General features: G+C 32.0%; 2 protein-coding genes across 2 annotated transcripts; one reads left to right on the plus strand and one right to left on the minus strand.

Moving 5' to 3' along the window:
- Nucleotides 1-7,857: 7,857 nt before the first annotated feature.
- Nucleotides 7,858-25,684, plus strand: LOC127733667 (uncharacterized). The gene is made up of 9 exons (XM_052242982.1): nucleotides 7,858-7,951; nucleotides 9,053-9,119; nucleotides 12,290-12,505; nucleotides 13,766-13,895; nucleotides 14,481-14,672; nucleotides 15,417-15,587; nucleotides 16,017-16,101; nucleotides 16,756-17,028; nucleotides 25,670-25,684. The coding sequence occupies exons 1-9, from the start codon at nucleotides 7,898-7,900 to the stop codon at nucleotides 25,682-25,684; spliced, it is 1,203 nt and encodes a 400-aa protein (XP_052098942.1). The 5' UTR covers nucleotides 7,858-7,897.
- Nucleotides 25,685-35,072: 9,388 nt separating this feature from the next.
- LOC127735237 (toll-like receptor 4) lies at nucleotides 35,073-38,018 on the minus strand. Its single transcript, XM_052245353.1, has one exon. The coding sequence runs from the start codon at nucleotides 37,754-37,756 to the stop codon at nucleotides 35,264-35,266; it is 2,493 nt and encodes an 830-aa protein (XP_052101313.1). The 5' UTR covers nucleotides 37,757-38,018; the 3' UTR covers nucleotides 35,073-35,263.
- Nucleotides 38,019-72,089: the final 34,071 nt, after the last annotated feature.

Here is a 72,089-nt window from a genome sequence, read left to right on the forward strand (position 1 = left end):
GGAAGATACCAAGACCTTGTTGATAAATATTGCTTATCAACTTCACAAATAATACATGATGGTCTTGATGTATAGATTCTAAGTACTGACTTGTTTATCATCTTAATTACGTGTTATAGTGTTCTTTTATTTGTCTTTGTAAATTTTTAGTGTTTACTGTTAGGTCCACTTTTGGTAATATCCATTAGGCGTGGCTCGGTTCTTGTACATCCCGCCATTGTGTTGTTGTGCTGTGTTCATTTTTTGTTTTCTTGTGTTTCATTTTTGCGTATGTGTTTTGTCTATATGTAATTTTGTTTTTTCTTTGTTGACATATTTGTTTGTTTTATAGTGATTAAGATTTTAACACTATGTTGATTACTGTACCCCTATTCTTGACATTTTTACCTATTATGTCTGTTAGTTTTGTTCACACATTGTTGTCAATTTAATGGAATTTTATGCGACTGTCATACAAGTGAAAGGTTTAGCTAGCTTTTAAACCAGGTTTAATCCACCATTTTCTACATAAGAAAATGCCTGTACCAAGTCAGAAATATGACAGTTGTTTTCTATTCGTTTGGAGTGTTTGAGCTTTGGATTTTGCCAATTGTTAAGGGACTTTCCGTTTTGAATTTTGCTTGGAGTTCGGTATTTTTGTTGTTTTACTTTTTTTGTTAATCAACAAATATATCCAAATTGATTGAAATGATTTAGTCCTTTTTTCTTCTTCGTATGATAATACATAACCTTTTTATTTTGGACAGAAATAATAAAACGATACAAAACACTCATATGTTAGCCAGAAATCTAGATAGGAGTAGGCTGGGTAAGACCCCAAAATATACACTTTTATAAATTTGTAAAAAATGTAAATATTTACCTATTTGTTGGAAAGTAGAATACTTTTGTTACATAAATATGGGCGGTTTTTTAACAATACAATGCATGTGCATCATGTGTTAGCATTATTAATAAATGCAAAATTACTGAAATCTTCACAACTTGAGCATTAGTGCTAATTTTTAGACGGTTTTTGTTTAAAATTAAAGTGGCCGCACTTGTGTTCAGTCTTAATATTCGAATATATGTTGTATTTGATGAAAATACATAACATATATAAAGGTTGAGACTGAATACGAATGCGGTCACTTACATTTTAGACAAAAAACCATCTGAAAAGAGACATTTAATGGCATATTTAATAGATTTTTCATATTGAAGCTTGAATTTGACCGTATTTATTGATCAAATCGGTTCAAATCTTTTACATAATCTAATTGAATGAACTGAAGTAAACACTTTAATGTTTAAAAAGATGTCAAAAATATTTCATCAGATGTACTTCAAATTTTAGGCCAAAATTAGTTCTTACCGGATTTTCTCTTCAGTGGTGTAGATGTCGTATGGCCAATGTTAATAAAGATATTTTATTTTCAAACATTTAGTTATAGTCCAAATGATTAGAAATTTCATTTAGATCGTAGTGTTAATAATAGAAACAGATCGTTCATTTTAAAATACCATAAATTTCTCTACTTGAAATGTAGTAACCGGAAGATTGAAACATGTGTAACAAACATTTAATTTTGTATGTGAAATATATGACACAATAAGAAAGATTTAAATTCAAGCTACTCTAATAATTGGAGAAGATCTTCTTGTTTCACACTTGTACCACTATTGTCCATTCATAATGCCAAGTAATTCAATACTTTTGCAATATGTATAGCTCGCCGAAAAAAAAAAGTGACTTTTAATTGCTGTTGTAGTTTCATATTGTTTGCACATAATTACTATTTCGACCCTTATTATTATGGTGCTGTGAAAAATTGTTGAATGTATATATTCTATTGTGTGTATTGCTTACAAACAAAGATATTTTTTCTATTCTATATTCAGCAACATTTGTTAATTTCTTAAATAACCAATTGGGATTATCCACTATTATAATGTTGAGCTGATATTGTTTTGAAAATACATTTTAGCTATAATTTTTTCTATTATCTACCAACAGAAGCTTAGTATAAAGATAACCTTAGGAAAGAAACTTGACGTGTAGTCATTTCCAAAAAAGAAATATCACATAAAATTGATAATGGATATGGGGAATGTGTCAAAGAGACAACAACCCGACCAAAGAGCAGAAAACAGCAGAAGGCCACCAATGGGTCTTCAACACAGCGAGAAAATCTCGCACCCGGAGGCGGGTTTCAGCTGGCCCCTAAACAAAAATGTGTACTAGTTCAATGAAAACATGTTTTTTTTTTATCTTGTGAGGAGGTCAGCTTTACTAGTTTTTCTTCGCTAACATGAAGCTCACAGACGGGTAAAATACCAATCCGAACAATGTCATCTTGCAGACCGTTACCTTGAGTCATGCTAATAATAGGATAGATGGAAATAGTCCATGGAATATCAATCCATCATTACCGTCTTCCTAATATTTTAGTGTACAGTGCAGGTGCGGATCCAGGATTTTGAAAAAGCGAGGGGGAGAGGGGAGGGGTAAGCTAGAAAACCTACGTTTTGAGTGATACTTGTAAAACGTCTATGCATTTATCATTTCATGTGGCCCATACAAAAATTACTATTAAGATTTTCTGGTACATTCAGCTGATGACACTTGAGGTCACCCTGGTTTTTTGATGGGTTCGTGCCGCTCAAACTTATCTTTGTGTTTTGTTTTATGGACTGCAGTTTATTTGCACGTCTTTTTCGTATTGTCCATTTCTGCTAATGGCTTTGTGATCGCACCCTTTTTATCGTGTGCTATTTTGAATCGAGGCTAGAATATTTTATAAAAGTTTTCACTTCGTTGACAAACTGCATAACAATTAATACGATTACTTGCACATCTGCAATGTTGGATCATCAATAATTGAAAATAAGTTCATCACTAACATAAATATACAAAACTATACTGTGCTGCGATACACTCAATTGTATGTATGCAATTCTTGCAATATTCATCTCTATATAACACGTGTACAATAGTTTATCTTGGCTGTGCACCAATTCTTGGTCTCCATACTCCAACGACCAAAAAAATATACGGAGGAAAACTATTTGAAATTAACAAAAAAACAAAACAAATAGGCCAAGTTAACACGTACATAGGTATATGCATGGTACACTGCCCATTTGGTTGACGCTTGTACCTTAATACCACATCAAAAGAACCAAAGTCGAAGCTTTTGCTAAGCCATTCGAACTGCATTCTTCTCGACTGGCCATTGAATTGAGAGCGCATCTTTCCAAATGGTTTAAAATTCCATCGGAATATTATCCAAAGGGATATATCTTTTTATTACAACAATCCTCTGAGGATTTTTGGAAAACTTTTCATACTTTGCCTGCTCGATTTCAAAACGTGCCCATTCCTTTTTAACAATTGAAGGCGTTACTAGAAATATTATGTGTCTACATCTGTTTATTGACGTAGCTCTTTCGGTAGCAATCGATTCGCCTACAATGAAATCTCTATCTTCAAAGCATATTTTGAAACCCAATTCGTCCTCTACTTTCTCTTGCAATTCTTTCACTAAAGAAAAGCAGTCATCAGAATATGAAACATACACGTCATAATCAAATGTTAGCTCCTGCCCTTTCTCAGCAAATCTTCGGAAATCTCGAAAAAAAGAACCTTATCCTCCATCTGAAATTGTATAATAGAGCAATACAAAGCACACTCCATAAAACAGAAACCAATAATGAAATGCCTAATTTGATCCAAACGGTAGTATCACAGTCAACGAAATAATGATGAAAGTCTTCAGCGACATTTCTTGTATAGTTGATGCTTTTTCTTGAAGAAACCCAACAAGAGTAACTACTATTGTTATCTAACTTTGCTTTAGTTGTCAAAATGCAACGTAGAAATTTCGTTGCGTCACACGAACAAATAAACGGGTTAGTATTTAGATATAATTTTAAAAAAATCAATGATTTCTATGCTGGGTATCAATCCAGTCTAGTATATTCTTTCTAATTGTTGTTAATGATTGTGTGATAAATCGAGTTCGACAATGCTATAAAAGGTTGTAACTACATCTGGAACAGTCTCAAACAAATTATGAGATAAATTGAGCTGTTTTAAATCAAGTAGTAGCCCGCGTGAATTTGATTTGTTTTTCAAGATATAATTTAATAATATATCCAAATTCATTATATTTGGACAAAAACTTAATATTGTTGTATTGGTTTGTAAAACATTGAACAATTGTGTTTCTTTCAAGATAAGTGTTTTAGATGGATCATAATCGGAATTTTTGTCTTTCCAGTAGTTTTTACTGAATTTATACCTTAATCTAAATGATTCAAACTGTTAAATTCTTCCATAGTTATAAGTGGGAATAAATCTGCTTCAACGTAAGATATTTGAAGGTGACAAAGGAAGCAATTTTTTGCTTTTATTTCTAGAAATGAACCTTCCGTCATCAAATGAGTTATTCTCAAAAACTGAATTTGACTCGGAAGTATAAATGTCATTGAAATAGCCTCTCTTGCCCATTTGCCTTGAACTTGTTCAACTCTTGTTAAGTTATTCTTTGTTAGTTATTACGTTAAGGAAAGTTGGATTTTTGAATCCTAATGGGAAATATGAAAAATCTATTATTTTATTGTTGGTCATCTTGAACGTAAACAAGGCGAAATAAACTCTCCAGCTATCCATACTAAATCTATTAGCAGATATAATAACACATTCAAAGCACTCTGGACTTTGAAACAAAAGTAACGATTTGTTTTTTACTAAAATAATGTCATGTTCGGATAAGTCTAATATTTTTATACAGATAGCATAAATATATTTCATCATCTCTGGTGTAAGAATTACTGGATCAATGCTATGCTTCCAATTTGGACGAGGTATTCCGCGAAAAAGAAGTGCATCCATTGTTTTGTTCTGAAATGGATGTAAAATGTTTAGGGCCTGTGTTAAATGAACATTGATGTTCGCGAGATTTAGTACTTTAAGATGTGGAAACGGAACTAAAACGCCACCTTCAATGACAACAAATTCTTTACACGTTGTCATGTGGAACTCCTTTAAACTTACCGGCATTTCGAAAAATGTTTCATTTGTAATAAATGATTTACGTGGCAATAATTAAGACTCAACTTTTGTAAATAGTACAGTTTCTTGAACTGCTGTCAAAACGTTTCATTAAACACAAGATCAATGCTCAGCTCACGGAATTTACTAAGTCCACCCACTGGAATTTTATATGGGTTGTAGTCTCAAGTTTTCATATTTCTACTTATATCTAAATCTGATAAATTATTTAAGCTCTCAAACACTCCCTGAGAATACGACTCAGAAACTTTCAGATCATTTTAAGACAAAGACAAATTTTTCAATAATGATAAGCCACAAAAAGCCTTTGAATGCAACCATCTGATGTCATTATTATCAATTATTAGATATTCTAGATACTTATATCTATAAAACGCATTGGCATCCAGTCTGGTTAGTCGATAATTACTTAAATCTAATTTAAGGTAGTACCTAACACTACAGGGAGATAACTCTTTTCTAACGGACAACATTAATTGATTCAGTGAAGTGTTTTAAATATATGATGCAATTTTAAGCGCTTAATCGACATAGATCTAATGTTGACAAAAGACGCCGGTGACATTAATCAGCTGTTCATATGATTGAAGATTAATATCAGAAATATCAGACACCTACATAATGGACAGAGAAAGGACCAAGTGTGGCTTTTTTAAAAGAAACAAATCTAAAAGGCATACATATTTCAAAAAGTTGAATAATGACCGTAAAAACACCTCCCTCCAAAACCAAGATTTACAAGACCACAACCAATACACACATTATTTAACTGACATTGGTTGTGAAGTAACAATAGATGAAGAAATTATTGATGTTAACAAAAGCAATGCTTGGATGGAAGGCAGAAGAGTGGTAGAACTCGATGTTATGGCAAAGGAAATGTATTGCTGCCGTTGTAACTTGCCATTACATTTATCCAATACAGTTGGTGAGAGGTAAACACAAAACAGAGGCAGATTTAGGGGGGGGGGGGGGGGGGGGGCAGGGATCCCAGGCCCCACCTTTTGTCAGAAAAATTTGGTTGATTATATAGGGAATCACTGAAGCATGACTGGAGTGGGCCCCTACTTATGAAAATTTCTGGATTCGTCACTGCAAAAAGATGTGTCAACTCTCGTCTCAGCAAAATCCAATTTTAGAATATACAGAATCTCACGTTTCTCAGCAAGTAAAACAAGTAGAATAAACTTTTATAAGCAATATTGTAATTAGTTGGATTGACATACATGTATGTTATGGCACCTCTTTACCATGTTTACAATCAAAACATGATTGAATGCATTTCCCACTGAGTTCTAAATGACTTATACACAATTAACTTAGCTTGACAATGTGACCTAGTAGTAATATTAAAAATTAAACGCCATAGTACCAGAAATAGCTAGGCACCATAGCCATGGCTATGAATCCTCATATCATGTATATCATGTAAATATATCTGGGACTTCTAGCATGTCTAGAATTAAAATTATTGTATCCTGCATTTGGTTTGAATTGTTGGGTACCTTTTTTTCTTTACATAAACAATGATAAATGTAAGCTTAAGTTAGTAGTAGTAGTGGACCAAGTTTAACCAGTTTCCATGATTTTGAAACATGAAAAAGAAACATTATTTGCAGTCATTGTATTTTGCAATCATTGTATTTTGCAATGCAATTAATCTGTTTTGTAGTGAAAATTATAAATATGGATTTATAATATATATCATATTCAAAAATTTCATCTAAATAGTTCCAGTTCATTTCAACATATTAAATAGTAGACTGAAAGCAGGGGTCAATAATTTTAATTCTAAATGTCCCAGATGGGGTATTTGTAGCCAGTGCTAAATAAGTACATTTGTATCTCTGGCACCTGCTTGGTTATAAAGAATTGTTATTAAAATTATAATATAGAGGCTGGCTTTGTAATTGTTGTTAACCTTTGTTTATTTACATCTGTAGGTTGTATGGTTTGGCAAGTGTATTACTTATTAAATGTGACAACTCTGCATGTCTAGCAACAACAGATGTGCATACAGGCAAGAGAACCCCAAATGGAAGTTATTGCATAAATTCCAAAGTTGCAATAGGTATGAAGATATATTTTATCACAGACAAAACAAGTCTAATTTAAAGTAGTATTTGTAATACAGCTATCATTTTGCCACCATCTTTTTTGTTAAACTGGAACTACCAACAAGAAATTTAGCCCAAAAAATTAATTAAGTGTTCATGATAGATTTAATTAAGCTTGGTCAAGTAAAATTATATGTGACTGTGTTTCTAGTACCATCATATGATCTCCATCTTAAAACATTTTTTCTTTGTAAAAAAAAATATTTAAAAACACTGCCTGACTCTATTTTCCTTGCATATGCATTTATAAACATTTAACACGCTCACTTCAGTTTGAAATAGAAATAACATAATTCCATACCTAAAATTTAACATTATCTATATCTTTTGCCTATTAATTGTTTGGCCAAGTGCCTGAAAAAAGAAAACTTCACTAGAATAAAACACTGTCTTTTATTTACAAAGTATGGAAACTGCAAAACATATTTGATTGCTGACATACCAACCTGCATTGGTTGCTAGTATAGCCAAAGCCGACATTTATTTCAATGCCTGACACCTTATTCCAATCATGATATAGCTGAAATATTGCTCATTTGACCACAAAACACCACATATATACACATTTATCATGCAACTTTTGTATACACAGGTATGGCACATGCAGGAATGGGACCATCCCATGTAAACAACTTTCTTAACAGAATGCAACTTACCACCAATTAGTGATACAACATTGCGCAAAAATGAGAAAGAGTTCAGTAAGACAATACATGATGTTGCTATGACCTCCTGCAGAGAAGCTCAACATCAAGAAAAACTTCTAAGTCATGGCAAAGTATGTCATTTATATAAATATATAAATAATTACTCATCTGCAAACATTTTTTTTTAAATTCCTTCAGCATAAATACTGACTTGAACCAAATACCATTACAAACTTATCATTTTTCTTGGTATTTATTTGCTTGATCAATTATGTATACAACTTTTAAAGTCTTCATCTGACATGGAGAATACTTTTGTATGTAGGTTCAATTCCTACTGAGGACAAATGTACAACATAATGCTTGCTAAAGTCTTTGCTTTTAGCTTAAAGCTTATTGTATATTTGTTTGCATAACATATTATACAATTATGTAAATCAAGGTCTATATAATCTGCATCTTACAGAGAAATCAATCATTTTTGATATACATTCTTCAAAATGATTACCGGGTAATGGGTTTTTGTACATTTTTTTTCTATGGACTGGATTTCACTAAACTTGTAATTTACATGTAAGTTATTTTGTACATTATTGTTTGTTTTAAAGTACAGTTTGTGTGTTGCCAGTATATATGTATATATAAATATTTTCAAAATAATTTTCTTAGTAGACATTGTATGCTTGCATTTAGCTGTATTTACATTTTGTGTGTTAATTTATTACCGGGTACAACTACATGTATTTTGCTGAACTCAGCAGTCAAGTTTTTTCATGTGTAAATTGAACCAAACGTCCCTGTCTCAGACACTCTATCTAAGAGGGTGGCTATTATTATCCTCAAATGGCAAACAATTACAGATTTTCAGCAACAATGATCCTTGGGTTGTCCTTTTACAATTGTGTTATGCAGCCCCGACCATCATCCAAGATAGCCACAGTTGACAAAAATAACAATATATTGAAATGCCAAAAACTTCTAAATTTTTAGCTGGAATTGACTGAAATCTGAAATGAAGTAACTGGATAAAAAGATTGCATGTTACTGTTAGCCTTGCTCTTCATTATCAAAGATGGCCACAGTTACTAAAATCTAACTTTGCTTAAAATTCCTGTGCATAGTTCAGCTCAACTGACAACCAGTTGAGCAATTTAAGGCTCCTGGAAGCCTCTGGTTTAAAATTTAACCTTGGATTTATTATGTTATTATGCTGGTTTTAATCTGTTTTACAGGTGGCAGCAAGTTTTGATGGTGGTTGGCAGAAAAGAGGATCTGGATGGAATTATAACAGTAATACTGGTAATTGTGCTGGAAAATTTGACAATCAGCAAAAACTGTTGTTGTCTCTTGTAAATTATTGCTTTCAAATTATGATTTTAAATAATTTGCAGAACTGCAATCTTGAAACCTAGTTATTACTTTTCTGTCAGTGACTTCAAGTGCCTATAACTAATTACAGACTAAAGAAAGGATTTTCACAATTTTAAAAAGTAATGCTCATAGCTATAGGCTATGCCCTTGAATTACCATGTAATTTTCTTATTCTTTTAAATGAACCCTTATCAATTCATCTGTGTGTAACACCCTTGTTAGAACACTGGACTGAACATCCTTCCATGGATTTTGACCAAATTTCATACATATTTAATCTTGAAGAATATGTCAAGGGCCAGGGTCAAGGTCACTGTTTTAAACACCCTTATGAACACTAGAATCAACATTCTTAAATAGGTTTTTAAAAATTAAACTTTGTAAATACTTAGTACTAAGTAATATCTAGAACTGTATTGATTTTCAAGGTCAAAGGTCAAGGTCACGGATTCAAATGTAAACAAAGAGGGGATGTCACACGTCATATCAACCTTGTTGTCATATAAGCATAAAAAGTACATCTGACATAGAAATAATTTAAAGTATAAGAACATAAATATGCGCAAGCAAAAAGAGTCCCTAATTTATTAAATTTTTTAAGCTGTCGTTAGCTCCAAAGATATACGGGAAACTGTTTTTATACGACCGCAAACAAATTTTTGTGGTCGTATATTGGTATGACGTTGGCGTCGTCGTCATCTGCATAGTCCGAAGACACATTGGTTTTCGCACTCTAACTTTAGTTTAAGTTAATGGATCTCTATGAAATTTTACCACAAGGTTCAATACCACAAAAGGAAGGTTGGGATTGATTTTGGGGGTTATGGTACCAACAGTAAAGGAATAGGGGGCCAAAAATAATCATTTTTGTAACTTCCAGACATAACTTGTGTGTTAGTGTATGGATCTCTCTGACATTGTACCACAAGGTTCCATATCACAAAAGGAATGCTGGGATTGATTTTGGGGGTAATTGCCTCAAAATTTAGGAATTAGGGGCCAAAAAAGGGGCAAAAAACAAGCATTTTTCTAGTTTCATGACAATAACTTGTGTGTAAGTGTATGGATCTTTCCGATATTGTACTGCAAGGTTCCATATCACAAAGGGAACGCTGGAATTGAGTTTGGGGGTAATTGCCGAAACGTTTAGGAATTAGGGGCCAAAAATAAGCATTTTTCTAGTTTCCAGAAAATAACTTGTGTTCAAGTGTATGGATCTCTCTGAAATTGTACTGCAAGGTACCATACCACAAAGGGAAGGCTGGGATTAATGATGGGGGTAATTGCCTCAATATTTTAGGAATTAGGGGCCAAAAAGGGGCAAAAAACAAGCATTTTTCTAGTTTCAGGACAGTTACTTGTGTGTAAGTGTATGGATCTTTCTGAAATTGTACTACAAGGTTCCATATCACAAAGGGAAAGCTGGGTTTGAGTTTGGGGGTAATTGCCCTAAACGTTTTGGAATTTGGGGCCAAAAAGGGGCCAAAAAACACATTTTTCTAGTTTCCAGACAATAACTTGTGTTCAAGTGTATGGATCTCTCTGAAATTGCACTGCAAGGTACCATACCACAAAGGGAAGGCTGGGATTGAGTTTGGGGGTGATGAATCATAAGGGGGTTCCAAAAATTTGGGGGGGGGGGGATTTTTTTCTTTTTTTCCTTTTTTTTTCTTTTAAAATTTTCCGTTTTAAGTTGCTTATTTCTGATTTATATTTAAAAGCAAATAATAATGATATGGTAGAAGATACACACCAAACAGGATGTGTAAATTATTATATAATAAGTATTGTGCAATAGCAAGAAATTTTCAATTGCACAGTATTGCACAATAGCAAGAAATCTTCAATTGCACAGTAATGCGCAATAGCAAGAAATCTTCAGTTGCACAGTATTGCGCAATAGCAAGAAATATCCAATAGCACAATATTGCGCAATAGCAAGAAATTGTCAATTGTACAGTATTGCGCAAAAGCAAGAAATATTTAATTGCACAGTATTGTACAAAAGAAGATACTTCGTATAAATTGCTTATTTCTTGACCAATTTCAATGGGATTTTATTCTTGAATTCTTGGGGTTCTTTAACATGCTGAATCTAACTGTGTATTTAGTTTTTGGATTTTGGGCCCCGTTTTTAAATTGGTCCACATTGAGGTCCAAAGGGTCCAAAATCAAACTTTGTTTGATTTCATCAAAAATTGAATTATTGGGGTTCTTTGATGTGCCGAATCTAACCGTGTATTTAGATTCTTAATTTTTGGTTCCGTTTTCAAATTGGTCTACATTAAGGTCCAAAGGGTCCAAAATTAAACTTAGTTTGATTTTAACAAAAATTGAATTCTTAGGGTTCTTTGATATGCTGAATCTTAACATGTATTTAGATTTTTGATTATGGGCCCAGTTTTCAAGTTGGTCCAAATCGGGGTCCAAAATTAAACTTTGTTTGATTTCAACAAAAATTGAATATATGGGGTTCTTTGATATGCTGAATCTAACCATGTATTTAGATTTTTGATTTTTGGGCCCTGTTATCAACTTTGTCCACATTGAGGTCAAAAGGGTCCAAAATTAAACTTTGTTTGATTTCATCAAAAATTGAATTCTTGGGGTTCTTTGATATGCTGAATTTAACCATGTATTTAGATTTTGGATATTGGACCATAATAGGTGAATGTCCAATTTAAAATTTTTAAGTTCTTAGACCACATTCATTCTGTGTCAGAAACCTATGCTGTGTCAAATATTTAATCACAATCCAAATGCAAAGCTGTATCAAGCTTGAATGTTGTGTCCATACTTGCCCCAACTGTTCAGGGTCAACCTCTGTGGTCGTATCAAGCTGCGCCCTGCAGAGCATTTTATTTGTTACTTGATTTGAATAATGGATTTAGCAATATCACTATTATTCTGTATCAGAAAAATTTGAAAAAAAAGATTATCTAAGGCAATCCCCCTAAAAAAATGTAAACATAAATTGTGTGTTTACCAAGTTCAGCTTTTATCCCTAAATTAGAGGATGTCTATCTAGTTCATAGATTATATTTACTGAAATTAACATGAACATTTTATAAGTACAATAATGGTTTTAATTTTAAAAGGCCATGCAACTATGATTGGAAAAGAAACTGGAAAAATAATGCTCTGGGATCAAAGAAGCAGATCATGCAAGACCTGTGAATACCATCTTGCAAATCAAACTCAGATTCCAGACCACCTTTGTTCTAAAAACTGGTATGGGTCAAGCAAGGCCATGGAATCAGATATGGCAGTATCGATGGCACACACTTTAAAAAATGAAGGGTGTGAAATAAAAGGTATGCTATTTGAATTGCATGTACATTTTACAAGGGAAATTTGGTTATAAAAGAAGAACTTGTCTGAAGTATATGGATGTCCCTATTTATATTGCCTACAAAACCTTGCTCAGCAGACAATTTCAATGCACTACATATGTTCCTATAGCTGAAATATTGCTCATTCAACATATACAAATAATAGTATCCATTCATTATTCAGGTGAAGAAAGACTGTTTTTAAAAGCCTGTTTACAGGCCGTATTATGGTATACCGTTGACCGTCTGTCCTTCCTCGTCAACATGTTGGACATTAATTCAAAAGCGCTTTGATCAATATGCATGACACTTTGGTGAATTGTTTATATCTATTGACTGGAGCTCCCTTTCATTTTGTATACATTTCAGATTTATCATTTTCAAGTTTTGGGGTTTAATTCATTAAAAAAGGGGTGATTTCCCCCTTTCGGACAATAACTCAAAAACAATTTCACCAATTTGCATGAAACTTTTGTGAATTGTTCATATCTATTGACGTGAGCTCCCTTTCGTTTTTTTTTATAAATTTAGGATTTACTGTTTCAGAGTTTTGGGGTTTTATTAATTAAAAAAGGGGGGATTTTCCAGTTTTCATACAACAACTCAAAAACAATTTCACAAATTTGCAAGAAACTTTGGTGAGTTGTTTATTTCTATGGACATGAGCTCCCTTTTGATTTTTATAAATTTCAGACTATACGTTTCTGATTTATGAGGTTTTATTCATTACAAAAAGGGGGATTTTCCAGTTTTGGGACAGTTTTGGGACAATAACTCAAAAATGCTTTCAGCATTTTTTATGAAACTTTGGTAAATTGTTTATATCTATTTTTGTAAGCTCCCTTTTCATTTTTATAAATATTCATTTTATGTTTCCGAGTTATAAGATTTTATTTGTTTATAGTCTGACAACAGATTTACTAAGTATTATGCAACAGCACAGTGTATTGCTCAACACAAGAAATCTTTCATATAAACAATTTCAAGTTCTTTGACTACATTTATTCAGAAACCTATAATATATCAAATATTTAATAACAATCCAAATTCAGACCTGTATCAAGCTTGAATATTGTGTCCTTTTTTGCCTAAACTGTTCAGGGTTGGACCTCTGTAAGCGTATCCAGCTGCGCTCACCGAAGCAGTTTATTTTTCATGCATCCATAACTGTTAAACCTTGAAAAAAAAAAGCCCAATGATATGAAATTTCTATAATGATCGCATGTTCTTTTATTCTTTTAGTGATACATGCTGACAATGATGCAGCTACCACTTCAAAATTGAAAGTTGATTTTGAAGATCTTGAAAAGAGAGATGATCAGAATCATTTGAAAAAGGGCTTATCAAAAAGTTTGCATCAAATGTCTGTAAAGTAAGCTATATAAATGTACCACTATGCATCCAATGCTACACTTTAGTAACTAATTATAATTAAACAAACAAAGTGTTTTTGTTTTTTTTTAGTTCAGATTTGACTTATAATCCTAAAGCAGAATTCCTGAACCTATATATAAAGAAAAGACGTGGTATGATTGCCAAATGGACAACTCTCCACAAGAGACCAACTGATACAGAAATTAACAACTGTAGCTCACTGTATAGCCTTCAACAATGAGCAAAGCCTATACCGCATAGTCAACTATAAAAGGCCCCAAAATGACAAATGTAAAACAATTCAAACAAGAAAACTAACTGCCTAATTTATGTACAAAATAATGAATGAAAAAACAAATATGTAACACGTCAACAAACGACAACCACTGAATTACAGGCTCCTGACTTGGGACAGACACAGTATGTTGGTTGAATGATGAGTAATTTTCCAGTGATAAATTTGAAAAAAAATATTGACAACATTGAAAACATTGTTTTTGAAACACAAACCCAAAACAAAAACAAAATTGATATTTTTCTAGTTAATTGAATAAACAAAGGTAATAACTAATTTAATTTGAAGGTACAAGGAACTTAAACAGGATGATACCAGAGAATATATACTAAGATGTTTCATGTATGCAATTACGGGAGGAACAACTGAAGATGATATAAAAGTATCTCTAGACAGAATTGTACCACATATATTTGGCAATCATGACAGTTGCAGAGAGGTCACATGGTGTAAATATAAGGAGAATCCAACAAATTTTAAGTAAGATTCTATGATTCAGACAAGGTACTAAGTATGGGTAAAATTCTAAATTATCAATGACCAATAAACCTTCTTTACAAAAAGTCTTAGAGAACATATGAAATCTTTAGTTTTATTATGCTAGTAGCATAATAAAGCCTCTCTCTGTAAACAGGGTCATTAGATATCCCGGAGTCTGTGTTAACTTCTATGTAATAAAAACCTTAAATATGTTTTATTTATCATGTTCCTGTTAATCTAATAAACTTTAAGGCTCTTGCCATTTCCTGCAGTTTTTTTTCTGACTGTCCTAATACCAAAACTATTTTTAATCTTATTTAAACTTTTTCCATTGGAATTATCCACATACTGTAAATTCAGAAATTATTGTGCGCATTTATGACTGCGATTTTGTCATTTTAGACGAAAATGCGATTTTAATTTTTGTGATATTGAGAAATATCTTGTTTAATTCATATAAAAAATTTCAGAATGCGAGTTAGAATTAAATAGAGTTTAACCCTGTCACATTTTTCGAAATAATTTTTGAATTTAAAGTAATATAAAAGTAGCAGAATGATAATAATAAGCCTTTACTTTATTGTTATGAAACAATACTTTATTTATTTGACACGGTCTCTGAAAAAAACCCCAGGAGCTTCAATTGAGCTAGATGTTTTCTAATGCTGGTCAAATTAATTCAGTATTGTTTGGCTGTAACCATGTGTTGTATATGTATTGATGTAGCATGCAATACAATTATAGGTATAGGAGCCTTCCAGGTGGTAATCCACTAACAAATGAATCCCTGAAAGAAGAACTATTGGTATTGGTATCAAAATATACATCTCGGTCTGATGCTATAGCAGAATTAGGATCAACACAGGCAAATGAAAGCTTCAATCAGATGGCATCTTCAAAAGCACCAAAGTCAAGGTAAACACACATAAATATATGTAAACTGCAACTAGTGCATTTACAGTCTATATTCAGTTGTAGACTTAAAAAGGTATCCTGGTTATCTACCACGATGTAGTCTATTTAGAGCTTAAGTATTAAACTAGTTATTTGTAACCCAGTAATCAAATTGAGAATGGAAATGGGGAATATGTCAAAGCGACAACAACCCGACAAAAGAGCTCATACAAATTAATTTTATATTTGCCAACAATGAACATGTATTGTCTATATTTATTAATAAATCTGATTATGTAAAAATGAAAGGTCACCACTCTACTTAATTCAGGTGATAGATTACTCAATTTGCTGGCTCCTTGGAGCCTCTTATTTTGTATGAAATTTTGTCTAATATACATTCTGCATATCTTTTTCTTTCATTGAATGTATAGAAATTGTATATTTCAGACATTATGGAGGATCATGTTCCCTTAAAAACAGACTATCTGCTGCAGTTCTTCAAAAAAATGAAGGCTACAGCTACTTGCCTAAGGTAAAATAAAACGTTATGTGTATTTATGTTTATTTCCTTATGTGTGTAAGGATTAATTTAGAAGATATTGGTTTTATGTTTTATTAACACACATCTTTTGATCATATTTCCCCTTGTTAGTCTCACCTAGCTCAGCTCTTGCTAGACTTTATGAAATGTCAAAGCTAAAGATATTGCAACAATTCTGATAGCTTGAAATCTTTAGTTATTTGTGGTTTGACCAGGCAAATTGCTTCAGACAAATCCCTTAGATCAGATATATTATGTCTATAAAATCTCTGTATTATTTTATGTCGATATATTAGCTGCTCCTCAAAAATCATTTTAGCTCAAACTCCTTGTCCCCTTACCACAAATGATATAAACTTGATGCAAGTTATCCATGTAATAACCTGATGGTAAGTTGTAACTTCATATTCTACTGTATAAACATGATAAAGGACATTTTTTAGAAACATGGCATTGTTTTTGACAGGAAAAATTAGATACTGACCTCAGCTCTGACTCAGTCAATATTAGTGTTTTTTTTTGTCAATACCATTCAAACCACTTCAAATATTCAAGATTGTATAATATCGATGTCTTTAATTTATAGCTATATTGTTAAATCTTCTTTTTGTCTTATTTGCATTATAAATCAATTGTAATTTTTAGGTTAATGAGGCTTCAAATCTCTCTCCTGGTGATTTTACCACATCTTTGACATCAAAAATGGATGCAAAAAGAAAGAAAAGAAAGCAGGCATCGAATAAAAAAGAAATTAAGAAAAGGAGGATTTCCTTAAAGAAAAAAAAGAATTTAAATGAAAGGAAAAGCACTATTAAAGAGGGACCCACTTATGAGACACAATTTGAACTAAACATGGATAACACAGAAAATGTTCCTCAGATTCCTCAGCAAATTATGATATCTGGTTCAGAAAGCAAAGTATTCTTTGACTTGGAAACGAAAGGCTTAGGAAGGAATTGTGACATTACACAGATTGCTGCAAAAAATGGTGAGAATGTATTTCAGAAGTATGTAATTCCAAGGGTTGACATACAAATTGAGGCAAGCAGGGTCACTGGCATTACATACAGTCAGAGTACCAACATTATGTACGTTCATGGAGAAAAAGTGGAACCAATTTCTAACAGAAAGCACTGTTAGACTTTTTAGAATTTTTATCTGTTTTAGAAAAACCTATTTTAATTGGTCACAATATACCTATTTTAGTCAGGAAACTTAAAGAATCAAATTTATACACAACTTATTGCAAACTAGTAAAGGGTTTTGTTGATACTTTAAAATTGGCTCGTAGAGTTATTAACAAGGATGAGGTTGTGAACTATAAACAACAAACACTTGTTGAAAAATTTCTTAATATCTCATACTCTGCTCACAATGCTATTGAAGATGTGAAGTCTCTTCAAAGTCTTTTTGATGTAAAACTGTCATCTTTTTTTAATAATGTTGATGTTTATTCGCTTATGTATCACACTTGTGTGGAGTCTTATGCAGAATTTATTAAGAAAAAAATAATAACAAAACCAGCAAGTGTATTACTGGCAAGACATGGTGTTTCTTTTGAACACATCAAGACTGTATACAACAGGGATAAAAAGGGTGTGAAATTTTTATTTGAAGAATACAAAATTTCACAAAAGATTGTTAATGCCATCAATACTTTTTTGGACGAAGAATAAAGAGAAACAATATTGAAAATAACCTGACTACATGACATAAACATGGTGTAGTATTTGAATCTTATTAAAAATATACCAAAAAAGTGACATAATTCTGTCAGTATTACATGTATTTTAATGGTAATCTAGATGTTTATGAGTATGTTTTATGAGTAAGTTATAAACAAAATGGGAAAGTGAAACAAAACAGTATTGATATCTTTTTTTAAAACCTCTTAAGTCAGAGTAAATTAACAATATCTTAATGATGTTAAATTATCCATTCACAATGTTTATTATTTATACTGCATTATATCATATATGCATATATGTTGCCAGCTATCAAGTCTCCTATTTCTTTTGAGGCTTCCTATATTTTTCTATTTTGGGACATGTACTCCCAATATTTCCTATATTTGAATAAATGCTGTATTCCATCAAATTGTATGATTTTTTAGAAGACAAAAATGGTGAGAGTATAGGTTGGCTGTAAGAGAAGGTGGAGGCCAGCCATTATAAAATTCTGAAATTGAAACAAAATCTGAAAGTTCCTTAAAAATGTCATATTTTAATGCATTTTCCCTACAGGTCTGTCAAAACAGGTCTATATATAACTATGCATTAGTACTATCAGGAACATGCAGCAGTTCATCATATTTTTGCATCTAGCTATTTTAGAAGAATGACTCATAAATTTTTCCAATATTTGAAAACTTTGATTCCTATTATTTTTTTATTCTGTTTTTTAATTGTTTTTAACCAAAAGGTGCTTGACATCAGGAATTTGTAAAATACTTTCTACACTGAAAATGTTTATATGACATCACCATTTGTATGATGGTAATGTGCCAAAGTCTTTGACAAAATTTGAAAAAATTTAAAATTGAAAATGGAAATGGGAATTGTTTTGTCTCCTATTAGTATAGACATGTAGTGTATAATACAGTGATTCTTTGTAATTTATATTATTCATATACATTAATAAATTATACAAACTGTGATAGTAAGAACTGTGATTAAGAAACTGTGATTTAAGAAAATGTGATAGTAAGAACAGTGATTAAGAAACTGTGATGTTAAGAAAATGTGATAGTGAGAACTGTGATTAAGAAACTGTGATGTTAAGAAAAGGTGATAGTAAAAACTGTGATCAAGAAACTGTGATGTTAAGAAAATGTGATAGTAAGAACTGTGATTAAGAAACTGTGATGTTAAGAAAATGTGATAGTAAGAACTGTGATTAAGAAACTGTGATGTTATGAAAATGTGATAGTAAGAACAGTGATTAAGAAACTGTGATGTTAAGAAAATGTGATAGTAAGAACAGTGATTAAGAAACTGTGATATTAAGAAATTGTGATGTTAAGAAACTGTGATAGTAAGGACTGTGATATTAGGAAACTGTGATGTTAAGAAACTGTGATAGTAAGAACTGTGATTAGGAAACTGTGATATTAAGAAACTGTGATACATGTAGTAAGAACAGTGATTAAGAAACTGTGATGTTAAGAAAATGTGATAGTAAGAACTGTGATTAAGAAACTGTGATGTTAAGAAAATGTGATAGTAAGAACAGTGATTAAGAAACTGTGATATTAAGAAACTGTGATGTTAAGAAACTGTGATAGTAAGGACTGTGATATTAGGAAACTGTGATGTTAAGAAACTGTGATAGTAAGAACTGTGATTAGGAAACTTTGATATTAACAAACTGTGATAGTAAGAACTGTGATTAGGAAACTGTGATATTAAGAAACTGTGATACATGTAGTAAGAACTGTGATTAAGAAACTGTGATATTAAGAAACTGTGATAGAAAGAACTGTGATTAGGAAACTTTGATATTAAGAAACTGTGTTGGTAAGAACTGTGATTAGGAGAAACTGTGATAGTTAGAACTGTGATTAGGAAACTGTGATACCAATATTCTCAATGTAATTATTGTAATTATTTTGAAATTACTACTATATTGTATCACATTAAAAAATGTAATTGATTAAAATAAATATTTATATGTCTTGCATTTCTGTTAGATTTTTTCAGTTCAGGATGTGATTTCTTAATGATTGGTCAACATGCATGCATATTAAATCAGTAGCATGCATTTCTTTTGTCTTTATTGAATTGTCTCCCATTTTTGTCTCATCTGCATTGAAGTCACTTAAAAAGTGTGGCGAGAGATACCAGAGGGACAGTAAAACTCATAGATTGAAAATAAACCGAGAATGCCATGACCAAAAAAGAAAAAGACAAACAGACACACAATAGTACACAAGACACAACATAGAAAACTAAACACTAAGCAACACGAACCCCACTAAAAACTGGGGATGATCTCAGGTGCTCTGGAAGGTTAAGCAGATTAAAGTGAGACATAAGGATTTCTTTACTGTCTTGCATGCACTTTTGTATATCTCACACACTTTTTGACCTACAACCACCAAGTTTGATGCCACTGTAGCTTATGGTGTAACTAGGTATGGTAAATCAATAATAATTGGTGTATAAATTCATTGTAAGGTGAATATGTCAGTTTAAAATGTGTCAACTGACCTTTGTTTTATTTTCATGGTCCTGTCATGGTCATGGGCAAGTTTTAGTAATCAGGTCACTTTCTCATAAAGGGCTAACTTTGGGGTGTTAGCCTAAGCTCCACGTTGAAGGCTGTACTGTGACCAATAATTATCAACATTGACAACTTTTGATCTTGATGCCAAGAGTGTCAACATATGAGAGCCACTGATAAATCGTATGTTTTATTAGTATCCCAAAAAATATATTGTCATAATATATTGGATGAAGAGTTGTCTCATACCACATTTTTTTTTATATATGTTGAATTAATTATATATGGTGTTAATGTGTTGTAACGTTTATATGACACTGACATGTGTCAACTGACCTTGGCTTCATTGTCATAGTTCAATGACCAGGGTCCAGTTTTTGTTATAAGGTCAGTTTCTCATTTGATAGGTATGTCAGATCTATATTACATACTGATTGAATTTATTGAAACTGTTCAAACTGTCTGATAAGTGTCAACTGGCCTGTACCTTGACCTTATTTTTAGGGTTTAGTGATTTCAGGTAAAGTTTTCATGGTAAGGTCAGTTTCTGAGTAACTTAGTGAGGCAGTTGTTTTGCAACATTCATTGAAAACCATGGTTTGAACTTTTTAATATATTTAGTTTTATTTTATAAATGTTTTATAAAATTGAAACAATGAAGACATACATGAAAAAGCTTCAACCTATCATTGAATAATATACTGTTGTAGACAATGTCACACTAAAACAACTTGTGTTAGTCAGTTGCTATGAATTTAAAGAATATTCTAATACTATAGTATGAATACCAAAATTATTTTTCCAACAAAAGTAAACTTGCAAGTGGATTTCTAATGTAACTCATATAAATAATTTCCTTCTTTGGGGAGTATAATGCTTTTATCTTTGGTGAATATGAATTTTATAATAAAACTAAAATAGTTAAAACTGCACTGCATGGTTTTTTGTATGTAAGACAATATAAGTGATTAACACAACCTAATAACTATATAGATATATATCGCTAGGATATATGAAATGGTTTGTATCTACTCAGTGGTGGCTCTAGAACTTTTCATAAGGGAGGGCCCGCTGACTGACCTAAGGGGGGGGGGGGGGGGGCTCCAGTCATGCTTCAGTGATTCCCTATATAATCAAATTTTTCCGACAAGAGGGCCCCCCCCCCTGGATCCGCCTATGCTACTTCATTTCCACTCATAGGCAATATAAGACAGTTGTGGACCAGGGATATTTTTGGGATACTAATAAAACATACGATTTATCAGTGGCTCTCATATGTTGACACTCTTGGCATCAACTGAAATTTATGTTGAAACAACAATGACAGGAAAACTTTCTGACATAACTTTGAGTCTTCTTGGTTGGTTTTACGTATATTGTTACATTGACAGTTACTAGTATATAACTAAGTGTGCCAACACGACAGTCCAAGCAGTATACAACAAATGAGATAATTCCAGTGTTGAGCCTCATAAATGACTTTGTTTAACAAGAATGTGTCGATAGTACACGGATGCCCCACTCAAACTATCATTTTCTATGTTTAGTGGACCGTGAAATTGGGGTTAAAACTCTAATATGGCATTACAATTAGAAAGATCATATCATAGGAAACATGTGTACTAACTTTCAAGTTGATTGTACTTCAACTTCATTCAAAACTACCTTGACAAAAAAAAACAGACGGACGGACAGACGAAAGGACGGACGCACAGACCAGAAAACATAATGCCCCTCTACTATCATAGGTGGGGCATAACAATGATCACTTAACCTATTTCTGCCAAAAAAAGCATAAGTTCAAATGCTATTTTGTCAATGCCAAAACAAATCAAATACATGTTTTATCTTTCACTAAGTTATGAATCCAGAACGGGTCCATAATGATCGCGCCCTCCTTTCCCTAAATTGAACAGAACATGTATGTAATTATGGCAATTATCAAATTAAAAGTGATATAAAGGAATAAGTTAGTGAACATTATAAAAAGTTGTTCAGTGACTCACAAATATAAGAAATACAGATAAAGAGTTCTTAATATAACGCACTTATATTGACTTGAAATGGCATTCTTTTTGGGGATGAAAAGTGTGTCGGTTGTCCGTTTTTTACCCTTAATGACCTTGATTTCCCTTAAATGTACAGAACATGAGTGCAAGTATGGAAATTATGAAGTTTAAAGTGATATAATGGAAAAGGTTAATATTCATATAAATTGGTCACAATTACATGAAATAAATACAGAGTTATTAAGAAGAAGGCACTTTTACAGACTAAAAATGGCATTTTCAGGGAAAAAAGGGGGGATAACAAAGTATGCTGGTTGTCGGTTTTGGTTGGTTCAAAAATTCTAAATCTTAAACAGTGTTACATAGTAATGTTCCTTGAATAGCATGCACTTTTTGAGGGAAATTAAACGACGCATTTTTTCTACATCTTTAATTTCTTAAAAAAAATTGATATTTAGCCATTTCATTTTGGGGCATTTTTCTGTACAATATTCTATTTTTCAGCTCAAGATTTGGCTAAAACTTAGAAAATAGCCTTAAATTTCAGGTTAATTAGCTGAACTGATTCCACTCAAACGAAATAATGTTAATTGTTAAGCAATTTTATTACTTTTTACTCCCAAAACAGAAAATAGTCATTAACCACTCTTTAAGCCATGTATGGCTATATCTTCGATTTAAGGGGGGTTTTAAACTGAAAATGTGCGGAAACCCTTGTAGGCAATCAGATATACAAGTTTGAGGGAAATTGATGCTACTTAAGAATTCAGATACAAATTTAGGGGAAATACATTTTGTAGAATGCCTGGGAACCCTTAAAGATGTTTCACTGAAAGAAAGAGAATCTTGAAAAAAGTTTAATTTTGGCCATGCTGTTGAAGGTTTTATCAAGGCCATAATATATAGACACTTCTAACGTTTAAGGGAGCATTTTATTGTAATATTCCAAATGGAAAACAAAATAACAATGCAAAGGGTCTAAACAAATTTTCTATTGAAACGCTTTTATCTCTTAGTTGATCTAGCTATTTCTTTTAGGCCTCATTCTTTACCTTTGAGAGTTCCAACAACATAGTGCAGTAAGCAGTGATTGTGACATTCATAAGATCCTATCCAATTCATGTGATGCAATTTATAAATAACATTTTCTCAGATATTCAAGTTACAAAATGATGTGCATGTGTATAATCATACTTGTCATGCTTGTCAAGAAAACTATTTCATTAAAAATTACATAGTTGTGCATGAAGTAATCTTTTTAAAAAACAGGTTTAACTATGAAGGTTAGAACAGTATTATGAATATGTTGAATGGTTAAACTACTTACTCAATTAGTAGAATAATCAGATAATAAAAGAAGAAAGATTGTGCAATAAAAATCAATGCACAAAAGTTCTAAACTCTCAGATACAACAAGCACAACAATGATAAACAATACCATATCAAAGAATGCTCATAGTTATCGAAAGAAAGTTCAAATAGAAAATGTTTGCCCTCCTACACTGCAATGACTTTCACATGCACAGCCCGTCTCCAGGTGCGGAATTTTCTCGGTGCGTTGAGGACCCATTGGTGACCTTGGGCTGTTTTCTGCTCTTTGGTTGGGTTGTTGTCTCTTTGACCCATTCCTTGTTTCCATTCTCTATTCTACGGGAAGACACCATCTTGTGCGATAGACAGACCATCAGAATTTCAAGGCAGAAAAAAATGAAGAAAAAATTTTGCCTTATAATATTTAACTATAAATTAGCAATCTTAACTGATGATTAATAATTAAAAAAAAAATAAATAAAAAACAGACACATTGATTGAACAACACAGTATTATTTCAACCTTGATCATTAATTGAATAAGTAAAAATTTTAGCCAAAAAGATTGACTATTCTAGATTTGTTCAAAAGAAAAAAAAATGGATGTGAAATGCCACATTTTGTTAAGTTAAATATATTTTGGATGCCTTTTACAATCTGATTTTTATCTCATTCCAAGTTTTCCTAGTAACTTAATTATTCTATCATATTTATATGTTTCCTTTAATTATTTTGTAGCATTTATAAAGTTGGCAGGTTTGTTTGGCTTTACTACATTTGGAATAATTTCCTATTATAAGACAAGAAGAACATGGAGGTATGGTTTAGAATTTATCACATCATAAATCTGCTTGTATGAATATACTCAGTCTTTTTCTTCTTCTTCTTCTTCTTCTTCTTCTATTTCTATATGTATGTCCTTCCAATTATGGAACACCTCCTCAACAGATATTATTCAGGTGGGGAGTTAATTAAAACTTATATAGTATGCACTAAAAGTTTTCCACAAATAACTAAAAAAAAATCAGTACTATATGAAAATAAGGAGATGTGGTATGACTGCCAATGAGACAAATAACCACCAAAGTTCAAATGAAGTGGATGTAAGCAACTCCTAGTTCATGTTTAACTAAATTTAGTAATACCTGGGAATAAAACATTATCTATTTGTCCCAGGTACATGTAATACCATGAATTACTAATACATGTAGGTAATTAATTACACATGTAATTTGATGTGAAACATTTACATTGATAAGTAAAACAAAATTCATGGATACAGAGATTCTCTTGTTATTCTTTAGATTTGATTATCTTTTTTCAGTGCATTTTTTTGAAGGTTTGATACAAAAAGCCTTTTCACCCAGGAGAAATTTCCCAATTATTGTTATAATTTGTTTGGTTCTAAAAGTATTTTAAAAAGGGTTGCATATTTGATGTAAGAAAGACTGTAGAATTACTATTACTTGAGCCATTCTGAATGTAACAAGAAGATATTGAGTTTTGATTGATTACAGCTTTTTTTTTAAGAATATCTGTGTAGTTGATTTTACTTTCTTTTAGCATTACATGTTAATAAATTTAAAGTTAATTTACATGTCACCTATCTCACTGAGCCAGAAATTTAGGACAATAGCAATTCAGTTACAATGTACTTTTAAAACAAAGTATCTGATTTAAATTAATCATAAGTTTCACTTAAATGTTCATACCATATGATTATTTTTACTTGTAAGATTTTTTTGGTGAAATGAATTGAAGCAGTCTGCTTGATCTTTCATCTATCAATATTGACTGAAGAACATTTGAAGACAAACCTTAGTGACAGATACAGATACATGTATGCTGAACTTAGTTTTCAAATAGTAGATATTCTTTATCTTAGTAGCAACAATATGTGCATCCCCCTGCATTTTGTCTTAAAAGCTGGTTTGTTTCTCCAAAGCTTGTTCTTTCTTGAGAAAGCACAATTACATAAAATGCTCACTTCTAATAATATTCAGCCTACACTATTATCAGGTGAGTATGTCATAAATGACCAAAGACATACATTTCTAAGCGCTTCACAATCTTTCGCCCATTACCAAACTGAACTCCCTAATTTCTTTGTCCATTAGGCAATACAGCTATTGTTAAATGCATCTTCTCACGAAGCACCTGATAGTGTTGCCTGTTTTGATCGAAATTCATGTTTTTAACCACTCTGCTTTGAAGTCTTTCTTGGTCACCTACAGACTTTTCCATGTTTTCTTTTTTGTGGTATTATTTTCAAATTTTTTTTTGGCTTCTGATTTGTCTCATTGTGTATTTTGAACAGAAGTTCAATTTGTTCCTGTGACACGTAAGAGGTTGATGTGGATAGGGGTTTACAGAAAAGAGAAAAATGAACCAAAAAAATAAAGAATAATGAGGTGTTAATATATAAAGAACAGAGAATTATGGGCAAAAATTATTAAGAATAGAGAAAAATGGCCTAAAAATTAAAGAATACAGAAATGGAGGACCCCCATCCAGACCCTAATGTAAATGGCTATGTATTTTAAACTTCAAACAATATAAAATTGAACAAGTGTAGCTGATTGCATAGTCTTCAAAGACCATGAAGACGTTGAAAAATGTCACAAACACAAAAAGTTGAACATTATTTGAACTGATATTGATGCGTCTGAAAATTAAAAAATCTCCATGATACTGTCATCAAACTGTAAATAAATATTCTGTCTAGTATAAAATTTGAAAATGAATATTCTGGTCATACCCAGTTTGCCAGACCTCTCCAGCAGAATCAAATGGTCACTGCCTAAGTAAGAAGGTAGTCTAAAATTAACTATAAATAAAAACAAAAGACTGCAATGTTTAAGAATTGACTGTGGACAGTCACAATTTAAATTGGGTTAAAGTTTTTAAGAGCTCTTCCATTCCACTCATTTGAAAAGTCTGTAGCAAACATTAAATGAAGACAAGCAACACACCCAGTGAAGAACAGACCCAAAGTCATAGATTTCTAGACTAAAAAGATTATTTAAATAATTTTTCCCAAAAAAGATCAGCAAAATGCATACTCAGAGCTTTTAGAACCAGTTCTGCTGGTACTTAAATTAGTTTTTAGAAAATACAAAAAAATGTCCATATTTTAACTTAAATCTGTAAAGTAGGTATTTGACTGCTCTCTTATTTCTTTCAGATTAAGAAGAATAGAACAGAATGATGCTAGATTTGCTGTAGAACCACTCATTATGGCAGAAAGGCAAAGAAGGTATTTTAAAGTTGAAGACGAATGTATTTTATTAACTATTCAATTGATAATTTTATTCAAAATAATGACATATTTCTGTTATGTGCATAGTTGTCCAAATTATGTACAAATGAGATTTACCTTGCTGCTGATATGTATCAATGATCTTAAATTGAATATAGGTTATCATTGGGTTGGTTGATAAATCACCAAACTCAGTTCAAATTATCCATTTTATAATATGAAGGTGATAGTGGGTATTAAAGTAAAGTTGCTTTTAGAGTAATTATCACTTTTATGACATGAAAGAGTGTGGCTGTTTAAGGAAAAAGTTCAGGTAAATAAAATTGCAAAAACTTCAATTTTTTCTCTCTCCGATTTATGTTAAAAGGGCAAACCCACGTGTGATGTCCAGTTCAGACTCAGCAAAACCGGTTGAGAATATAATTACCATGACTTTCAGGACAATATGACTGATTTGTAAGCCATGCAGTGGACCCTATTCTTATATACATACAGCTCTTGCTGTAAAAGTAAACAGCCAACTGACTTTTTTTTTGGAGAGAGAGAGAGGAGGGGGGCAATTTTGGGCCAACAAATTGATTTGGCTGTTCATTAACTACAAACTCATGATGAATGCACACCTAGTTGTTGTATTTTTACAAATTTACAAAAGAGTAGGGGCAATATGTCCCATATTTGGCCCAAATATTAGTACAAATCGAAAAGTGACCATGCATGTTCTTTAATTTGTCCCAACTACACTAAGGTACATGGTGTTCCCAAAAAAAACAAAAAAAAACAAATTTCACATGAAACGAGTTACCATTCCAGCAGCAAACCATGACAAAATTTGTATATTTGGTAAATTATTTTGATTTTCTTTGTTTTACATCAACTTTAAAGTATTTTGATTGAATTGGAGAAGTATGTGCTTCCTTCTGTACGAAAGAAATCTTTCGTCAAAAGTTTTTTTGGCTTCTATGAAAGGGAATAATTTGATATTTGGTCTGAAGCTTTATAATGTTGAGTGCCGATAGTTTGATATTTAACAACACTTATTGTGCAAGGAAAATTTTCATGAAAGTTTTCTTTGCTTTAGTGAAAGGGAATGATCAGTTATGCTCCAGTATACAAGTTACCTCAATCAATTACATGCAGAGACACAGGTCCAGACCCAGTATTTTGTCTTGTTATTAACAAGAGCCAAGAAGAAATTCAAAACAAACTTTTCATTCGAGTATAATTTCTGATGATCTGATATAAATTTAACATTGAAAAATAAACAAATTTTATTTTCAGTACAATGAAATATTGGAGGAAACTTAGAGATGAAGAGAATGAATTGATGAAAAATGTCCCACATTGGAAAACTGGTACCTTATATGGAGAACCAGTTTATTACAGTCCAAGGGGCAGATTTGTGGAGCCTAATTTTACAGAATACTATGCTCATACTAATTCAAAATCAGCTGCATATCACAGAAATGAAGCACGCAAACATTAAATAAACAAGTTCTTAGATTCTAAAATCATATGTATGAATGTAATTATAAAAGTTTGTTGAATACAAAATGAATTGAATTGATTTATTTAATCTAATTCAACCAAATATTTAACAAAAAGTAGACTTTAATATTAAATGAAAACTTATACATGCTCAAAAGCTACAATTTAAAAAAAAATGATATTGCCACTGCTGGGATAGCATAATGAATTGCACTTATAATAAGAATAAGAAGATGTGGTAGGAAATGAGACAACTCTTCAACAGAGACCAGGGCTCTCGGTCATAAAACTTTACTCAGTACTCGGAGTACAAAATTTGTGCTCGAAACACCAAATCCATGATTTTGATTGGTTGACTTCTGAGTCTGAGTACGAAAATCGCGCTCGAAAGTTTTATGACCGCAAGGCCAGATGAAGTAGATTTAAGCAACTAGAGGTGATAGTAAGGCTATCAACATTGAGCAACACCTAATATGGTATTGGAAGCTTTAAAAGGTCCTGACATGACAAAATGTAATGCAATTCAAACGAAAGAACCAACAACCTGATTTATGTACAAAACAGAAACAAAAAACACAAATGATAGACAGCAGCCAATGATATCATGACTTTAGACACGCACATACAGAATGTGGTGGTGTTAAACACATCATTTGCAAGCCTCCCCTTAACACTTACCGTAGTTTAACAGCGAAACCTATAGAAATTCTACCTGACGATATCGGGATATGGGTACTTACTCAAATCTAAACCTGAAGCTTTGATAATATTAAAAAGTAGGCACAAATAAAAGAATAAATAATGTCAAAATGTTCAGACTTTAAATTAATCTTTATTTGGGTAAGTTGATACAATCTGTTTTGTTTCTTAAATAGTTAAAGGCAAAAATGTTAAAAAGAATATATAATATAATGTGGAATAAAATTGAGAATGGAAATGGGGAATATGTCAAAGATACAACAACCCCACCAAAGAGCAGATAACAGCCGAAGGCCACCAATAGGTCTTCAATGGAGCGAGAAAATCCCGTACCTGTAGGTGGGCCTCAGCTGGCCCTAAACACGTTAAAAATGAGCTATGAACATAAGTAGTTCATACATTTTTCTGCGAAGGTTTAAACAAATTTTAAACAAATAATCTTTACTTAGGGTTAGCATGAGTTAACAGTCATCATCCTATAAATTAACGACTCTTGGTTATATTGAAAAAATTAGAATCCTCAATGCAGCTAGAACTTGAATGCAGTGTTTATTTATGTTCTTTTGATGTGTCATTGTATGCAAAAGAGACACACTCCTTTGCACTATGTTGCAATTCCTACAAGTCTTGCGAATCAATGAGTAAATGGCCTCCCTTCTTGTTCTTCTCATATATTTTATGATGGTATGATACTAATACCAATCTCCGGTTGCAGGATTTTCTTGCTGTGTTGAAGACCCATTGGTGGCCTTGGGCTGGTTTCTGCTCTTTTTTGGTCGGGATGTCTCTTTTTTTGACACATTCCCCATTTCCATTCTCAATTTTATCCCTTGAACAGGTTCATTATTCCATTTTTGTCTCGCCTGCGCAGACTATGAAACATGGATTACAATCTGATGAACGTGCAAACTATTTGTTTAAAGCTTTATATTTCAGAAGGTAGAATACTTGGATGCTGCATACTTTGTATGCAGATATTTTATGATACAAACTTTCCATCTGACATATGACCATTGTCCTAGACCTCTTTTTCATGGTTCTGCAACTGCTCGAGTTTTGTTTTGTCATGTGAATACTCACTTATAATGAGTAATAGAATTATATTTGGTATATGGGTTCCTTGCAAGGTCTAAATGTCCCTCAGACGAGGTTCAACTGACCTCGACCTCATTTCATGGATCAGTGATTAAGGTTAAAGTTTCTTGGTCAAGTCTCTATCTCAGATACTATAAGCAATAGGTCCACTATATTTGGTGTATGGAATAAATGTAAGGTGTACATGTCAGACTCCGGTTTCATCTTATCTTGAACTCATTTTCATGGTTCATTGGTCAATGTTAATTTTTTGTTGTATGGATTATCATATGGTGCGTGGAATGATTGTTAGGCGAACATGTCTGTCTGGTAGGGTTCGTATGACTTTGACAATATACCATTTTCGTAATTAGGTCTGTTTCTCAGTTACTATAAGCATTAGTATAACTATATTCGGTGTATAGTGTAAAGAAATTCAATCATGATGAGTAAAGCAGGCGAGACATTTCAGCTTGTGCACTCTTGTTGCATATAGTTATTTGATTTCATCTTAAATTGATAAGATTTAAAACATTCATTTATATTTATGAATTTAATTATTTTGAAACGTTTAAAAACATTTTATACCAATATAAATAACCTTTCTCAGTCAGTCAGTCGTCTGTCGTTTGTTAACTTTTAACTTCTAACTGGATACCAAACTTGACCACACACCAAAAATGTCAGACAACTCCTTATAGAAGTTATCGCCCTCAAATGATGATGTTTACCATTTGTTTTTGCAATTTTGGTTGTTATCTTTAAAACTTTGAAAGATAATGTGAATGGCAAGAGTTATAACAGGCGACTTTTACCATTTTTTTTTACGGTAACTAGAAGATAAGAAGAAACTAAACGTCGAAAATGATGATCTACAAATAAGCCAACACTGCCAAAATTGTCTTTTGACTCCTTATAGGAATTACTGCTATTAAAGACGATCTTAATGCCTTTCTGTTTATTTTTCGGGAACAATTGTAGATCATTAATTGCCCTTGAAATGAGATTTTAACCCTTTTGTGTGTTTTTGTTGTTGTTGCGGAAACTATAGGAGATACACTATAATCAAAACGATTACTAGTATTATGACAAGATCTAATATTAAGTCAATATGGCTAAAATTGTCAGTTGATGATTCAGTCGATGATTTTGTCAGGCAACGGGCTAAATGCAAAAAGAAGACGTTTCTATACATGTCTTTTCTTCATGACAAACATGTCCCGCAGATAAATCCCAGAAAAAATGTTTTTGTGTGTAAATCACATTACATAAACTGCTTAATAACGAAATTAGGCATTGGCAATTCACGTGGAAACTCAACATATACGCCCACGATACTTACCAAAGAGGAAATCGGGAATACAAATAGGTGTATTCTATGTTTCTGATGAATTTCAACCACAGATGAGATCTTATCTTACTTCACAGTGCTGGATACCCAAATTACATGGGTGTCCTTACACACAATATTATATTGCTGGGTCTGTCGGTTTCTCCAAGAAATATCCATTCAAACTATTAACATAAATTTTATCAGCAGTCAAATCAGGGTTTCAGCGTTACTGTGGAACTACCTAACTAATAAAGGGGCAGTGCAAATCAGATATGGATACTAGAAAAAATAAAATCTTAAGTCTCTTTCCTCTTGCAATAGCATACACAAATTTGATTTTCTACCCTTTACTCTAGAAGCTTAGCTTTCACGTTCCACAGTATGGATTATATCCTATCAATAATTAAAGCAAAGTTTGGTGACTATGTTCAACGCATCTATCTCTTCGAGATTGAAATAAAGAATACCAAAGGACAGTTAAGCCTGCCTCATATCTTGACTTACATCTATACTAGGGACGGTTGAGAACAGAACTTACTTATTGAATTTCTGTGAACACGGATATGTTACCATTATCGTAACCACAATCCCGTCCTTTTTCCTTGATATTGACATCACAGAATTAGACTAGGCATTGGATTTTTATTTTTATGAGCAACACGGCGAGTGCCACATGTGGAGCAGGAACTGCTTACCCTTCTGGTGCAGCTGAGTTCACCACCGGTTTAAAGTGGGGTTCGTGTTGTTCAGCCTTTGGTTTTTGTTTATATGAAGTGATTGAGGCATTTTTCGTTTTTTCGTAGTTTTTTTTCTTTTTTTTTAGTCATTGCGTTGTAAATTTTTCTTCAGCCGATGAATTTTGAATTTCCCGTTGGTATCTTCTGCCTCTTTATATGAGTTATTGGCCTTGGAAGACAATTGATTTCCTATTTTTCTTTATTGCCAGAAACTATCAGAAACATTTTCATTGCATATATCAATTTTGTTAAAAAAAATGCCATGTTAGCAAATCTACTGTTGATGTTTTACTGCGATTTCAGTATTTTTAAAGCAGTGCATAATTGATTGCAAAAAAAGAGGCACATGTTCTCAGTTTTAGCGATCCCATTGACATATTTGTTTGTTTTTAAAGTAATAAAGATTATAACACAATGTTGACTGCTATACCCTATTTTTGACATTTTTACCTATTATGTCTATTTGTTTTGTTCACACATTGTTGTCAATATAATGGAATTTTATTCGGCTGTCATACAAGTGAGAGGTTAAGCTAGCTATAAAACCAGGTTTAAATCACCATTTTCTACATAAGGAAATGCCTGTACCAATTCAGGAATATGACAGTTGTTTTCCATTCGTTTGATGTGTTTGAGCTTTTGATTTTGACATTTTATACGGGATTTTCCGATTTGAATTTTCCTTGAAGTTCGGTATTTTTGTTATTTTACGTTTCCCTTTGTTGTCGCTAAAGTACGTTGCAGTGTAATATAAATGAAAATACTTTCATATCCACATAACCGATTTGATAAAGGTTGCAGTTTTTCAGCGAATTTTGGATGCTTAGCAACGTTGCGAAAACAAAATGTCAAAATTTGGATTCAATATTATTATCTACCCTTGCTACTGTATCGTATGCCCTTAATCAATTTTAATCAAGTTAAATTAACTGTGTTCGTTTAAATGATAAATAATCATCTTTAGTGGGGTGAGTGTTGCTCGGTCTTTAGTTTTCTATGTTGTGTTTTGTGTACGTTTTGACTGTTTGTCTTTTTCTTTTTTTTGCCATGGTGTTGTTAGTATATTTTCGACTTATGAGTTTGAATTAATGTCCCTTTGGTATCTTTCGCCTCTCCTTTTCTACATAAAGATATGCCTGTACCAAGTCAGGAATATGACAGATTTTTTTCCATCCGTTTGGTGTGTTGGCGCTTATGGTCTTGCCATTTCATAAGGGACTTTCTGTTTTGAAATTTCATTGGAGTATTTTTATTATTTTAATCACAATAACCTATATCAATTTTAAAATCTAAAGTTTCAACATAATAGTTTTATTGTTAAGTATATTGGAATTTAACAATCCGATTAAAATCAAATCTTTCACTCTGCTTATAATCAGATTGGGTATTTAACAAATTGAAAAAATGTCCTTCCTTTTTCTGTAAAAGACAGTCCATATTATTTATAAATACTAGTAACCATTATCTTGCAATAAGAAGAAAAAACCAGAGTAACTCATTCCAATCGAACTGAACAGAATTTTATAACAATGACGACCAGAAACAACCGAAAAACAACTGACAAACTTTTTGCGATAATAAATTAAACCAATATTTTGGTATTGGGACCGTTTTTCGATCTTCCATTGTCGAAATCGAAGCGAAAGAAAGTTTTTGGTTACAAAAGTCAACAAAAGTTTTAAATTCTTACAGGGAATTAGCCTTGTAAAGACATACTTTTGTAATGAATTATATATTATATCCTAGAAAAATCACTTATGAAAGTAAAACAGCAACACAATTTCAACCTACTGATATCCGTACTTTTGTCATAACTGAACTGTGGTAGGTAGAGCAAACATAGAAACTCACTAAAATTGCTACGTGTCTAGGTAATCAAAATTAATTTTAAGCGCAGAATAATTACAACCTTTAAAAGAGTTTCACTTCATTGACCAATTCCAATTAAAGCAATGCATACAGAGAATCTGATAGATTATCAATTATTAAACAAATATTTGATAAGTGACATACATTTACAAAACATATACTGTTGGAGTTTGTAGCATGAATACACTCATTTATTATACATATCCTCTAATACATATTCCCACATTTATACACTATACGTAAAACGATGCAAAATAGTTGACTGTGCAACGCGTTTGTTTTCATATTTAAGGGATAAGAAAATAAAACATACAAAAAGTAACACTTTGAAATTCAAGGATATATGCAAAAAAAAACATACGTAAATTAATGTATCATGTGTGGTACCTTATACATTTTGTTGAGTGCTTTTATTGCGAACCCAATGAAAGTTTTCCACAGTGCCATCTCTATCTTGACCAGGTATTTAAACTTTTGTAAGTTCACCTGTCCTATTGAATGAATACAATAGCTATTTTTCTCTGTGTAGTTTATTCACTGGGACCTTTAAATTTCTGCTAAGAGAAATCTATCACCCATTGATTAATTTACCTGAGTAAAAAAAAATCTTATATATAGACAAAAATACTTCAGGAGCCTGTAATTCAGTGGTTGTCGTTTGTTTATGTATTACATATTTGTTTTTCATTCATTTTTTGTACATAAATTTGGTCTCTTGTGAAGAGTTGTCTCATTGGCAATCACACCACATCTTCTTTTTTATATTTTATTAATGTTTCAACTTTGCATCACTGTTTACATTCAACCGATTGAAAATATATTATCAATATTGAATAAATATAACATCACATGCAGTTTTGAGTATAAAACTCGGATGGAGAGTTGTCTCATTGGCACTTATACCACATCTTCCTATATCTATTTTCCTCTCTTTACAAGATTTTTTTTTTACTCATGTAAATTAATCAATGAGTGATAGATTTCTCTTAGAAGAAATTTAAAGATCCCAGTGAAAAAACTACATGGAGAACAATAGCTATTGTATTTATTCAATAGGACAGGTGAACTTACAAAAGTTTAAATACCTGGTCAAGATAGAGATGGCACTGTGGAAAACTTTCATTGGGTTTGCAATAACTTTTATAAATTATATTATATCAAAAAAACCAAAGTCGAAGCTTTTGCCAAGCCATTTGGACTGCATCCTTCTCGACAGGCCATTGAATAAGAAGTACATCTTTCCAAATTGTGGAAAATTCTACGGGAATATTATCCAGAGTGATATCGCTTGTAATAACAACAATCCTCTGCAGATTTTTTGAAAACTTTTCATATTTTGCTCTCTCGATTTCAAAACGAGTCCATTCATTTTTAACAATTGAAGGCGTTACTAGAAATATTATGTGTCTGCATCTGTTAATGGACGTAGCTCTTTCATGAGCAATCGATTCGCCTATAATGAAATCTCTATCTTCAATGCAGACTTTGAATCCCCATTCCTCCTCTACCTTCTCTTGCAATTCTTTCACAAAAGTAACGCAGTCATCGGAATATGAAATGTAAACGTCATAATCAAAAGTTAACTCTAGACCTTTCTCAGCAAATCTTCGGAAATTTCGAAAGAAAAAGAACATTATCCTCCATTTAAAATTGTATAATAGAGCAATACACAGCACACTCGATAAAAGAGTAGCCAACAATGAAATGCCCAATTTGATCCAGACGGTAGTATCACAGTCAACAAAATAATGATGAAAGTTTTCAGCGACATTTCTTGTATAGTTGATACTATTTCTTGAAGAAACCAAACAAGAGTAATTTCCATTTTCATCTAATGTAACTTGTGTCGTCAAAATCCATCTCAGAAATGTCGTTGTGTCACACGAACAAATAAACGGATTATTACTAAGATAAAATTCAAAAGTTCCATGTTTTTTGTGCATGGTATCAATCCAATCAAGTATATTCTTTCCAATTGTTGTTAATTGATTGTGCGACAAATCGAGTTCAACAAGGTTATAAAATGTTGTAACCACATCTGGAACAGTCTCCAACAAATTATGAGATATATTGAGCTGTTTTAGATAAAGAAGTCGCCCAATCGAATTCGATCTGATTTTCCAGATATAATTATATGATACATCCAAATTTATTATATTTGGACAAAAAAAAAATATTGTTGTATTAGTTTGCAAAACATTAAATAAGTTTGTTTCTTTTAAGATAAGTGTTTTCAGATGGATTAAAAGCGGAATTTTCGCCTCTCCAATAGTTTTTACTGAACTTATACCTGATAAATCCAAATAATCCAAACTGTTAAATCCTTCCATAGTTATAAGTGGAAAGAAATCTGTTTCAAGGTAAGATATTTCAAGATGACGAAGGGAGCTATTTCTTATCTTTATTTCCAGAAAGGAAAATTCAGTCATAAAATGAGTTAATCTCAAAAACTGAATTTGACTCGGAACTAATACTGCCATGGTATTAGCCTGTCTTGCCCATTTACCTTGAACTTCTTCAATTCTTGTAAAGTTATCCCTTGTTACTACGTTTAGGAAAATTGGATTTTTGAATCCTAATGGGAAATAAGAAAAGTCTATTATTTTGATGTTGATCATCTTGAACGTAAACAAGACGAAATCAACTTCCCAGCCATCCATACTAAAACTATTAGCAGATATAATAACACTTTCAAAGCACTCTGGACGTTGAAACAAAACTAACGATTTGTTTTTAACTAATATAATGTTATTTTCGGATAAGTCAATTGTTTTTATACAGATAGTATATGCATATTTCATCATTTCTGGTGTAAGAATTACTGGATCAATGCTATGTTTTGAATCTGGACGAGTTATTCCGCGAAAAAGAAGTGCATCCATTGTTTTGTTCTGAAATGGATGTAAAATGTTAAGGGCTTGTGTTAAGTGAATATTGCTATTAGTAAGATTCAGTACTCTAAGATGTGGAAACGGAACTAAAACTCCACCTTCAATGACAACAAAGTTTTTACAAGTTGTCATGTGGAATTCCTTTAAACTCACCGGCATTTGTAAAAATGTTTCATTGTAAATATAATTTACGTGGCAATAATCAAGACTCAACTTTTGTAAATTGTACAGTTTCTTGAAGTGCTGTCCAAACGTTGCATTAAACATAAGATCAATGCTGAGCTCACGCAAGTTACTGAGTCCGCCGACGGGAATTTTATATAGGTTGGAGTCTGGAGTTTTCATATTTCTACTAATGTCTAAAACTGATAAATTATTTATAGACTCAAACACTCCCTGAGGGTACGATTCAGATACATTCAGATAATTTTTAGACAAAGACAAATGTCTCAATAACGATAAGCCACAGAAAGCCTTAGTATGCAACAATCTGATGTCATTATTATCAATTATTAGATTTTCTAGATACTTGTATCTATGAAATCCGTTGTCATCCAGTCTGGTCAGTCTATTGTAACTTAAATCCAATTTCTTTATATCAGGTGGTAAATCCTCCGGAATCGATGTAAATCCTTGATGTTTACACAAAGCCTCTTTATATCCAAACATATTTAGTGTGATATTGCATTCCGCATACACAGTTCTATATGGATAAACAAATGTAATACACAAAACTGTGAAGATCCACATTTTATCCATTTACCATTGAAAGCGATATCAATTCAATATATAATTACATCCTGCTATTATCAAATATTCAACTATTCACCAAACTCATGTTGTCATGGTCGAAAAAACTACAATGGTTTAAAAGTAAAAGCCGGTTAAGTGTTAAAAATTGTGGCTATTTACCTATTATGACAACGACCACCTGTTTAATAAAAACTTAATACCGATACTATTTGTCCTCATAATGATAGGACATTAGATATGTACACATCGGGATATCCATTATTTCCACAGGTAGGAACGTCGTCATATCGAGAAGAGTTTAAAAGTATAGTTATTTTGTCAAGATTTTGTGCAGTAGGACATGAATGACAAAATGTAAACTTTGGATTTTTTCCTAAAAGAAGTTATAAAGATAATTTTTAAGAGCCTTGTTTATAGCTATTTTGTTTGTAAATGAAAATTATGAATCGTATCGATATAAAATATGACATACTTAACGCTTAGGAACGGCAATTTTTAAAATTTATGTTATGGTTTTTCACACATAAAAAATGTTCTGTTTTCAGCGTGCTACAACAAATTAAGTGTTATAACTTACAATTGCTTTTAAATATCTTGAAAAAAATCGCCACCTTGCAAATAATTCAATATCTAAATATAAAAAGAGATTGTCATGGTTTGGTTAACGTCATATAAAACTTCAAGTTTTAAAAAAAATCTTGAATATGTTTTATATACTTGAATCTCTAAGTTTTAGTATAAAACAAGTGAACGTGAACTTTCTTGTAAACGAAAATCTTTTATATTATCAAAATCTTCATAAATGTACTGTCATTGGATTATTGTCTTTCCGTACACTAATTCGCTGATATATATTTTTTCCGTAGGCAGTGACCTTAACTACAAGATCTCGCGTTAGAACTTTGGCCACCGCACAGCGCAAGTGCCAGTAGAAACCGTGATGAAAATTGTAGTAAACAATTGTGCACTGACAGGTGAATAGTGATAACTTATTCTTAAAGAACAAATTTAATACGCCAAATCATTTAACAATTGTTAAAAAAAAAATAATTAACAATGCTCTATCAATTGAACAATTTGTCACGTGCTCCCCTTTCTCTGTGTTGATTGTTTATCAATGCCAGGACCGGTAAACGTCGGCAACTATCAACAATCACTGAATGAAATATTATTTGTCGACAATACGTTATAGATTCGTAATACATATATAAAAAACGTGCATACAGGACTTGGTTTGGTATATATAAATATAAATATCCATTGGTTGAATAATTTTGATAACATTAAAATTACAAAAAAACTAGTTTCATATGACTTTAAGAATAGTCATAATTCAGTTCTGTGAATCATACATGTGTATCATACATATGAAATAAAATTAATGAGGTAGATAAAAGAATGTGATGCAATTTTTCTAATTACATTTAAAAGTTTATAATGTTATTGAAAATACATGCATAAATGACGACAAGAAAAAGAAGTTTCAATAATGTGGTGTTAACTTGGAAAATACCGCAGTCTTAATGAAATTACATATAATAAAGCTACTTCTTTTTATTTCAGAACGGAGTTCTGCTGTTAATATTAGGAGCAGAAAAATGTAGACTTATTTTCATTTCTGTGACACCTTACTTTACTATGGAGTCCGATTTCTCCCAATTAAACATCCACAAAGATGACACAATAAAAGGTGAAGATGTGGTATGAGTGCCCATGATACAATTGTCCACCAGATACAAAATGATGTGGATGTAAGCAACTATATGTAACTGTTATGCTTTTAACAATGATGAACACCAATACCATAAAGTTACTATATGAATCCCCGATATAAAAACATGTGAAATAGTTCAATCGAGAATATATATATGGAAGTTTTTAACGACCTTGACTGGCTATACAGCGCTTGCACGGGCGGGTTAATCGAGAAAAAAAAACGGCAAAACATTTTATTTAGCATTTAGGTTTAATGGCATACGAAACAGTAGCAAGAGCAGATACCAATGCATCCAAATTTAACGGATAGTTTTCACATCGTCGCTAAAGAAAAGCATTCAAAATTCGAGGAAAAATCACTAAGTCATCAAATCGGCTACTTAGTTTTGACAGTATTTTCAAAGGAAAACAAAGATAATGTTTATCTAAGCACCCAAAATCTGCTGCGAAGCATAAAATTTGATGGAAAAGAAGAATTTTTACTTTTTTTAATCATAAATAATTTCGTGTATGACAGTAATTCGTATAGAGTTTTAATGTACGACTGGATCAATTATTGTACGACGATATTGCTTTAAGAATACACTGGGACGTAATTCAGCGACAAAAAAGGAAAACAAAGTTTTCTATTTCTAGCTAAAGAAAAAGGAAGACACGAACCAAAATCAAAACCAATCAAAGCCGGGTTTCAGAGTTACTGTGAAAATACATATTCCAGAAAGAAGGCGGGGAGAGGGGGGGGGGGGGGGGGGGGGGGGGTGTAAATCAGATGTGGATACTTTAAAAATCGAAATATCTGATAGGATATTATCAATCTAAGTCTCTTTCCTCTTGCAATAGCATAAAAACAAAGGCTTCCCTACAATTTACACTAGAATACCTAATTTTACTCTTAAAGACTATAAGAACTAGTCCAACTTTGATTCATAAAAAAGAATGGTCAACGTAGATACAAATATATTGTTTTAGGAAGGGATAAATCATAATGTGTCAAAAAGAAACTTCTCTAATTCAAACAATAAAATATGTGAAATTTACATCATCTAGATACTTTGTATTTTATTAACAATATAAATGTTACCTTTGAATGACGTGTTTTTCGAAAAAAAAAAACAATAGGCATTTGCATGGAAACCTATTGTCCTACTCGACTTGTCGACTTATACTTTTATTCATATGAGACAGACTTTATACAGGAGCTTGTTAGGAAGAATGAAGGGAAGATAGCTTTATCCTTCAACTATAGATGATGTCCTATCGATAAATACTACAAAATGAAAGCATCTATTTCGTCGAACTTGAAATAAAGGATAACAAAGATGATAGATATAAGAAGATGTGGTATGAGTGCCAATGAGACAACTCTCCATCCAAGTCAAAATTTATAAAAGTAAACCATTATAGGTCACAGTACGGTCTTCAACACGGAGCCTTGGCTCACACCGAACAGTAAGCTATAAAGGGCCCCAAAAATTACTAGTGTAAAATCATTGAGTCTGCCTTATATCTTGGCTTACATCTAGGGTTGGTTGAGAAAACTTTACGAAAAAAGGGATGATATCAGCTTTCAATTTGCACAATTTCTATTTCTATGTCACTACATTACAGCAGCGCCTACATATGAAGTATATATCTTCAGGTTGATACGATATTCCATAGCTTGTGTTTCCTATAATGATTTCCTTGATAGAGGGTTACTGACCAGAAAGAAGCTATTGAACCAATGGTTCAAATTGGTAAAGTTGAAGACGGACGTTATCACGAGTCGTTATGGAATATCTGTGTCACAGATGACCACGTATATGTTCCATTTGTCGTACCCACAATTCCGTATTTTTTCCCTTGATGGTGACATCTCCGAATTAGACTTATTACCGGATTTGTTCTTGCATGAGCAACACGATGTGTGTCACATGCGTAGCAGGAACTGCTTATCCTTCCGGCGCACATGAGATCACAGTGGTTTTTGGTTGAGTTCATGTTATTCAATCTCTATCTCTTTTTAAACATTTTCTATGTAGTGACTGTTGACTTGTTCGCTTTTTGGTCGTTTTTTTGTTTTTTGCAATGACGCTGTCAGCTTTTCTAAAACCGATGAGTTTTGAAAGTCCCTTTGGTATCTTGTGTCTTTATTTGAATTGAAAAATTTAAAAGCATTGAAAAACATTTTTTTCCATATTTTTTGCTTTACTATCAGAAACTATCAGAAACATTATTATTGCATTGTATTTATTTCATTAGAAAATGCCAGGTAAGCCATATATGTTCTTTAGAGCCTTTTTGCAGTATACACATTTCTTATAATTCTTGAAATCCCTCCGATCACCATTAAATTATCATTTCCTGTCCTTTGGTAGAGCCAAAAATTAAATAATGCATGCAAGTTACCCCCTTTCCAATTTTTGAATTACAGACCCTGTACTTTCCAAGATCTAATACTACAAGTAATAGCTAGACAAATTTCCCTTTTGTCCATCTGAATGGATATCAGGAAATAATGTGTTTGTTTTTATAAAGAAGCAAATTAAATAGCTGAATCTCCAAAACAATCCTAGTATGTTTTTAAAACTGTTTTATCTAAATCTAATTAATTTTCAGCACTCGATCATTTCCTAACCTGGGAAAGTAGTGTAACAACACGACACTCGACAAAAACTGCAAAAAGCAGTTGAAAAGGTACGAAAGCCTCCTCCCTTTCCGAAAAAAATATAACCAACAACTAACATAAAGAGAAAAAACAAAATACCGATCTAAAACAAAGAACTTATTTGCATCAATCATCTTTATTTATATAAAACATTTGCAAGAGTAATTAATGATACAAAGGACAGTTTCTCCTAACAAAATGTTATGTCAACACTATTACATACATTGGTGTGAATATATATATATAAAATTGAGAATGGAAATGGGGAATGTGTCAAAGAGACAACAACCCGACCACAGAACAGACAACAGCAGAAGGCCACCAACAGGTCTTCAATGCAGCGAGAAATTCCCGCACCCGGAGGCGTCCTTCAGCTGGCCCCTAAACAAATATATATACTAGTTCAGTGATAATGAACTAGTATATATAGTAAAACTGTTTCATCAACAGACAAATTAAAAATTCAGCATTAAAATAAAGTATACTAATGAATATGTCATGTTACAAATCTTTAGAACGGAAATTTTAAAGTTTATGTTTTTCATCTTCTAAAATTTAATCAAAATCTGTCACATAGACCGTTCCTTCTACACCGACAATTTCAATTTTTAACGGTGCAAATCAGGAAAAACCCGTACGATGACGTAATGGTAGCTTCGATAACAGGTATTGCTCAGTGTTAAAAGTGTACATTAAAAGTTTGAATGTTTTTAATGTGTTATTATACTGTATATGATATAAATTCCTGTAAAAGCTCATCAAAGATACCAGGCTTATAATATTTTACGCCAGACATGCGTTTCCAACCAGTCATTTCTTTTAATCTTAATTTTACTCCTGTAACTCAGGCATATCATTTCCTTTAGTTGAATTATCCATAATATTACAATATCTTTCAAAGTCGTGTGGTTTTAACATCTCCTTAACTTTATGACAGATATGTTTAATTTACAACTACCTTTCTTTACGGACCATTAATAAACTTAGTACTTAATTCTATTGCTTTCCGTTTTTGTACAGTTTTTAAAAATATTTGTTTACTGCTTTACACCTAGTGGTTTCCCATCCATATCATCGAACTCAGGATTATAAGAGGTACATATTAAACAACGCCCATGTAAAATATTATGGCGCAATTCTGCACTGTCATGGTTCAAACAAAATCTAGTGTCTCAAAGCAAATAATTATGGACAGTCCAAGCCATGGAATCAAACACTTTCATGTTAATATAGTGTCGGAAACCACAATGGAATGGGATGCAGTATACAGGGAGTAAAAAAAAATGAGGATATGGGATATACGGGGTAAAAAAAAGTCGGGATGTGGGATATAGGGAGTAAAAAATGTTGGAAAAAATTTAGAAAAAAAAGGATTTGGGAAATGGTAGCACCCCGTGTGGCCCTCCCATCACAAAAAGTGAGATTTACATTTAACAATAAGTAAGCTTTATGTCCAACTTGCTGACTTGGCTACAACTTTTGTCTTAATTAATAGTCTATATAAACTAAGTTAACAATAAAAAGTATTAATAACTTTAAACATACTCAATATTTTCACAATTTAAGGTAAACTAAAAATCTCATCTGGTTGAAGGGATTTCTTAGATGTATCACATTTGATTTTCTTATATTCACATTTTAACAATTCTGATTGCATCGCACATTAAAACATTGAATGGTGTTGTGAATCTTCTGTATTTTCTACCATTTAAAACTGCATCAGCAGCATAAAGCAAGATGGATAATTTTTATCATCAATACTAATGCTTAAAGACTTAATATCACCAATCAAATGATTTATGAACATATTGAACATAAGTGTTGCTAATACATTTCATTTGAAAGCTTAAATATATTTTGCACTAATATCCAAGGTTAAATAACAGAACTCTATCAATTGCTTCAAATGCTTTTTTAAAACCAGTGAAGAATACAAAAACTGATAATTAACATTTTTTTAACTTTCAATAATTTAGGTCAACGTACTGGTGCGATCTATTGAGATCCAACCATTTATAAAACCATTATGCTAATCATTTATTAATTTCCACTCATTTAACCTATCATTTAAAACGCCGCTAAGAAGCTTGAATGCAGAAAAAGCTTAAATAATTTCCTTATATGATAGACATAGTCGGGATCTTTTGTTGATAAGAGTGATAATACTTTATTCCACACAAATTTGGGATTTTACCAAATTTAAAACTTACAGATACGATACCAACATGATCTCTCATTGATTTTTCCTTAACTTTTTGATACAAAGTCAATTTCGTTATGCATTATTAAAATATGCAAAGAAAACTGTGCATTCATTATTAAATTTCGAGATACTCCAGTTTGAAATTTGCATGTTTCATGTGAAAACACAAAATTTTATTTTTCAAAATTTTTCCGAAAAAATTATACAAATTATAGGTTACACTTTGTAAATACAGCTGTTTCACAAACCACGCCTCTTTTGGGGAGATATATAATATTCATAGATATTTGTTTTGTTTATCTACTGGTTCCCCGATATGATTTCTATCTTTCATCTCATAGAGACACAACTTGGGAATTTTACCAGTATAAATACACATTGATAGCGGCAAAATTGAATTCTGAAGAAGACCCAAAGTAGAGGGAGGGGGTAGTACAAATTTTTTGTATAAGTTTAAACTGTTAGAAGTTCGAGGAATATAAATGTTGAAAAAAAGCCGCGCAGCCCTGGTTTTGACCTTTGAAAAAAATAATAGCGCATATGAACTTTCCATTCTAGGATATAAATTTTAACGAAACTTCATAGTAAAAGTGGCACAGTTTTAGCCGTAAAAGGAGTTCCTATGGAAAATTGCATTGTCTATATTTACAGAAGTGCAACCTACAACTTTTAAACAAAACGAGATATTTCACACATTTTTTTTGCAAAGTGTTCTTAAAATATGAAAGCCTTTCAGTTGGTCCCTGAAATGAAGTTGGACTGCGATAACATTGTTGTTTATAATACAATTATCGATGAAAAAAGTCGTTGACAATTATCTTGGTAATTTGTATTACTGGTAAATTATATAAAGTTTGTTAAAGATTATTTACTGAAAACTGGACGTTTAATGGTATTTTTTTCTCTCAAGTAGTGTTGGTCTAATGATGGGGAATTCCCTTTCACCTCTTTTGTATTCATTTTACGTCGATGAAATGGGAATTGAATTTATGAGTGAGTTAAAAATGCTTAATTTGTGTTTGATTATGTTTTGCTGATGATACAGTTTGACTCAGTGAAAAATTTCTTGATTAACAAATAATTGAATGATTGTGTTAACATTGATTTAAGTCCGTGAATATGACATTCATGTTAATGCATCGATAACAAAAAATGTCATTTTTAGAAGCGAAAGGCCTATTAAGGCGAATTAGAGATGGTTTGTAAATGGTGAACCAATAGAATCAGGTGAACATCTTGATTATAATATACTATATCATTTTTGAAAATTAAAGTTTCAACATGATATTTTTATTGCTATGCGTATTGGAATTAAACAATCTGATCAAATTCAAAACTTCCACTCTGCTCCTAATCAGATGGGCAATTTAAAAAATTTGAAAAGATTCCTTCCATTTTTGTAAAACACAGTCTATATTATTTATAACATAAGAATCATCTTGCACCATCTCATTTGGAATTCTAGAGATTGTCTGTCATTTCCAATACCCATATTATCTATTTTAAACCACAATTGTAAAATAACCCCAAAGTAAGTTATTCCATTCGAGCTAAACAGAATTTCATAACAATGACGACCAAAAACAACCAAAAACAACAGTCAAACTTTTGTCAATATTTCATTAAACCAATATGTTGGTATTGGGACCGTTTTCCGATCTTCCCTTGTCGAAATTAAAGCGACAGAAAGTTTAGGTTACAAAAATCAACAGAAGTATATAATTCTTACAGGTAATTAGCATTGTTAAGACATATTTTTGGGATGCATTCTATATTATATCCTAGAAAATATCACTTTTGAAAACACAACAACACAATTTAAACCTACTGATGTCAGTACTTTTGTCATAAAGTATGTTGAACTGAACTGTGGCAGGTAGAGCAAACATAATTAACTCACAAAATCGGGTAACTCACTAAAATTGCTACGCGCTTAGGTAATTAAAATTAATTGTTTTAAGCTTAAAATAATTAAAACCTTTAAAAGAGTTTCACTTTAATCACTTGATTAATTCCAAGACAATAAATACAGAGAATAACTGTATGATAAATTATCAATTATCAAACACATATCTAATAAGTAAATGAGAGACAAAAGATACCGAAGGGACATTCAAACACATAAGTCGAAAATAAACTGACAACGCCGGAAGGGTAAGCAGATGCTGCTCCACATATGGCAACCGTCGCGTTGCTCATGTAAATACAAACCCGGAGATAAGTCTAAATCGGTAGGTCACATTCGGGGAAAAGAGGACGGGATTGTAGTTACGTCAATTGGAACATGTCCGTTTTCATCTGTGAAACATACATTTTGTGTGTACTGTGGTAGTTAGTAGCAATAACCCACTCAGTATTTATACAGGTCCTCTAATACATATTCCAACATTTATACACTCATGCATAAAACAATGCACACAAGTTTATCTTGACTGCGCAACACATCTTTGTTTTCATACTTAAGGGATATATGAATAAAACAGACGGAAGATAACACTTTGGAATGACAAGATATGTCCGAAGAAAACATACGTATATGAGTGTATCATGTGTGATACCTTTAACATTTTGCTGACGCTTTTAACTTTACACTTTTGTAAACAAGGACCTATAACATGTTATCTTGACGAATAAGCTAATTGTATACAGGAAATATTTGGAATAAAAGAGAGGCGAAAGATACCAAAATCAAAACGTTTATTACTACACTGTATATAAACAATTTAAATAATGTTTGTGGTGAACCCTTTGGTTCGGAAAATACCTCCAGATTTCTCAAGAGTAAGGAGAGATATACAAATAATGTAAATACACAGAACCCCGATCCAATCCATCTGTTGATAAAGGAGTTCACTATTCCCTGACTTATATCTGCTGTAATTTTCATTTTAGTATGCGAATAGATATGTCCAAAGTTAAAATTTCGCTGATGGGTAAACTATTGTGACGATCCCATAGATTAAAGCCGCCTCACACAAAAATGTCCTCCGCTTAAATGTTATTCTTAAGTGAAGTTATACTGTTTAGGTAACATATAATCTTTACAAAGATATATGTATATATAATTCGTATTTCATGCTTATGTATGTTTATATTTATTTACGCTGAAATATATTTTAATTAAATTCTAACAATTTTGTTATTTAAAGCGATAGTGAGTTATGATCTCTAGTGCCACAAAAATTCCATGATTGAAACATTTCAATGATCTTTTTAGACTTCTATCGAGAATATAACCTTTTTGATTTTCAGTAATCTCGGTGAGCACTATTTATTATTGATTTGTATTGTATTTGGGTTTCGTCGACCTTCTTGACAGTAAGTAACTATCCCATTTTATGGAAATGTGATTTATCTGATCAACATTATTTCTGAATTAACTGTATATTCAATATCTTGTATTTAATGTGTAACCGTGCACATATCTTTATTTTGCATGTCATGATTTTTATTTAAGTTTATGCAATATTGATGGCTTAGTTATGCACGTATGAGGAATTATGTAACTACACGAAGATGGCGGAGGATGTTCAAGAATAATATAGAATCTGACGTCATTGTTAAATCACAAATGGGAAGGTCCAAAACGCGGAAGTCGGAAACCACGAAGGTAAAAAATTTACATATTTAGAATCATTTATCTGGAACGACTAGACATAAAATCAAAATTGAAACGGATCTGTAAAGCTTATGAAATGATGTACAATTTAAAAATAAATTAATTTGATTTTGAAATCCATTTTTACCAAAAAATTGGCCGGACGATCTGTTCAGTAAGAATGTGTTAGTAAGATTTTTCCACTTTTAACTAAAATTCTCGAAAAAATGTACAACCCGTTCAAATCTTTAATATGATTTCTAAAGACAATTTACAAACAAATAATATGGTTTGCAATACATTGAGTAAAAATGGCAAAATCGTGGCCGGAAGTCTTAATTCCTTGTGTTAAAAAAACCCAACTTTACACTACATCAAAAGAACCAAAGTCGAAGCTTTTGCCAAGCCATTAGGACTTCATCCATCTCGATAGGCCATTGAATTAAAAGGACATCTTTCCAAATGGTGGAAAATTCTATTGGAATAGTATCCAAAGGAATATCTCTTGTAATAACAACAATCATCTGCAGATTTTTGGAAAACTTTTCATACTTTGCTCGCTCGATTTCAAAACGAGTCCATTCATTTTTGACAATTGACGGCGTTACTAAAAATATTATGTGTCTGCATCTGTTAATGGACGTAGCTCTTTCATGAGCAATCGATTCGTCTACAATGAAATCTCTATCTTCAAAGCAGACTTTGAATCCCCATTCGTTCTCTACTTTCTCTTGCAATTCTTTCACAAAAGAAACGCTGTCATCGGAATATGAAATGTAAACGTCGTAATCAAACGTAAACTCCAGACCTTTCTCAACAAATTTTCGGAAATTTTGAAAGAGAAAAAAAATTATCCTCCATCTGAAATTGTATAATAGAGCAATACAAAGCACACTCGATAAAACAGAAACCAATAATGAAATGCCTAATTTGATCCAGACAGTAGTATCACAGTCGACGAAATAATGATGTAAGTCTTTAACGACAGTTCTTGTATAGTTGATACTTTTTCTTGAAGAAACCCAACAAGAGTAATTACCATTTTTATCTAAAGATAATTGCGTTGTCGAAATCCATCTCAGAAATGTCGTTGTGTGACACGAACAAATTAATGGATTATTACTAAGATATAATTTTAAAGTTCCATGTTTCTTATGCTGGGTATCAACCCAATCCAGTATATTCTTTCCAATTGTTGTTAATTGATTGTATGACAAATCGAGTTCATCAAGGCTATAAAATGTTGTAGCAACATCTGGAACAGTCTCAAGCAAATTGTGAGATAGATTGAGCTGTTTTAGATTAAGAAGTTGCCCAAGCGAATTGGCTTTCATTTTCCAGATATAGTTATATGATATACCCAAGTTCATTATATTTGGACAAAACCTTAATATCGTTGTATTAGTTTGTAAAACATTGATCAAGTTTGTTTCTTTCAAAATAAGTGTTTTTAGATGGATTAAAAATAGAATTTTTGCCTCTCCAATAGTTTTTACTGAATTTATACCCGACAAATCCAAATGATCCAAACAGTTAAATCCTTCCATAGTTATAAGGGGAAAGAAGTCAGTTTCAAAGTAAGATATTTCAAGGTGACGAAGGTAGCTATTTTTTGCCTTTATTTCTAGAAATGAACTTTCAGTCATCATATGAGTTATTCTGAAAAATAGAATTTGACTGGGAAGTAATACTGTCATTGAATCATGCTGTCTTGCCCATTTACCTTGAACTTGTTCAACTCTTGTAAAGTTTCCCTTTGTTACTACGTTAAGGAAAATTGGATTCTTGAAACCTAACGGGAAGTATGAAAAATCTATTATTTTAATTGAACGTAAACAAGACGAAATCAACTTCCAAGCTATCCACACTAAAACTATTAGCAGATATAATAACTGTTTCAAAGCACTCTGGACGTTGAAACAAAACTAACGATTTGTTTTTAACTAAAATTATGTTACTTGCGGATAAGTCCATTGTTTTTATGCAGATAGTATATGCATATTTCATCATCTCTGGTGTAAGAATAACCAAATCAATGCTATGTTTTGAATCTGGGCGAGTTATTCCGCGAAAAAGAAGTGCATCCATTGTTTTGTTCTGAAAAGGATGTAAAATGTTCTGGGCCTGTGTTAAATAAATATTGCTGTTAGTAAGATTCAGTACTTTAAGATGTGGAAACGGAATTAAAACGCCACCTTCAATGACAACAAAGTCTTTACAAGTTGTCATGTGGAATTCCTTTAAACTTACCGGCATTTCTAAAAATGTATTATTGTAAAATAATTAACGTGGCAATAATCAAGACTTAACTTTTGTAAATTGTACAGTTTCTTAAAGTGCTGTCGAAACGATGCATTAAACACAAGATCGATGTTCAGTTCACGCAAGTTACTGAGTCCGTCGACGGGAATTTAATATTTGTTTTTAGTCTGGAGTTTTCATATTCCTACAGATGTATAAAACTGATAAATTATTTATAGACTCAAACAATCCCTGAGGATACGATTCAGACACATTCAGATAATTTCTAGACAAAGACAAATGTCTCAATAATGATAAGCTACAGAAAGCCGTAGTATGCAACAATCTGATGCCATTATTATCAATTACTAGATATTCTAGATTCTAATATCTATGAAACCCGTTGGCATCCAGTCTGGTCAGTCTATTATAGCTTAAATCTAATTTCTTTATATCAGGTGGTAAATTAATCGGAACCGATGTAAATCCTTGTTGTTTACACAAAGCCTCTTTATAGCCCAACATATTTAGTGTGATATTGCATTTCGCAAACACAGTTCTATATGGACAAACACATGTAATACACACAACTATGAAGATCCACATATTAACTATTTACCAGTTAAAGCGATATCAATTCAAAACTAAAATGCATCCTGCTATTATCAAATATTCAACTATTGGGCAAACTCATGTTGTCATGGTCGAAAAAGCTGCGATGATTTGTAAGTAAAAGCCGTTCAAGTGTTAAAAATTGTGATTATTGACTTATTATGATTACCATAACCTGTTTAATAGAAACTAAATACTAATACTTTTTTTCAACACAATGATAAGACATTGAGTATGTACACACCGGGGTATCTTTTGTTTCCACAGGTAGTAACGTCGTCATACCGAGTCATGATTTAGTCAGTAGGACATGATTTGGTTCAGTGTTTCTGCACGACAAACAATGACAAAATGTAAACATTGGATTTTTTCCTAAAATAAGTTATGAACATACATTTTTAATGAGCTTTGTTTATAGCTATTATGTATGTAAATGAGAATTCTGCATCATATCGGTAATAATATGACACACATAACGCTTAGTAACGGCAATTTTAAAAGTTAGGTTATTGTTTTTCACACATAAGAAAATGTTCTATTTTCTGCGTGTTACAACAAATTAAGTGTAATAACTTACAATTGCTTTTAAATATCCTGAAAAAAAATCATCACTTTTGAAAATAATTCAATATTTATAATAATAAAATAGTGTCAGGGTTTGGTTTAAGTCATATGAAACTTCAAATTAATAAAAAAGTTGAATATGTTTTATATACATTTTATTTTGTATTTACATTGTATCATAGGTCAAATTTATTTGTTCAGTGTATGTTCACTGGTGTTAATATGTCCTTTGATTGAGTTAAGCCATTTCAGTTGATATTTTATGGTGTGTCTTTCTATGTTGTGATGTTACACTATTGTTTCAGAAAAAGGGTGAAGGTTTGGTACCATTAAAACGTTTAAACCCGCTGCAATTGTTTGCACCTGTCCTAAGTCAGGAATCTGATGTTCAGTAGTTGTCGTTTGTTGATGTGGTTCATAAGTGTTTCTCGTTTCTCGTTTTTTATATAGATTAGACCGTTGGTTTTCCCGTTTGAATGGTTTTACACTAGTATTTTTTGGGGCCCTTTATAGCTTGCTGTTCGGTGTGAGCCAAGGCTCCGTGTTGAAGACCGTACTTTGACCTATAATGGTTTACTTTTATAAATTTTGACTTGGATGGAGAGTTGTCTCATTGGCACTCATACCACATCTTCTTATATCTATTGAATGGCTAAGTTTTACTATAAAACTAGTGTACGTGAACTTTCTTGTAAAAGAAAATATTCGTATTATCAAAATGTTCAGAAATGTGCTAACATTGAATTATTGTCTTCTTATGCACAAATTCACCGATATTTTCCCGTATGCAGTGACCTTAACTACGAGACCTCTCGTGAGAACTTTGACCACCGCACAGCGCAAGTGCCTGGGGAAAACTGTGACGAAATTTGTAAAAAACGTGCCCTGGAAGGTAAATAATAATACATTTCTGTAACTAGTTCTGAAAGAAAATAAATAATACAACAAATCTTTTAACAACTATTAAGAACAGTTTTAATTAACAAATGGGAACACATGGAAAATATAAAAAAAATCATGAAGGCTCTACCAATTCGCTTATTTCTCACGTGCTTCATGTGCTCTGTGTTGATTGTTTATCAATATCAGGACCGGTAAACGTCGGTAACAATCTCGAAAGTAAATTAGCTTTTGATCAACAATAACAGAATGAAATATTACTTGTCGACAATACGTTATAGATTTGTGATCAATTGATAAAAACCGTGCATACCGGAATTAGTTTAGTATATATGCATGCATAGGTTCAATAATTTCGAAAAAACATTGAAATTACAAGAAACTCGTTTCATATGACTTTAAGAATGTAATGGTTTGGTTCGGGTTTGCCATAGTTCAGTTCTGTAACTCATATATGTGTATCATACATATAAAATAGAATAAGCGAGGTAGATAAAAAATTTGATGCAATTGTTCCAATAACTTTATATACATTTTATTCTGTATTTACATTGTATCATAGGTCAAATTTATTTGTTCAGTGTATGTTCACTGGTGTTAATATGTCCTTTGATTGAGTTAAGCCATTTCAGTTGATATTTTATGGTGTGTCTTTCTATGTTGTGATGTTACACTATTGTTTCAGAAAAAGGGTGAAGGTTTGGTACCATTAAAACGTTTAAACCCGCTGCAATTGTTTGCACCTGTCCTAAGTCAGGAATCTGATGTTCAGTAGTTGTCGTTTGTTGATGTGGTTCATAAGTGTTTCTCGTTTCTCGTTTTTTATATAGATTAGACCGTTGGTTTTCCCGTTTGAATGGTTTTACACTAGTATTTTTTGGGGCCCTTTATAGCTTGCTGTTCGGTGTGAGCCAAGGCTCCGTGTTGAAGACCGTACTTTGACCTATAATGGTTTACTTTTATAAATTTTGACTTGGATGGAGAGTTGTCTCATTGGCACTCATACCACATCTTCTTATATCTATTGAATGGCTAAGTTTTACTATAAAACTAGTGTACGTGAACTTTCTTGTAAAAGAAAATATTCGTATTATCAAAATGTTCAGAAATGTGCTAACATTGAATTATTGTCTTCTTATGCACAAATTCACCGATATTTTCTCGTATGCAGTGACCTTAACTACGAGACCTCTCGTGAGAACTTTGACCACCGCACAGCGCAAGTGCCTGGGGAAAACTGTGACGAAATTTGTAAAAAACGTGCCCTGGAAGGTAAATAATAATACATTTCTGTAACTAGTTCTGAAAGAAAATAAATAATACAACAAATCTTTTAACAACTATTAAGAACAGTTTTAATTAACAAATGGGAACACATGGAAAATATAAAAAAAATCATGAAGGCTCTACCAATTCGCTTATTTCTCACGTGCTTCATGTGCTCTGTGTTGATTGTTTATCAATATCAGGACCGGTAAACGTCGGTAACAATCTCGAAAGTAAATTAGCTTTTGATCAACAATAACAGAATGAAATATTACTTGTCGACAATACGTTATAGATTTGTGATCAATTGATAAAAACCGTGCATACCGGAATTAGTTTAGTATATATGCATGCATAGGTTCAATAATTTCGAAAAAACATTGAAATTACAAGAAACTCGTTTCATATGACTTTAAGAATGTAATGGTTTGGTTCGGGTTTGCCATAGTTCAGTTCTGTAACTCATATATGTGTATCATACATATAAAATAGAATAAGCGAGGTAGATAAAAAATTTGATGCAATTGTTCCAATAACTTTATATACATTTTATTCTGTATTTACATTGTATCATAGGTCAAATTTATTTGTTCAGTGTATGTTCACTGGTGTTAATATGTCCTTTGATTGAGTTAAGCCATTTCAGTTGATATTTTATGGTGTGTCTTTCTATGTTGTGATGTTACACTATTGTTTCAGAAAAAGGGTGAAGGTTTGGTACCATTAAAACGTTTAAACCCGCTGCAATTGTTTGCACCTGTCCTAAGTCAGGAATCTGATGTTCAGTAGTTGTCGTTTGTTGATGTGGTTCATAAGTGTTTCTCGTTTCTCGTTTTTTATATAGATTAGACCGTTGGTTTTCCCGTTTGAATGGTTTTACACTAGTATTTTTGGGGGCCCTTTATAGCTTGCTGTTCGGTGTGAGCCAAGGCTCCGTGTTGAAGACCGTACTTTGACCTATAATGGTTTACTTTTATAAATTTTGACTTGGATGGAGAGTTGTCTCATTGGCACTCATACCACATCTTCTTATATCTATTGAATGGCTAAGTTTTACTATAAAACTAGTGTACGTGAACTTTCTTGTAAAAGAAAATATTCGTATTATCAAAATGTTCAGAAATGTGCTAACATTGAATTATTGTCTTCTTATGTACAAATTCACCGATATTTTCCCGTATGCAGTGACCTTAACTACGAGACCTCTCGTGAGAACTTTGACCACCGCACAGCGCAAGTGCCTGGGGAAAACTGTGACGAAATTTGTAAAAAACGTGCCCTGGAAGGTAAATAATAATACATTTCTGTAACTAGTTCTGAAAGAAAATAAATAATACAACAAATCTTTTAACAACTATTAAGAACAGTTTTAATTAACAAATGGGAACACATGGAAAATATAAAAAAAATCATGAAGGCTCTACCAATTCGCTTATTTCTCACGTGCTTCATGTGCTCTGTGTTGATTGTTTATCAATATCAGGACCGGTAAACGTCGGTAACAATCTCGAAAGTAAATTAGCTTTTGATCAACAATAACAGAATGAAATATTACTTGTCGACAATACGTTATAGATTTGTGATCAATTGATAAAAACCGTGCATACCGGAATTAGTTTAGTATATATGCATGCATAGGTTCAATAATTTCGAAAAAACATTGAAATTACAAGAAACTCGTTTCATATGACTTTAAGAATGTAATGGTTTGGTTCGGGTTTGCCATAGTTCAGTTCTGTAACTCATATATGTGTATCATACATATAAAATAGAATAAGCGAGGTAGATAAAAAATTTGATGCAATTGTTCCAATAACTTTATATACATTTTATTCTGTATTTACATTGTATCATAGGTCAAATTTATTTGTTCAGTGTATGTTCACTGGTGTTAATATGTCCTTTGATTGAGTTAAGCCATTTCAGTTGATATTTTATGGTGTGTCTTTCTATGTTGTGATGTTACACTATTGTTTCAGAAAAAGGGTGAAGGTTTGGTACCATTAAAACGTTTAAACCCGCTGCAATTGTTTGCACCTGTCCTAAGTCAGGAATCTGATGTTCAGTAGTTGTCGTTTGTTGATGTGGTTCATAAGTGTTTCTCGTTTCTCGTTTTTATATAGATTAGACCGTTGGTTTTCCCGTTTGAATGGTTTTACACTAGTATTTTTTGGGGCCCTTTATAGCTTGCTGTTCGGTGTGAGCCAAGGCTCCGTGTTAAAGACCGTACTTTGACCTATAATGGTTTACTTTTAAAAATTTTGACTTGGATGGAGAGTTGTCTCATTGGCACTCATACCACATCTTTTTATATCTATTGAATGGCTAAGTTTTACTATAAAACTAGTGTACTTGAACTTTCTTGTAAAAGAAAATATTCGTATTATCAAAATCTTCAGAAATGTACTGCCATTGAATTATTGACTTCTTGTGCACAAATTCACCGATATTTTCCCGTATGCAGTGACCTTAACTACGAGACCTCTCGTGAGAACTTTGACCACCGCACAGCGCAAGTGCCTGGGGAAAACTGTGACGAAAATTGTAAAAAACGTGCCCTGGAAGGTAAATAATAATACATTTCTGTAACTAGTTTTGAAAGAAAATAAATAATACAACAAATCTTTTAACAACTATTAAGAACAGTTTTAATTAACAAATGGGAACACATGGAAAATATAAAAAAAATCATGAAGGCTCTACCAATTCACTTATTTCTCACGTGCTTCATATGCTCTGTGTTGATTGTTTATCAATGTCAGGACCGGTAAACGTCGGTAACAATCTCGAAAGTAAATTAGCTTTTGATCAACAATAACAGAATGAAATATTACTTGTCGACAATACGTTATAGATTTGTGATCAATTGATAAAAATCGTGCATACAGGAATTAGTTTAGTATATATGCATGCATAGGTTCAATAATTTCGAAAAAACATTGAAATTACAAGAAACTGGTTTCATATGACTTTAAGAATGTAATGGTTTGGTTCGGGTTTGCCATAGTTCAGTTCTGTAACTCATATATGTGTATCATACATATAAAATAGAATAAGCGAGGTAGATAAAAAATTTGATGCAATTGTTCCAATAACTTTAAGTTTATAACGTTATGCAAATACATGTATAAAATGATGACAAGGATAAACAAGTTTAAATGATATCCTTCTGACTTGGAACATTCCGAAGTCTTTATGAAATTACGTATTATAAAGCTTCTAATTTTTATTTCAGAATGGAGTTCTGCTGTTTATATTATTAGCAGAAAAATGTAGATTTGTTTTCATTTCTGTGTCAATTAAACAGACAAAAAAGATGACACAATAAAAAAAGAAGATGTGGTATGATTGCTTTTTTTGTCAACCAGATACAAAATGACGTGGATGTAAGCAACTATATGTCACCGTTATGCTTTTAACAATGACCAAAAACCATTACCATATAGTAACTATCAAAAGTCCCTTCATGAACACATGTGAAATAGTTCAATCGAGAAAACAAACGGCAAGACAAAACTGGTTATGTCACAGCTTCATCACATCATTCCCAATATTGTAATAACTATAAAAACAGACAAATTAGATATCCAAAGGAGATGCTCAGCATTTACAGAAAATTGTTCGGAAAAGACTTTCGACGAAAATTTTTATTTAGCATTTAGGTTTAATGGTATACGATACATTAGCAAGAGCAGATACTAATGCATCAAAATTTAACGCGTTGTTTTCACAACGTCGTTAAAGACACTACAAAAGTCAAAAAGTCTGAAAAGACCAGTTTTTGTCTGAATTTGCATGAATTTTTACTCGACATTCTTAATTTGTCTGAATAATTTAAAAAAATTCTTGACATAGTATGAATTTGTCTAATAAGGTTTTTGGTTTTTCTTGACAAGTGTCTTGACAGTATGAACATTGTCTTAAAATTTCTCGACACTTTCTGTATCATCTGATAAGAGTCTGGATTAGTCTCGACCAATTCTTGACTGTCTTAAATTTGTCTCGATCTGTCTTGACATATTCTTGACATTCTTAATAATGTCTGAATATGTCTCGACATATTCTTGACACTCTAAATAATGTCTGAATATGTCTCGACACATTCTTGACAGTCTTAAATATGTCTTGACACTATCTCAACAGTATAAATTTCGCCTGAAATGTGAACAGACTTATTCTGCACTGTTTATGACATTCTATTGCTGTTATATACTCCTTTTTATTATGGCTAAACTAAACTTTGAAGAATCAAGGATTAATTTGGTATAGTAAGATACCCTTTTGGTGCAACTAAGTTGGAATACGCTGAATAATCCCCCATGTAGTTTAATTTTGTTTTATTTTTATTAAACATTTAAGTAATTGTTTTCACTTGGAATATAAGTCGAAGGTATTGACAAACAGCATTTAGATTTTTGCCGTTCGCAAAACTGCCAGTCAAATTTGCTTTTCTAAAATAGGTGTCTTGTATCTCTTTTGGACCCCACAATTCATCTTTTGGGTTTGTGTGGCTAAAAAAAGAGTGGGGGGGGAGCCTTTCGTTTAGGTCAAAAAATTTGTTCCCATCTTGATTCAAAAACCTTATTCATTTTTTAAAACAACCCAAAAACATTTTTTATTCAAATTTGAGTGTTGAATTTTATAATTTTTTATCAAAAATAAATATTTTTGATAACTCCTTCCTGAAATGAAAAAAATGTTTAGATCTATATTATGCATGTCTGTTTGAGAACCATTTCATAAGACCGATGATTTCTATAGAAATCATTGATGGGACCCATTATAAATACATTTTTTTTTATTATTCCTGGAGTAGATAATAATTTTCTTTTAATCTTTGGGAATTATTCAATTTGTTTTTATGTTAAAATAATTAACTTCATAATTTTGATGAAGAAAATCCATTTCAATTCAATTTTTTTTCATCAAAATGATGATTTTCATTTTCATCTATCAACAAACTTTTTAAATTGTAGTGGCAAAGTCGGTCAACTGATAAGTTGTATGGCTGATTACAGGTAAAGCAATAACTTCTATTTGACAGTTGCGTGTACTCTGGGGTGTGGAATACCTTAATTTTATGGGGAACATCCTGTCCATGTGTAATACTTAATATATTCCAACAGATGACATTACACAAATTTTTCTTCTGTTAAATGAATGATTTGTATATCATCATAATTTGCTATTTATATAAACCGTATTTTGGTATTATAATTATTTACCATATCAACATTGAATATTATGGATGTAGAATGAAATATGTCTACAGTATGATTGGTTTGAATCATTTAATTTATAAGATTTAGGAATCAAAATTTGTAATTATTTAAAAACCCACATTGAAATTGTTTTATATATACACACCCACATTTAAATTATTTTATACTTTAGATTTCATAGCCATATTTGCATTTGTAAAAATATTTATATACCCAAATTTTCAATTATTTTACATGCCCAACTTTTATTTTTGTTGTAAAGAAGTGTAACTTGAAACAACAGTATATCATAAAAAGAGAAATAAAGATTAAAGTTATATCATGAATATTGGTCATGATTTGTAAAACTCAGAACTGTCAAGTAAATTTAAGACACCATTCAAAATGTTCAGAATATGTCAAGCCATACTGAGAAAAAATAAGAATGTCGAGAATATGTCGAGAAATTTCAAGACAGTATTCAAATGTCAAGAATTTGTCAAGAAATTTTAAGACCATATTCAGAATGTCGAGAATATGTCGAGTAAATTTCATGCAAATTTAATATAAATGAGAAAATGTCAAGAAAAATTAAGACACAAGTCATACTTTTGGAGAATGTCGAGTAAAAGTTCATGCAAATTAAGACAAAAACTGGTCTTTTCAGACTTTTAGACTTTTTTTAGTGAGAAAAGCATTCAAAATTCGCGGAAAAATCACTAACATCATAACATCGGTTACGTGGTTTTGACAGTATTTGTAAACGAAGCGATGATAAATCTACCCCTGAGCATAAAATCCGATGCAAATGAAGAAATTTTACTTTTTTATCATAAATAATTTCGTATATGACAGTTATTTGTATATGACAGTAATTCGTATATAGTTTTAATGTACGGCGGGAATTATTGCGCGACGAAATTGCATTAAGAATACACTGCGATCTAATTCAGCGCCAAAGAAAGGGGGAATGGGATCGCAAGCATTTACAAAAAAAAATGACTATATGGACCTATATTATTTTTTTTTGCACTCGACTATGTACGGCTTTACGAATATTATATCGAAATTGCAAGAAAAAATTACCGGTAGTTTTTTTTCTGTATGCATATGTACTCACATTACATAAAATGCTTGATAACGAAATTAGTAATTGGCAATTCACTTTGAAACTCAACATATACGCCTACGACACTTACCAAAGAGGAAATTCGATCAATCATAGGTCCGTCCTATTTTCCTTCTAAATTTCAACAAAAGATGAGGAACTTGATCTTCTTTCACTGTACTGGATACCTAAATTACAGGAGTGTCCTTTCACACAACGTTATATTCAAAGCCGGGTTTCAGAGTTACTGTGAAACTACCTATTCCAGGGGGGAGGGGTGGGGGGGGGGGGATGGAAATCAGATGTGGATACTTAAAATCAAAAGATCGGTTAGGATATTAACAATCTAAGTCTCTTTCCTCTTGCAATAACATAAAAAAAAACATGCCTTCACTACAATTTACACTAGTATACCCAATGCTAAACTTAAAGACTGTATGAAGTTTGTTTCATAAAAAGAATGGTCAACGTAGATACAAACATATTGTTTAAGGAAAGGATAACTCATAATTTGTAAAAAGAAACCTCTCTAATTCAAACAATAAATTATGTGAAACTGACATCGTCGAGATGCTTTGTATTTTAGCAACAACATATTTGTTACGTTTTGATGAAGTGTTTTTCAACAAACAATCGGCATTCGTATGGGAACCTATTGTACTGATCGACTTGTCAACTTATACTTTTATTCATATGATACTTTATACAGGAGCTTGTTGGGAAGAATGAAAGGAAGCTAGCTTTATCCTTTAACTATAGATGATGTTCTATCAATGAATAATGCAGTCTTGTGACTATGTTGAACGCATCTATTTCGTCGAACTTGAAATAAAGGATACCAAAGATGAGTCTGCCTTATATCTTGACTAACATCTAGGATTGGTTGAGAAAACTTTACAAAAAAAAAGAGATGATTTCAGCTTTCAATTTGCACAATTTGTATTTCTATGTAACTACATTACAGCAGCGCCTGCATATGGAGTATATATCTCTCAGTTGATACGATATTCCATAGCTTGTGTTTGATATTATGATTTCCTTGATAGAGGGTTACTGCTCAGGAAGAAGCTATTGAACCAAGGATTCAAAGTGGTAAAGTTGAAGGCGGACGCTTTCACAAGTTGGTCGACCGTTATGGAATATCTGTGTCACAGATGACCACGGATATGTTCCAATTGTCGTAACCACAATCAGTATTTTTCCTTGATAGTGACAACACCGAATGAGACTTATCACCAGATTTTTTCTTGCATGAGCGACACGATGAGTGCCACATGCGTAGTAGGAACTGCTTACCCTTCCGGTGCACATGAGATCACACTGGTTTTTGGTTGTGTTGGTGTTGTTCAATCTAGCTTTTTTTAAAAACATTTTCTATTTAGTGACTGTCGACTTGTTCGTCTTTTAGTCGTTTTTCGTATTTTTGCGATGGCGCTGTCGGCTTTTCTGAAACCAATGAGTTTTGAATGTCCCCTTGGTATCTTCTTTCTCTTTATTTGAGTTAAAAAAAATTAAAGCCTTAAAAAATTTGTTTTCATAATTTTTGCTTTATTTCCAGACACTATCAGAAACATTTTTTATTGCGTTGTATTAATTTCATTAAAAAAAATGCCAATAAGCAATATATATTCATTAGAGCCTGTAGTTTTTAGTATAAACATTTAGAATACCTTTCTTCTAATCCTTGAAATCCCTCCGATCACTTTTGAATTATTATTTTGTGTTGTTTGGTTGGGCCAAACATTAAATAATGCATGCGAGTAACTCCCTTCCCCATTTTTTAATTACAGATCCTGCATTTTTCCAAGATCTAATACTACAAGCAATAGATTGACAAATTTCCCTTTTGTGCATGTGAATGGATATCAAACCTGGAAAAAACCCGTACAATGACGTAATGGTAGGTTTGATAGCAATCAAGGTTCAGTGTTAAAAGTGTACTTAAAATGTTAGTATGTTCTGAATGTGTTTCCCTATTAAATATGATAAAATTCCTGTAAAAGCTCATACAAAAATACCAGGTTTATAATATTGTACACCAGACATGCGTTTCAAACAAGTCATTTTTTTTTATCTTTCTTTTACTCCTGTTATTCAGACATATTATTTCCTTAAGGTAAATCATCACTACTATTACAATATCTTTCAAAGTCGTGTGATGTTAACATCTCTGTAACTTAATGACAGCTATGGTTCAATTTATAACTATTTTCTTTACAGACCATTACAAAAGAGGGACGAAAGATACCAGAGGGACAGTCAAACTCTTAGATCGAAAACAAACTGACAACGCCATGGCCAAAAATAAAAAGACAAACAGACAAATAATAGTACAGATGACACATCATAGAAAACTAAAGACTAAGCAACACGAACCCCACAAAAAACTGGGGGTGATCTCAGGTTCTCCGGAAGGGTAAGCAGATCCTGCTCCACATGTGGCACCCGTCGTGTTGCTTATGTTATTACAAATCCGGTAAATAGTCTAATTCGGTAGGTCACATTCGTGAAAAGGGAAGGGTATTGTAGTTACGACATAAGGAACCTATCCGATATCATCTGTGAAACTGTTATTCCATAACGGTCAACCAACTCGTGATGGCGTCCGTAAAATTTACGAAGGGATGATTTCAACTTCACCATTTGGAACTCTTGGTTTAATAGCTTCCTTGTGAGCAGCAATCCTCTATCAAGGAAATCATGATAGGAAATACAAGCCCGGGAATATCGTATCAATTGGGAGACATATACTCCGTATGCAGGCGCTGCTGGAATGTTGCTTCATAGAAATGGAAAGTTCACAATTGGGAAGCTGAAATCATCTCTTTTGTCGTAAAGTTTTGTTTTCAACCGATCCTCATTGTCAATTTCTAGATGTAAGTCAAGATATGAGGCAGACTTAACTGTATCTGTAGTATCCTTTATCTCTAGTTTGATGGGATAGATTCGTTCAACATAGTCACCAAATTTTGTATTATTTAGTGAGAGAACATCATCTATATAGCGGAACGTAAAGTTAAAGGATATTGCTTACTTCTTATCTTTTTTACTAAGAAGTTCCTGTATGAAGTCAGCCTCATAATGATAAAGAAACAAGTCGGCAAGAAGAGGGGCACAATTGGTTCCCATTGGAATTCCGACAGTTTGTTGAAAAACACGTCCTCCAAACGTAACAAATATGTTGTCAATCAAGAAATCAAGCATCTTGATAATGTCAGTTTCAGAGAATTTTTTGTTTGAATCAGAGTGATTCTTTACAAAGTAGGATTTATCCCTCCCCAAGACAAGATACTTGTATCTACGTTCGCCATTCTTTTAAATGAAACAAAGTAATACCAACTCTTTCAATTTGTCTTTTAGTTTGGAATGGGGAATACTTGTGTAAAGTGTAGAAAAGTCAAATGTTACAACGTGATACTTAATTCAATTGCTTTCCGTTTTTTGTACAGTTTTTAAAAATATTTGTTTACTGCTTTATAACTAGCGGTAAAAAAAAGTCGGGATGTGGGATACAGGGAGTAAAAATGATGGAAAAAATTACAAAAAAACAGGATTTGAGAAATGGTAGCACCGAATGTCGCCCCCCCCCCCCCCCCCTTTCCACAGTGATATTTACATTTAAGTAACAATAAGTCAGCCTCATGTCCAACTTGCTGACTTGGCTACAACTTTTATCTTAATTACTAGTCTAAATGAACTAAGTTAACAATAAAAAGCATTAATAACTTTAAACATACTCAATATTTTCACAATTTAATGTAAACTAAAAATCTCACTTGGTTACAAATGGATTTGTTAGATGTATCACATTTGATTTTCTTATATTTACATTTTAACAACTCTGATTACATCGCACATTAAAACATTGAATGGTTTTGTGAATCTTCTTTATTTTCTACTATTTAAAAACTGCATCACCAGCATAAAGCAAGATGGATAATTTTTTAACATCAATGCTAATGCTTAAAGACTTAATATCACCAATCAAATGATTTATAAACATATTGAACATAAGTGTTGCTAATACACTTAACATTTGAAAGCGTAAATACATTTTGCACTAACATCCAAGGTTAAATAACAGTACTCTATCAATTGAATCAAATGCTTTCTTAAAACCAATGAAGAATACAAAAGTTGATAATAAACACTTTTCTACTTTCAATAATTTAAGTCAACATACTGGTGCGATCTATTGATATCCAACCATTTATAAAACCATTCTGATAATATTTTTTTAATTCCCACTCAATCAACCTATCATTTAAAACTCCACAAAGAAGCTTACGTACACAAGGAGCTTAAATAATGTTCTTATAAGATAAAGGATAGTCGGAATTTTTTGTTGAACCTTTCGGTATAAGAATTATTATACCTTATTCCAAACAAATTTCGCTCTTTACCAAATTTAAAACATACATATGAAAGGGATACAATACCAACAATATTTTCCATTGTTTTTCACTTCAGTTTTTGATACAAAGTCAATTTCGTTATGCATTATCAAAATATGCAAAGAAAAATAAACATTCATTACTTAAATTTTGAGATACTCCAGTTTTAAAGTTGCATGTTTCATGTAAAAACACAAATGTTATTTCTCAAAATATTTCCGAAAAAATAACACAGCTGTTTAACAAACCACGACTCTTTTGGGGAGATATATTATATTCATAGATATTTTGTTTCGTTTATCTTCTGGTTCCCCGATATGATCTCTATGTTTCATCTCATAGAGACACTACTTAGGAATTTTACCAGAATAAATACACATGGATAGCGGCCAAATTGAATTCTGAGGAAGACCCAAATTGAAGGGAGGGTAGTTCAGAATTTTTGTATAAGTTTAAACTCTTAGAAGTTCGAGGCATATAAATGTTGAAAATATGTCGCACAGCCCTATGTATTGACCTTTGAAAAAAATAGAAGTGCATATGAACTTTCCATTCTAAGAAATATTTTTTTTAAGGAACTTCATAGTAAAAGTGTCACAGTTTTAGCCGTAAAAGGAGTTCCTATGGGAAATTGCATTGTCTATATTTACAGAAGTGCAACCTACAACTTTAAACAAAACGTCATATTTCACACCTTTTTTGCAAAGTGTTCTTAAATATTGAATGTCTTTTATTTGGTCCCTGAAATGAAGTTGGACTGCGATACTATTGCTGATTATAAGACAATCATCGAAAAAAAAGCCGTAGACAATTATCTTGGTAATGTGTATAACTGGTATATTATAAAGTTTGTTTAAGATTATTTACTAAAAAAATGGAAGTTAAATGGATATTTTTTCTCTCAAGTAGTGTTTGTCTAATGATATGGAACTCCCTTTCACCTCTTTCGTATTCATTTTACGTCGATGACACGGTAATTCAACTTATGAGGGATTTAAAAATCCTTAATTTGTATTTGATTATTTATGCTGATGATACAGTTTGACTCAGTGAAAAATGTCCTGATTAACAAATAATTAATTGATTGTGTTAACGCTTATTCAAGTGCATGAATATGACATGCATGTTAATGCTTCGATAACAAAAGACGTAATTATTAGAAGCGAAAGACATGATAAATGGTTTGTTAATGGTGAACCAATAGGATCAGGTGAACATCTTGATCATAATATACGATATCATTTTAAAAAGTTAAAGTTTCAACATTATATTTTAATTGTTATGTGTATTGGAATTCAACATTATGTTCAAATTTAAATCTTTCACTCTGCTCCTAATCAGATTGGCAATTTAACAAATTTTAAAAGTGTCCTTCAATTTTTGTAAAACACAATCTATATTATTTATAACATAATAATCATCTTGCACTATCTCATTTTGAATTCTAGAGATTGTCTGTTATCTACAATACCCATATTAACTATTTTACACTACAATTTAAAAAAAACCAAAGTAAGTTATTCCATTCGAATTGAACAGAATTTAATACCAACGACGACCAAAAACAACTGAAAAACAACAATCAAACTTTTGTCGATATATTTCTTTAAAACCAATAAGTTGGTATTGGCACCATTTTCCGATCTTCCATTGTCCAAATTAAAGCGACAGAAGGTTTAGGTTATAAAAATCAACAGAAGTATATAATTCTAACAGGTAATTAGCATTGTTAAGACATATTTTTGGGATTAATTATATATTATATCCTAGAAAAAATCACTTCTGAAAACACAACAACACATTTCAAACATACTGATATCAGTACATTTGTCATAAAGTCTGTTGAACTGAACTGTGGCAGGTAGAGCAAGCATAGAATTAACTAATAAAATCAGGTAACCCACTAAAATTGCTAAGTGCTTATGTAATTATTTAATTATTTCAAGCTCAAAATAATTAAAACCTGTAAAAGAGTTTCACTTCATTGACTAATTCCAAAACAATGAATACAGTGCATCACTGTATGATAGATTATCAATTATTAAACAAATATTTAATAAGTGACATACATTTACAAAACATATACTGTGGTAGTTACATGTAGTAGCAAAAGTAAAAAAACAAATATACTGAACTCAGAGGGAAATTCACAACGGATAGTCCTTAATCAAATGGGAAAATCAAAAGCTCATACACATCAAACAAATGGAAAACTATTGTCATATTCCTGACTTGGTAAACGCATTTCATTATGTAAAAAGGTGGATTAAACCTGGTTTTATAGCTAGCTTAACCTCTCACTTGTATGACAGTCGCATAGAATTCCATTATATTGACAACAATGTGTGAGCAAAACAAACAGCCATTATAGGTGAAAATGTCAAAAATTAGGGTACCGCAGTCGGCATTTTGTTATAATTTTAATCACTATAAAACAAATAACTATTTCAACAAAGAAATAAAAGGCATATATACACTCTTTAGACGAACTGCATAATCAAAACTGAAAGACAAGAATACAAAAATGACAATAGCACAATAACACAATAGTGGGATGTGTAAATACCGAGCCACGACAAAAGTATATTACCACAAATGGGCTAAACAGTAAAGGTTAATAATACACAAAGACAAATAAAAGAGCACTATAACAAGTTATTAAGATGATAAACAACGTGAGTATCTAGAATCTATACTTCAAGACCATCAAGTATCATTTGTGAAGTTGATACGGATTATTTATCAACAAGATCTTGGTATCGATCGATGAACTTTTTTAGAAAAATGCTTGGACACCTCTGATGTTTAATAAAGTATGAGTAGCAGCTGCAAGCTCTTGAATGCCGAATGATTTGGGGAAATGTATATCCCAGAACACACTCAGTTATTATACATGTCCTTTAATACATATTCCCACATTTATACACTCAGACGTAAAATGATGCACAAAAGTGAATCTTGACTGTGCAACGCATCTTTGTTTTCATACTTAAGGATAATATTTGGGATGACAAGATATGTCCGAAGAAAACATACGTACATTAGTGTATCATGTGTGGTACCTTGAACATGTTGTTGACGCTTTCAACTTTACATTACATCAAAAGAACCTAAGTCGAAGCTTTTGCTAAGCCATTTGGACTTCATCTATGTCTACTGGCCATTGAATCAAAAATACATCTTTCAAATCGTAGAAAATTCCATTGGAATAGTATCCAAAGTGATATCTCTTGTAATAACAACTATCTTCTGCAGATTTTTGGAAAACTTTTCATACTTTGCTCGTTTGATTTCAAAACGAGTCCATTCATTTTTAACAATTGACGGCGTTACTAGAAATATAATGTTTCTGCATCTGTTAATGCATGTAGCTCTTTCATTAGCAATGATTCGCCTACCATGAAATCTCTATCTTCAAAGCAGACTTTGAATCCCCAATCGTCCTTTAATTTAGTTTGCAATTCCTTCACGAAAGAAACGCAGTCTTCGGAATATGAAATGTAAACGTCATAATCAAAAGTAAGCTCCAGACCTTTCTCAGCAAATCTTCGAAAATTTCGAAAGAAAAAGAAAACTATCCTCCATCTAAAATTTTACAATAGAGCAATACAAAGCACAGTCGATAAAACAGAAATTAATAATGAAATGCCTAACTTGATCCAGTCTATAAAATAACAATCAAGGAAATAATGATGTAAGTCTTCAGCGACAATTCTTGCATAGTTGATACTTTTTCTTCTAGAAACCAAACAATAGTAATTACCATTTTTATCTAAGGTAATTTGTTTTTTCAAAATCCATCTCAGAAAAATCTCGTTGTGTCACACGAACAAATCAACGGATTGTTACTAAGAAATAATTTAAAAATTCCATGCTTTTTGTGAATGGTATCAATCCAATCGAGCATATTCTTTCTAATTGTTGTTAATTGATTGTGCAACAAATCGAGTTCATCAAGGCTATAAAATGTTGTAACCACATCTGGAACAGTCTCAAACAAATTATGAGATAGATTGAGCTGTTTTAGATTAAGAAGTTGCCCAAGCGAATTTGATCTGATTTTCCTACATAATTATATGATATATCTAAATTCATTATATTTGGACAGAAACTTAATATTGTTGTATTAGTTTGTAAAACATTGAACGAGTTTGTTTCTTTCAAGATAAGTGTTTTTAGATGGATCAAAATTGGAATTTTTGCATCTCCAATAGATTTTACTGAATTTATACCCGACAAATCTAAATGATTCAAACTATTAAATCCTTTCATAGTTATAAGTGGGAAGAAATCTGCTTCAACGTAAGATATTTCAAGTTGACGAAGGAAGCTATTTTTTGCTTTTATTTCTAGAAAAGAACCTTCCGCCATCAAATGAGTTATTCTCAAAAACTGCATTTAACTTGGAAGTAATACTGTAATTGAAATATGCTGTCTTTCCCATTTACCTTGAACTTGTTCAACTCTTGTAAAGTTATTCTTTGTTATTACATTAAGGAAAGTTGGATTTTTGAATCCTAATGGGAAATATGAACAATCTACTATTTTAATGTTGGTCATCTTGAACGTAAACAAGGCGAAAGCAACTGCCCAGCTATCCATACTAAAACTATAAGCAGATATAATAACAGTTTCAAAGCACTCTGGACGTTGAAACAAAAATAACGATTTGTTTTTCACTAAAATTATGTAATTAATATCGGATAATTTTAATGTTTTGATACAGATAGTATATGTATATTTCATCAGCTTTGGTGTAAGAATTACTGGATCAATTCTATGTTTCCAATATGGACGAGTTATTCCGCGAAAAAGAAGTGCATCCATTGTTTTGTTCTGAAATGGATGTAAAATGGTTAGAGCCTGTGTTAAGTGAATATTGCTGTTAGTAAGATTCAGTACTTTAAGATGTGGAAACGGAATTAAAACGCCACCTTCAATAACAACAAATTGTAAACAGGTTGTCATGTGGAACTCCTTTACACTTACCGGCATTTCCAAAAATGTGTCATTGTATAAATGATTTACGAAGCAATAATTAAGACTCAACTTTTTTAAATTGTACAGTTTCTTGAACTGCTGTCCAAACGTTGCATTAAACACAAGATCGATGCTCAGCTCACGCACTGGACTTTATATGGGTTGTAGTCTCGAGTTTTCATATTTCTACTTATGTCTAAAACTGATAAATTATTTAACCTCTCAAACACTCCTTGAGGATACGATTCAGATACATTCAGATAATTTTCAGACAAAGACAAATGTCTCAATAATGATAAGCCAAAGAAAAGCCTTTGTATGGAACCACCTCATGTCATTGTTATCAATTATTAGATATTCTAGATACGTATATCTATAAAACCCGTTGGCATCTAGTCTGGTTAGTCGATTATAACTTAAATCCAATTTATTTATATCAGGTGGTAAAAACATAGGAATCGATGTTAATCCTTGATGTTTACACAAAGCCTTTTTATAGCCGTGCATATTATGTGTGATATTGCATTTTGCAAACATAGTTCTATATGGGTAAACAAGCGTAAAAAACTAAACTATGAAGATGCACATATTATCCATTTGCCAGGGTAAGAGAAATCAATTCCAAGCTAAAATGCTTTCTGCTAATATTGAATATCTAAGTATTACACCAAACTCATGTTGTCATGGTAGAAAATGTTGCAATGGTTTAAAAGTAAAAGCCGATGAAACGTTAACAGCTGTGACTATTTACATATTTTGATAATGCTCACCTGTTTGAATACCGATATTGTTTTTCAACACAATAATGAGACAATAAATATATGCACACCAGGGTAGCTTCTATTTCCACAGGTGTTAAATTCGTCATACCGAAGTGTTTAGTATTATGATTTTTGTTATGATTTGGTGCAGTAGAACATGATTTGGTTCAGTTTGGTTGCATGACAAACAATGACAAAATGTAAACATTGCATTTTTTCCTAAAAGAAGTCATGAAGATAAATTTCGTCTGATAAATAGCTTTGTGTATAGCTATTATGTTGGTAAATGCAAAATTTGTATTATATATAGGTAATAGTATGACAAATATAACGTACAATAATTTTGAAAACTTAGGTAATTGTTTTTCACACGTACAAAATCCCCTTCACAAACTAATTTATTCTGATAGAGTAGCTGGCTATATGGTCAAGGCAATGGTAGCGTAGCAGGCAAAACAACTAAGGCACTGGTTTAAATGTGGTAGCTCAGAAACTCATCAACATTGACTTACTTATTACAGGAAAAACGATAACAAGATTGATTTAAGGTTTTCGATTTATTATATAAAAAAATCTATAATATCATAAGTATAAATCACATAAAACCCACCGGAGCACTCCAGTTATATTACTAACATGTGCAAGGACCCCCTTTTTGGTACGTTAATCGTTTGCCAACATCGTAGTATGCGTAGTAAAAATTCTAGGCCAATCATTGTTTGGCCAATTTAAACGACGAGGATGCATACAATATCAAAAGTACGTGTATTTAACACATTTCATCGAATGGGGCGTATTTTGTTTGCTCTGGGAATTTCCTTGGTATGAGGTGTGAGTGCCTTTGTAGCGGGCCGCAGTCTTCCTGAGAACTGGTATGCATTCGTTTTTATACATCTGTCCCACCAAAGTATCGTGCACCTATGTTGAATGTTGGTAATTTACCTAATGCTGATTGGATGCTGATCTCAGGTCATGAGTTTACTGGACGTCAATATAGTTGATGATGCAAATGGCGGCGAATTTAAATGTTGACGTTCTGTCAAGTCGGAAAATGGACATACGGGACTTAACTAGGCTTATTCTGAGCACGTATGAGCCCCAGTTACAATATTCAGGCCTTACAAAAATAGAATAGAACGGTAATAAAGTGTGAACGTATGAAATAAGGGCAAACAGAAGATGGGAACTGTCGTTCTGTCACGGGAACCTCCCTGGTCAAACAATGAAGACGAACTCTATATCATTACTCCCAGAGACCTTACTAACAATATTTACATACAATAACAATAAAAGTATATGTAATGTTCATCAAATGTCTTGGTATACGCGTTGGCTAACAGTAAAAGACGAACGTGAAAGTAGAAATGAGTGTTTACTGAGTAGCCCGAAAAAGTCGTATGTACAAACATACAGCCTACCCCCTAAACCGTAAAAATATAATAATGACTATAAAAAAGGAAATTGGATATGCCAAGGAGATGCTAAACATTTACAGATTTTTTTTTCGCAAGAGACCTTCGACGAATATTTTTATTTATCAAATAATGGTTTAAGAAAGCAGAGCTTATAATTTTTGTTTAAATTTTACTTTTAGATTGTATTCGCTGGTATTCGGGGTCAAGATTTCAGTTATGTCGTTTACAGACATAAAAGTAAAATGTCTTTGAAAATCGGATTTCGATTCTATCACTCAAAAAATCTAAGCTTCATGATAGTTCTTGAATATCAGAACTTAGATGAAAGGATAAAATTGTCTTCTTTACCGACAGTTCTTTCAAAATCAATTTTGAATAATAATGGCGTCCTATGATCTCTTGATCTTTTTATCGACCTAATTCTACATAGGTCACGTATACGGAATTTTTTAAGTAACTGACGACTTTTACATTTTTGTTTAACTCTTTAGAATCTTTCTTATCTTTATAAATCTCGGTTATCAACGTAAAATAGAGGAATGACCAATTTACCCTGTATCCTTTTCTTCACCCTAATAGCCAGAACCTAATAGTTGTCCAACCCAACTGGAAATTGAATGCTAAAGAGTCCATATCAAATATTCTTTTGTTAAACATTTTACATATTTCCATTAACTCAAAATGTTATTCAGCTCTGTTTGTTGCTGGTCGAAGCATTTCGATACACGATTGA

Source organism: Mytilus californianus, unplaced genomic scaffold (assembly GCF_021869535.1).
Source record: "Mytilus californianus isolate M0D057914Y unplaced genomic scaffold, xbMytCali1.0.p SCAF_3, whole genome shotgun sequence".
In the NCBI taxonomy this organism is placed as follows: domain Eukaryota; kingdom Metazoa; phylum Mollusca; class Bivalvia; order Mytilida; family Mytilidae; genus Mytilus; species Mytilus californianus.

Bases quoted from the DNA above. Each gene is read 5' to 3' on its own strand.
- LOC127733667 (XM_052242982.1), top strand. From the start codon at position 7,898: ATGACCTCCTGCAGAGAAGCTCAACATCAAGAAAAACTTCTAAGTCAT. The intron at 9,120-12,289 runs GTAATTGTGCTG...TAATTTTAAAAG, and splicing joins GAATTATAACAGTAATACTG to GCCATGCAACTATGATTGGA. The intron at 12,506-13,765 runs GTATGCTATTTG...TTATTCTTTTAG, and splicing joins TGAAGGGTGTGAAATAAAAG to TGATACATGCTGACAATGAT.
- LOC127735237 (XM_052245353.1), bottom strand. From the start codon at position 37,756: ATGGATAAAATGTGGATCTTCACAGTTTTGTGTATTACATTTGTTTAT.